The 54,028-nt window shown below is 35.0% G+C and overlaps 6 protein-coding genes and 2 long non-coding RNA genes across 9 annotated transcripts; 5 read left to right on the top strand and 3 right to left on the bottom strand.

Moving 5' to 3' along the window:
* Window positions 1–5,406: 5,406 nt before the first annotated feature.
* LOC101257501 (uncharacterized) lies at window positions 5,407–6,272 on the top strand. Its single transcript, XM_004246732.5, has 2 exons — window positions 5,407–5,970; window positions 6,092–6,272. Exons 1-2 carry the CDS (start codon window positions 5,500–5,502, stop codon window positions 6,164–6,166), a joined length of 546 nt encoding a protein of 181 aa, XP_004246780.3. The 5' UTR covers window positions 5,407–5,499; the 3' UTR covers window positions 6,167–6,272.
* A 5,890-nt stretch (window positions 6,273–12,162) lies between these two features.
* Window positions 12,163–12,582, top strand: LOC138338250 (uncharacterized). Its single transcript, XM_069289035.1, has one exon. The coding sequence runs from the start codon at window positions 12,163–12,165 to the stop codon at window positions 12,580–12,582; it is 420 nt and encodes a 139-aa protein (XP_069145136.1).
* A 5,504-nt stretch (window positions 12,583–18,086) lies between these two features.
* LOC101257799 (uncharacterized) lies at window positions 18,087–21,279 on the top strand. Its single transcript, XR_183082.5, has 2 exons — window positions 18,087–18,367; window positions 20,312–21,279. It is a non-coding gene; the product is annotated as an uncharacterized lncRNA (long non-coding RNA).
* On the bottom strand, window positions 19,660–21,128 carry LOC104649099 (uncharacterized). 2 transcript variants are annotated; one of them, XR_011211515.1, is made up of 3 exons: window positions 20,994–21,128; window positions 20,019–20,198; window positions 19,660–19,943 (listed from the first exon to the last, which is right to left on the bottom strand). It is a non-coding gene; the product is annotated as an uncharacterized lncRNA (long non-coding RNA). The 2 variants fall into 2 exon arrangements; XR_743095.3 differs by having other exon boundaries at window positions 20,967–21,097.
* A 1,733-nt stretch (window positions 21,280–23,012) lies between the features above and the next one.
* On the bottom strand, window positions 23,013–24,949 carry LOC101257998 (uncharacterized). The gene is made up of 5 exons (XM_004246733.5): window positions 24,406–24,949; window positions 24,222–24,298; window positions 24,072–24,108; window positions 23,865–23,976; window positions 23,013–23,687 (listed from the first exon to the last, which is right to left on the bottom strand). Exons 1-5 carry the CDS (start codon window positions 24,659–24,661, stop codon window positions 23,189–23,191), a joined length of 981 nt encoding a protein of 326 aa, XP_004246781.2. The 5' UTR covers window positions 24,662–24,949; the 3' UTR covers window positions 23,013–23,188.
* A 4,810-nt stretch (window positions 24,950–29,759) lies between these two features.
* LOC104649140 (uncharacterized) lies at window positions 29,760–30,512 on the top strand. The gene has a single exon (XM_010327865.2). It carries the CDS (start codon window positions 29,760–29,762, stop codon window positions 30,510–30,512), a length of 753 nt encoding a protein of 250 aa, XP_010326167.2.
* A 3,216-nt stretch (window positions 30,513–33,728) lies between these two features.
* LOC101258299 (importin subunit beta-1) lies at window positions 33,729–37,546 on the top strand. The gene is made up of 3 exons (XM_004246734.5): window positions 33,729–33,982; window positions 34,562–36,986; window positions 37,081–37,546. The coding sequence occupies exons 2-3, from the start codon at window positions 34,570–34,572 to the stop codon at window positions 37,283–37,285; spliced, it is 2,622 nt and encodes an 873-aa protein (XP_004246782.1). The 5' UTR covers window positions 33,729–33,982; window positions 34,562–34,569; the 3' UTR covers window positions 37,286–37,546.
* Window positions 37,547–37,812: 266 nt separating this feature from the next.
* Window positions 37,813–40,697, bottom strand: LOC101258589 (lectin-domain containing receptor kinase VI.3-like). Its single transcript, NM_001320919.1, is given in 1 exon segment — window positions 37,813–40,697. A coding segment is annotated over 1 exon segment (2,025 nt). The 5' UTR covers window positions 40,331–40,697; the 3' UTR covers window positions 37,813–38,305.
* Between the last annotated feature and the right edge of the window lie 13,331 nt (window positions 40,698–54,028).

Here is a 54,028-nt window from a genome sequence, read left to right as displayed (position 1 = left end):
AATTACATTAATTACTACTGTATTATTTTTAAATAATTTAATTGTATAAAAGTATTAACTTATAAAATCTAATTGTCTTTTCATCTCCTTTTCTCTGTACATTAGATAAACTGAACTTCAAGATGGCCACTTCCACAAAAGTCAATTGATTAATTGATTAGTAGTACGTACTAGTCAAAAAACTTACAACATACTTGATAATATCAACTAATGACCAACACATATATAATTAATTACTACTTAAGTAGTAACTAATTAAAACTACGTACATACATTTTTCTAATTAAAAACTTAGGCAAACATAATAATAAACTTAACTATATATATCTAATTATAGTACATAAAAACATCACCAGAAATATTAGTTTCTTCAAACGGAAACTCAACTTGTTGAAAGGCATCGTTATCATAACTTTGTACCTGTTGCATTTGTTGATAGTCCATTGAACTAATATTATTTTTGTGTATATTCTGATCATCATCAACGAGAGGGTAATATCCAACCATTTCATGATTAATATCGACTAAATTAACCATCGTTTGGTGAAGCCAAATTTGTGTTTTGAGAAATTTGACATAGTGAATTGCTTCTTCTAACATAGTAACAGTGTCCATTTTAGAACCACCGGGGACTAAACTTTGTAAAATTTTAAAACGGTCGCTTATTCTGTGCCTTCTTTCGCGAGCAGCTATGCTTTGTGGATCAGTTGATAGCTTCATAACTTTCTTTGGTGCTGACGAGTAAACTCTCTCTTTCTTTTCTTTCGAATTCATTTTGGTTGAAGAAGAAAAACAAGTAGTAGAATAATGTTGATGATGATGATCCATTGAGAGTTGTTTTATATTTTCCAAGGATGTGTTTATGATGTTGTTGTTATTTGCATGGTTTATATAGAGGAAAATCATTGCGTTAGGTACGTGGGGCATGAATGAAAAGATCTTGACTTCATTGACAACACAATGTAATTTTTATTTTTTATTTTTACACTGGCAGATCAATTAAATTATATAAAAATAATGTGTTTTTTAATAGGATATACGGATGTGTTGATTCACATATTTTAAATATCAAATCAAATTATTTATGTGAGATTTTTATATTTATAAAAAAAAATCAAATTAATAAAACTTGAGTTTTTTGGGTTGTTAGTGTTTTTTTCTCCAGATTTTTTTGCTAAAATATTTATACAAATATATAATTAATTTATGTTTCGAATATTTCTTTTAGTCCTATCAAAATAAACCATCTAATGTGTTTCTTAAAATCGGATTGATTTGATTTCGAATTAATTTATTTTTTAGCTAAATTCAAATCAATTCAAGTATAATCATTTTCTTTTCAATATCAAATCAAGTCACACCTAATTGATGTTTGTATTTTTTTATTTAACTAAATTTACGATTTAATTCGATTTCAAGTTGGATTTAGCAGGACTCCTATTTTTCTTATGTCATCAGTTTGATTTAAGGGGTTATAACTAATTCCTTTATAGTTTCAATTGTCATATTTTTTACTTTCTCTATTTTAATTTACTTTTCCAGATTTAATTTGACATGATTAAAAAAAAATATATTTTGGATCTTATTGTAATAGTGAAATTAGCAATTTAACAAAATACTAAGACATAGTACACATTATAATAAATTAAACTATTTATATGATAATACTCCTTTTGTGTTAATTTATATGATATATTATTTAAATTTTTAGAGTTATCTTTTTTTACCATAAAATTCATCGTACAATTTTCAAAAGTATTTGAAAATAAAATTTACGTATATGAGAACTACTTAAAATAATATTATAAATCACACAAATAATTGATACAATACAAATATTTAATAAGTCTGAAAAAATTAAATTTGAAAAGTATAATAACTTATTGTTACATTATATGTGTATAACTTTAATAAAAATGAGAAGATAGAGTTGTTGTCATGTGATTGGAGTCACCCGGATACGAGTAAAATATATGTACAATTTGTAGGGTCAATATTATAGGCCAGCCAAAAAGGTCTTCCATACAAAATTACCTAACATTTCTGATAGTACTTAAAAGGATTTCTATATACGCAACGATATATTGTAATTGGATGTTTATATATCATAACATATTATAAAACTGGTTACTTAATTTATCAAGAATTTCTAATTAATTCGTCACTTAGAAGCTCACAGTTTAAGAGTCTAAGTTGGAGAGGAGACAGATTAAGAGTCTTTTCATACTACTAGTGGAAGGGACATGAGAAAGCACTGAATTCTAAGTTGCTAGATATGAATGTACTTACTATATATCTACCTAGGGGCCAAATCAAAACTAAAGATAACTCACATTAGAATTCAAAATTGTACCTAACTGAATGATTTATTTATTTATTTATTATAAAAAATAAACTTTTTAATATCGTAAGTAGGCTATTGTCAAATTTAAGGTCTAAACAACATGTAACAAAAATTGGAATAAGTATTAACGGGAGCCAAATTAAAGAGGCAAGAATATAATGAATCATTAGTCATATGCATCTGTTACCTTCAAATCATAGTTGTAAGTCAAGCTGTTCGAGTCACTAATTAAGTAAAATTGGTAGAAATAAAAAACCGGGAGGGGGAGATTAATTATAGGACTCATTACAAATATATATTAAGTTATGTTAAACATGACTCTTTTTATAAGTAATAGGAAAATATAAAATTCAGCAAATATAATTTATGAAAAGTTCTAAATTACTTATTATTGATCATGGGGTATAATTTATGTCGTTGGTTATGTCACTTCTAGAACCAAAATCTTCCTAGGAATATGATTATTCATTTTGCAGAACAAAGTGCTTTCTCTCTTTATTAGCTCTTCTTTTTAAAGTACAATTTGCAGGAATAGTGCTCTTAACACTTCAAACTTCTTTGTACCTAAAAGTCATTTTAACATTCAATCTTTTGTTAATCTCTTCATAGTATTGGCATCTTAGAAATCCCTTGAAGTTTGGAATTTAACCAAATCCTCTCTTTACTTGTCAATTCATAACCAACACATGCACCATACCTTAAAAATTGAGGGATAATTATTAATTACCACCTTAAACAGGTCAGTCAACTAGTTTATAAAACATATATAGAATATACAAATTGTTTATATTTTATATGTATTTATATTATCAATATATATGTTGTGTATAGTTCAATCATATTGATAAATCAATTATATATTGCGTTATTTACTTAGAGAGTTAAAGAATCAATTCTCACTTAATGCAATTTTTCTTTTTTTAGGAGCATACCATATTTTAAAAATTACAAATTCATCTAAGAATCCGATTTATTTCCTTGTAACCCATATTATTAGTCAAGATGATTCATAGAATTCAACAAAAACCTAATTACTCTCATCCACTAATTGTACTTATAGTAAGGGCACCTGTCATGTTACCTTACTTATAATTAACTTCACTACTTGATTAACAGTATGCAGTGAAAAATTTAAAGCTTTATGTTTGTTTTTTGCAGCTTTTAGCACACCTTAAAGAAACGAAAAAAGTACCTCGTTTAACAAATGTCTGAGATTAGTTTTGATTTAGCTACTGCCATGCAAACAGTAACTAGAGAAAGAAGCAAGTGTGTTGTCATGTCTTTTCTTTTATTAAATAAAGATGTTTTTTATCTTCTTTTCATAGTAATTTTAGTTATAGAGTCGAATCATATTGTCTAATAATATCAACAACACTAGGTTTTTGCTAAGTATTTTTTTTCAGTGTTTGGTATTTATATTGTAGCTCTATTAAATTTAAATTTGGGACAAAGAATTTCATACTAAGGATAAAATACTTTCTAATAAAACTGACTTCATATCCAAAATGACTCGAATTTGAAAATACTGATTAAAGATAAAGGAATACTTTGTACCCAGGATGAAAATGATTTCGGATGCATGCACCAAATTACCTTTTCAGCTACTTAAAATAAAAATATTGAAAAAATGCTTCAAAAAGAGTCAAACCTTGATATCAAGGATGGTTCCTCAAGCTTGTAACAACAATTCAGTGACCCTCATATGTTTTTTTAATACGTTGTTAATTATATATGTTCTAGTTTATGTTAATTTCTTAAGATAGATAAATATACATACATACACACACGTGCATATATGCATATATATATATATATAAAAATTCAATGTTAACTGGTACAGGTGCACCTCCACTTACGACTATCGATTCCCTTCTGAATACTTATCATTCCATTATAATCCTTATTTGCCAGTATTATTATCTAGCAATACTCTATTCACCATATTCTAAAGGTAAAGAAGAACAATCACACAGGTATGATGATTTAAGGATATATTATTAAAAATTAGTATTATGTATATAAACTTTCGAAATATATTTATTTATTAAAATTTTGAAAGAAAGAGACATATATAATGATTGATGTGAGAAGATAGTTTATAAAGCAGGTAATTTGAGCGGTACAAGAAACAATAATAAGATTTACCCACCCCTCTTCGTGAAAACCGGAACTTCATGTGCACATGTCCCTTCAACCATTCGAGTTTTTAATTGTTGCAAAAAAATTATTTTACAATCACCAAAATAATACACAATTCTCTTAACATTGTTTTTAAGAATATTTTATCGATAAAAGTTTTAATATTCACTATTGATATAGAGATTTCCTTTTATTGCGATTTCTGAATTATTGAGAAATTTAAAATATAAAAATGAATTATCCACCTTATTTTCACCAAATTAATTCACTTAGAAAAAGATAAATGTGCAACAATATTCCCACTAAAATAAGGTAGTAATTTTTTTTTTCTTTTTCACTCATCCAATTATAATATTTATAAGAACAGCCACCACACATTTTCCAGTTAAATTTTTTTAAATAAAAAATAGTGTTGTGTTTGAACAAACTCTTCTAACGGTAAAATTAAGATAAAGAAATAACAAAATAAAAATATCAGCAAAAAAAAAAAAGAAGAAGAAGAAAAAATTGACTCCCTGTTCCGCGCTATATCGGGTCAATTTTGATATAATAAACACAATTGGGCTTGTAGTAGGAAGTTGAAATTTCATCTGAATTTTACGGATTGAAATATTGACATGTCCAACAAATTCATCTCAATGTTTTCAACATATTTTCCTTTTATGGAGACATTTTAACCTTGTTTTTGTCCACTAATCTTTGAAAATTAATTTCATTGTGTGTGGGGATAATGTTATGACAACAGTAAGTTTTTATAATTCAATATTATTATCTCTTTTGTTTCCACAAGATATTTAAATAGAAAATATTTGAAATAGTTATAACAATTTGGGGCTAATAAAAATGATTTAATGATGACATAATTATTTTATCTTTATGTTTTCCCTACCTCTTCGAGAAGATGGTATAAATAATTTTGAAACTCTACAAGTGTCCACTAAATATAAATGACCTTAAAACACGTATGACACAACGTGTAGCTTTTCATGCCAACACAAACCTTGTAATTAGGACAAATGTCATCAAAGCCCTTATTTATATATCCCCTTAGCATAACAAAAAAATCCAAATACAGAGAAAAAATGGCAAATGCAAGTGACGAGTTTAGACTAGTATCACCAAACATAAATCATGAAGGAAGATTACCTAGAAAATACACAGATGAAGGTCAAGGTGCACAAAGAAAAATGTCACCACCATTAGAATGGTACAATTTACCACAAGACACAAAAAGTTTGTCACTATTAGTACAAGATATTGATGCACCTATTGTACCATGGGTTATTTGGGTTGTGACTAATATTCCACCAAGTTTAAAAGGTTTGCCAGAAGGATTTTCTGGTAATGGTGAAGAATATGGTCATGTTAAAGAAGGAATTAATGATGAAAAAGTCCCAGGATGGCGTGGACCTAAGTTGCCAAATCATGGTCATAGATTTGAGTTTAAGCTTTTTGCTTTGGATGATGAGCTCAAACTTGGAAACAAGGTATATTTCTTAATTATTGAGATATAATAATAATAATAATAATAATAATAATAATGTTTTATTGAATTTAGTAAGTTCATTGGAAATGTAATGTAATGTGGTTTTGTTTGATAATTGGCAGGTGACAAAGGATAAACTACTAGAAGCTATGGAGGGTCATGTTCTTGGAGAGGCTCTTATGACTGCCATATTCTAATAGAAAATCTTTGATGCGACTTCAAGTAGCTTATATTATATTACTTGTTGAAGTCCAATAATAGCATTTTTACTTTTAAGAAAATACAAACCATCATTTCGAATGATGATACATAAATGGATGTATACTAAAGATACGAGTCGTAGTAAGCCAAACAAACTTAAAAAACATGGTCCAAAATTGACTAGGCTATGAAAATTCCACAATACTTTATATAAGTAGTGAAGTTCATAACATGCACCAACAACTTTCCATTTATGATGATTACTTTTGAAACTGATAAATCATCTACATGATGAATAAGTAACTTGTTTTTCATAAGAAAACCAAAAATAAAATATGAAGTCGGAATTGATTCATGTTTAGGGTATATTGCATCAGTAAGATATTCAGAAAAAGGAGTTGGTGTTTGATAAATGATTGAACCGAAATGCTTGCTGTTAATCCCCATAGTTGGAAGACTTCCCTTCTTTGGTGACTCGTATTCAAACATGTGACAATGATAAGTCTTCAATTTTTGGTTTAAGATTTTCTACTTGGATAGTAGTTTTTTGAGTGGTACGAGACAAGGTAGACAAAGTGGTAAATTAAAGAGGCCTTTCAACTACTTACGAGTAATATTTATTATAGTTGTTCATCTACGAAATACATTCAATTTTAGAGATAGTTGATTTCGTTATTAATTGAATTAAACAGTAGTTTTGTCAGTATTAATAATTCATTTACTGACGAAATCATATGATTAACTACAAGAAAAATCACTTAAATAGCCATTAAATTCGTCATAACAACACATTTGGGGATAATTTTTATTATTGTCGTTATAACTTTTTTACCGATGAAGCACTAATTATTATTTTTTATATATATATTTACTAACACGTTTAGGGATGACTAATTGATAAATTATATTTTGTTGCACAATATCTTTTTTGCCAAAATATGAATTATAAGTGATGAAATAATTTGTTTTTGACAATCAAATTTTAAAATATAAAATATAAATTACTTATAGATCATGAACAAGTCTTAAGAGATGATCTATAGTCTATTACAAGTTTCGAAAGTAGTCAGCGTGGATAGTAAAATTGATGATGTTAAAAAATTTTCTACTACATACTAAAAGAAGAAAAAAGGATCACATGGTCGTAGTAAGTTTACTTATTTCATTATGGCTCAATTTTTACTATTCTTCCATGTGTCATTATTGGAAATGTTAGAGAAATAATAGTTGTTTTTTTCTTAACAGTTAAAAGTTAAAATGTTATTATTTAACTTCAATTCCACGTGCATGACGTAGATGTTCAAGTAATATAATGATAATAGCGAAGTGTCGTATTCAATGGACAGAGCTAAAATTTTTGTCGAGGGATATTAAAATTTAAAATAATCAGCACACAAAAAAATGAAAAATAAAATGCCAAAGTAAAAACCTTGAGCGGGGACTCAAACGGGCAAAACATTTATATTGAAACTAATTAAGCCTTTTGCAACACCTCAATCATTGTTTTTACTTTTCACCTTGTGTCAAAAAAAGGTGTCAATAATAATATATATGGATATAAAATTAAAATTCACATATCTATATAATATAATTTTTAAAAGAAGAAATATATCGCTTTAGCCCTTGAACAAAATAGATCTGCCCCTGCTATTACCATAGGGATTTATTACTATCTTCTATTATATATTCCCCCAAATGTATTCTTTATTCAAGAATTTTTTTTCAAGAACATTGAATGTTTTGTTCAGCTATGCTTTATCTATAACATTCATTGTCGCTTATCTTATAACATTTATTGTCAATTGTCATGCTCAATTGTTGATTTGTAAATTGAAATTCGATTGTTAATTGTATAATAAATTAATTACAAATAATATGAAGTGCGTAACACATACATATAATCAGTCAACAATGAGGTGAAAGTAAAGAAATTAGATTAAAATATGAAAATTTATTCCGCTAACATTGCTAAATACTTGGGAAAAAATAAACACCAACAAGAAGGGAACAATACAATTAATCATTCACTGCTTCGGTCCAAATGCATGATCTAGGTCGAATCAAGTTAAAAATATTTGGACTTGAATAAATTTTGATGTCCAAGTAATCGAAAGAGAAATATTTGCGGTTGGCCAAACAATAGAAAACACCCCTATTATTGTTGTTGTGAAACATTGGGAAAAATATCTTGTTTCCTAGTCCCGGTGCGACACATGTTTTCAAGTAGGATCCTCCGGAGCTCACAAATAATGTTTTATTGTCTAAGCTTGTTATTTGTTCCCTCTCCAATACTTTTCCATTCAGTTTATACCTCCAAACCTCTACCTCTCCTTCATGGTGACATAAAAATACAACTAACATTCCTTCATTATCGACGTCTTCTACAGTGTAAATATGCTGGATTGAGTTTTGTTTTCGACGTCGAAAGTAGCTCCCATAAAGTTCCCAACTGGGTATTGAGGATTCATTGATGGTCATTACTCCCAAATTCCCTTCATCTCCCATATAGACAATATTGTTTTTGAAAAATATTGGATTATTGCATCCGGTTAACTTAAAGCACTTATATCTATCTGAATCATATAAGTAAGAAAACGTCCAAGAAGTTTCTCCAACTTTGATTATGTATGCGTCTGGGGGACAACCATCGAATTCGATACCAACCACAATGCAAACAGATGACGACGAGTCGGGAGGACACGAAAATGTCCATGAAGAAAAATAATTTTCGTGCTCCTCTAGATCAGGGAGATCAATTATGTCATAGCTAATAGAATTGAAAAAAAACATGCCATGGTTTCCATGACTCATGAGTAACCAATTATCTTTTGAACTTCGAATTCGGGAACCTCTTAACTTTGGGATCGGTATGCCCGTAGTGGTGATAAGATTATATACTGGATCATAGAATTCTACAATTCCGGTATTTCCACGCAAGCTCATCAAACAAGGTGATTTTTCTTGTAGAAAAGGACGAGGTGGAGGTATCATGGGTGCGTAGCGCCATTTTTTACAAACTGCACGAAAAATGAAGTAATCAGCAGCAACAAGACGTGATGATATTAGTGCGAGTATGTCAGATGATATAAGATCTGACCACAAATTAGAACGCTCCATTATTGTTATTCGGAAAGAAGAATTGTCTTTGAAAAAATAATTGGTTTATGGAGTTGTTATTACCCTATTTATTTAAATAGAACTAAGTCGTCGAGACCACAAATCTGTACGCTCCTTTTCCTTGACGTATTTGAACTCTATTATTGTTGTCTTTTTTTTTAATATATATACCAAAAGTAAAAGAAATATTTTTGATATAGTTATGAAGTAAACTGAAAAAGTAACTTAAATAGAACTATAATTATTTTATGGAAATCCTAATTAGGTAAGGAAAATTAATTTCTTTTCCTTAGATGTACGTATTCTAACCCCTTTCCTTGTTGTATTTGAACTCATTAATGTTATTTAAATTAAACTCGATTCTTTTAACGACACACAGTTTTGAATCCTTGTTTTTTTCTCTTACAAACCTCCTCTTAGTGTGATGAATGATTCTGTTTTCTCCGCAGAAAAGGAACGAAAGATGGAGTTGGAAGAATTTAATAAGGAAAAGTATGGGGAATCTGATCGACCTCCTTTCTATATTCAACAACAACATCCTTGGCTTGTTATGTGTGACGGTGATGTCCGGCACAAGCAAACATTTTTCAGCGTATCACAAAATCAATATTACTTGAGACGTATACCTGAACTTAAAGAAAAACTAATACGTGCTCATGCTGATGAGTGGCTTGTGTTACAAAGCATTTATTCTAGTGAATGTTACCTTTGGAATCTTATTTCAAATGATAAAATTCAGCTCCCACCCCTTCCTGAGTGCACCATACTCGAGTGCCTATTGTCTGCACCACCCAATGATCCTGAATGCCAACTTCTTTTTCTAATTGAAGAGAATGAGACTACTAATGATAGTGATGATGAAAACTCTAATGATAGTGATGATGAATACTCTGATGATGAAAACTCGAATGTGAATCCACCTACTTTTTACTTCTGCAAGCCAGGTTATCATGAAGAATTTCATAAACAAGAAGATGGGCATTCAATTTTTGAAAATGGGAGTAGTGGGATCTGGACAGTTTTCAAGAAAAAACTTTATGTATCAACATTGCAGACGAGGCGTCTACTCTGTTTGGAACCAGATAATGATTCAGGAACAATAACAATCACACTAATATCTAACGAATATCCAGATGTGAGAAAATACTTAGATACGACTCGGTTTGTAAATTTCATCCTTCAATCATGCGATGATACGTTGTTATATGTTCACTTGTTTTTTAACGGGAAAAGCCATGGAATACCATATGATTTTCTAGTATTCCGGTTCGATTTTGCAAGAAAGAGTTGGATAGAAACGGAAAGCATTGGGGAAGTAGCAATTTTTATAAGTTATTATTCGAGCACTGGAACGACTTGTTCCACAAGAGGCACAAATCTCAAAAAAGAATCTATCTACTTCATCGAGGGTCGGTATCTCTACGTCTACAACTTGATAACACATAGCATATCATTATCCCTTCCTTGCCCACATGTTAGCAAGAAAAATCCCAGCACGCACTGGTTACCACTTCCTTGTCAAAAAAAATAGTAGTAGTAAATGTTTAATTGTGTTATTTTTAGATATTTGATTTAGTTTTTGTTGATTTGCATTTTGCACATTCAGGCTTCATGTTAACTTCTTATGTTCTCTACCTATTTTTAGGCTATGACAAGTTTTTTGCAGTTTATTATTCACATAATTATTATTTTTTTGAGATGATTCTTTATTGTTCATGTGGAGGTTTTATCCTCTCTTATTAATTAAAAAGAAAAGTACATACATTACGTTAATTTAAAAAAGGAGCCAGGAAAAAAATCTTCAAGATTTGCAATATTTTTCATATTTTCTTTTCTGTTGGAATCAATAACATAAATAATTAAAATGACAATATTATGGTAAACATTGAAATTTTGTACGACTCTATAGATGAGTTTTATTCGAGTTGCGACTCTACAAGTTGTCTTTAATTCAAATTACAATACGTGGAGACTATTCAACCATAAAACCTAGTTTATACCTATATAAAATGATAGAATATGATAGAATCGATAATTCATGTTTTGATGATAGACAAGAAGCACAAATAATCAGTAGCAAATGTACGCAGCAAAAGAAGTCAAGCTCGAGTCCAAGATCAAGTAAAATGGGTCAGCCAAGTAATCAAGAAAATAGAGTTATTTGTCAAAGCCAAAAATAATATATTAAAGGTATAAGTTGATACAAATAAGGAAAACCTTAAATATATTATTAAGGAAGGAAGTTGTATATAATAAGGATTGTACTTTAAAAGAGAATCCTTGTTTAACAATAACTTCCTTACCTTATCTGATAAGGACTGAAGGCAAAAGGAACTCTATAAGAAGAAGAAGACGCTGATGAAAAATTCCACGACTTCACGCAGAGAACAAGGGAGAATTATTCATCAAATTGAAGTCTTCAAGGTTGATAGGATTACTACGTTTAAAACATTCTTGAGTAAGAAGGTTTTATCGTGTAGAACTATTTGTCTTGTTTTTGTTCTTAATTGTAGTTTACAGTTTATTGTACAAAGGGTGGGTTTGGCTCTTTGTAGGGTTGAGTGTTAGTAAGAGTTGTAACAAAAGGTGGGTTTGGCCTTTTAGAGAGATCGATTGGAGTCAATCGAGGGAGTAGTAGAGATAAGACTTTTGATTATTGAGTTGTAATCACAAAATCTTATAGTTGAATTAATAAAACGAGGTTTTTCCTTCCTTGAGTGAGGAAGGTTTTTAATTCAATAAGTGCTTGTGTTTCTATTCTGTCTTTACTTAAAAGCAACTTACACGAACCTGGTTCGTGTTCTGGGGTAAGGTTTCTTCAATTGGTATCAGAGCGGGTCTTTTCGTTAAAAGATTCACACCTTGAAAAGATTCAATGGCAGCACCACCTACCCCACAAGAAGGAGCTTCACAAACACGACCACCACTGTTTAATGGCAAATATTATGGATGGTGGAAAAATCGTATGATGGACCATTTTATTGGCGAAAACCCTGATCTGTGTGGAGTAATTCTAGATGGCCCAACTATACCTATGAAAACAGCAACTGATGGAATCACCAAAATCTCAAAGGAAAGAAATGAATGGAATGTTGAAGACAAGCTTGCAATTCAAAACAATGCCAAAGCCAAGAAAATTCTGATATGTGGCATAGGACCAGACGAATACAATCGAATCTCGTCATGTCAAGATGCCAAAGCCATATGGGAAACACTGCAGACAGCTCATGAGGGAACAACACAAGTCAAGAAGTCTAAGATTGATAACTTGAACAGGCAATATGAGTTGTTCTAGATGGCAGAAGGAGAGACTATTCAAGACATGCACACCAGGTTCACCTCCCTCATCAATGAAATGTACTCTTTAGGAGAGATAGTGCCTAATGAAAAAGCAGTAAGGAAACTCTTGAGTGTCCTTCCTGAAACCTGGGAAAGCAAAGTCGAGGCTATCACTGAAGCCCGCGACCTAGACTCACAGGGAATGGATGAGTTAATTGGTAATCTCATTACTTACGAACTTAAGAAAAACCAAGAAAAGGAAATTGGAGGAAAAAGAAAGGAAAGGAACTTGGTTCTAAAGGCTACTGCATCAGATGATTTTGAAGATGAAAACATTGCCCTCATAACTAAAAGGTTCACCAGAATGCTAAAGAGAGGGCAACCCTTTCAAAAGAAAGCTTTTAAAAAATCATCTGAAAACACTAAAGACCAGGTTTGTCATAAGTGTGGGAGTCCAGATCACTTCATCAAATTCTGTCCACTTTGGGCCTTAGAGCAGAAAAAGGTAAACTTTGAGAAGGGGAAAGACATCAAAAAGGATAAGTTTGTCCCCTCAAACAGAAGAATGACAACTCAAGAGGCAAATATGTCAATGAAGAAGGCCTTTGCAGCAATGGGGAATTCATCTGATGAAGAGTCTGAGGGTGATGAGACAGAAAACCAGTCTCTTGCACTAGAACAAGAAGATGATTATGACTTTCTTGCCCTTGTAGCAGTGGAAACCAAGGAAGAAAAGGAAACCTGCAGATCACAAGAAACCATACTAGCACTCATGGCTGGATCAGATTCTGAAGATGATGAAGAAGATGACAATCAAAGCAAGGTAAGTTTTCATCACATCAAAGTAAATATTGAATCATATTCTAAAAGGGAACTAGAGTCCTTATTGAGTACTCTTATAGATGCATATCAGTCTGTCAATTTTGAAAGAGAACAAGTGATGGAGAACTATGCATCTTTAAGAGAAGTCAATGATAATCTTGAGAAACACAATCACTTTCTTCAAAATAAATTAAAAGAACAGATTAAAATCTCACAGTTAAGTCACAAGGGCAAAAACTCTGCTAGTGAACTTCAATTAGCTCTAGAAGATAAACTAAAATTGTTAACCATAAAATATCAAGCTTTAACAGAAAGGAATAGGTTGTTACAAGAAAATTTTGATCATACCAAACTGGATCTGGAAAGAAATCTTAGATGGACCAGGTCCTCTGAAATTTTAACTCAGATTCAAGAAAAGCAAACCACTAGTCGAAGTGGGATAAGTTTTAAAAAACAGAATAATCTTGTGTCACACACTATTCACATGTCTAAAAGTTTATGCACTCATTGTGGAAACTCAGGTCATTTAAAGAATCAATGTAAAGCTTTATTTGAGGCTTTTCAGAAAAATGTTAAGTTCACCAAAAAGGAAAAGACTGATACGGCTAAGAACCTGGTTCGAAATAAAAATGCTCCAAATAAAAGGTTTTCTTATTTGCCTTTATGGGCTAGAAGAAATCTTATTCATCCTTTTACTCACATAAAGGGGCCCAAGCTAATCTGGGTTCCCAAGACTAATCTTTGACTAGTGTTTCAGGTGAAGGTGAGAGAGAAAAGGCGAACTTGGTACATGAATAGTGCATGCTCTAAAATGGTGCTAAAAATGGTAGAAAATTCCTCTTGCTCTTTGATTTTCAAGGAGGCAGTTTATTCCTTGAAAAGGATGAGAAAAATGAAAAAAAAAGTTGAAGAAAGTGACATGATATCAAACATCTTTGATGATGCAAATTTAGGAAACACTGCATATGAACCTGGTTCACAGCTAACAATCATTGATGCACCTGCAACATGAATTACTACTTATCTATGGTTCTGGAGATTGGGGGAATATTAGAGCAATCGAGACAGTAAGAGTATGACACACCTTTGGGGGAACTTTGTTGTGTGAACATGGTCCTTTTGTTCATTGGAAGGTATTAAAAATTGACAAGGGTTGGTTCTCTGTGAATCAGCTTGAGATTCATTTGATCTGGGAGAATATGATGGTGCAACATTCTTGTCAAGGCCTTGAATATGAAGAACTTGAGAAAAATCAGTCAAAGCATGGTGTTATCGAAACAAGTTGATGCATTATCATGATTTCCTTTAATAATTGGCTAGTAAAAGAATAATCTTACGCTTGAGTAATTATACAATGAATATCTGCTAACTCAACCTCGTACTGTAACAGGTACACACTCAAGTCACATCTCAAACAATGTTTAGAAAGTTTGCGGATGTTATCTTTACTCTTTGCTAACACCATTAAGTAAATCACGGAGAAACACAAAAAAAAAAGGGGAACCTGGTTTCTCTGTAATACTCAGGTATGTACCATCCTTTTTCAATGCATTAATTTCTTGAGTTTGGGTCAAACATAAGCACTAATGAACCTGGTCAATCATCAAAAATTCATCTTTCTTAAAGATCACCAAGAACCCTCTTTGACAATAAGCATCGTTCAATCCCAAACTGCTCTAATGACTAAAATCTCAGTATTGAAGTCACTCATGCTTTAATTTAGGGGGAACCTTGCTTTACCATCCACATCTGAACCAGGTTCACAAACTCCAAATTGATATTTCATCCATTCCAAGTGTATAACTTGTCTATCTCTCAGGGGAAACAATTCTCACAGAAATAAATTGTTGCTTGCTTTCATTATTGATAAACACATCTCTTTGTGCACCAAAATGTGATGAATCTCTTACTGGTAGTTGGTACTCCTTCAAAGTTGTCATCAAGAAAAAGGCTATAAAAAAAAAGGGAAGAAAATCATGGAGGAATGAAAATGTTACGGAGTAGAGTTAAAAAAAAAAGGGTGATGATGTATCTCATGCTTCTCTTGATGAAATTTCACATTCTAGGAAAACTGATCAGAATAAAGAAGCTGGTGCACAATGGGCATACTGAAAAAAAAATTATCAAAAGCAGTAAACATCCCTTTCTTCCTCACTTTAGTAATCTTTGTCCCAATCCTTATCCTCAAATTTTATACTCTTTTGACTCTTTGACGTGCTTATGTCTGTCTCATACTCATGATATTATATGTTTTTGATTAAGGACATAAACTGGTACATATTTGTTTATTTGGTTTCTCATTGAAGATCTTAATTGTGTATGAGTGTAAGATGACTAATATCCTCAGATTAACTAACCATTTTGTTAGTAGAAGTGTACTTGAAAGTGTTGCCCAAGTGGCTATGAGTTAAAAATGATATTGCACACATTGAATGTTATTCGAGTTCTTTGGTTATTGATTTTCAATGATGCCAAAAGGGGGAAATTATATAATGTGGATAGACATATACATTAGTTTGTCATCATCAAAAAGGGGGAAATTCTTGGGGAATGAGAAAACATGAAGTTTGTAGTTTTGATGGATGACAAAGAATTGAAGTTTTTGGAAATCTGTTAACTAGAGTGTTTGATGCATTTGAAGTACCATTGGGAGAAGGTAGGATTTTAACTTGTGCAGATATGTTCACTCAAACCATTCTTGCTGATTGTGGCATTCCCATGGAGTCGGAGCAGGTTGCAACTGCGTCTCCACGTACATCTGGTCATGTTGCTCAGTTACTCAAGGAACTTAAAGTAGCTGAAGAAAAGTATGTCACTCTTGAGTCAGAAAACCAGAAGTTACGTGCTGAACTTGACACTTCAAATGCTGAAATTCACAGGTTGAAGGATCAGTTAGTGCAGCAGTTACGTGCTGAACTTGACACTTCAAATGCTGAAATTCACAGGTTGAAGGATCAGTTAGTGCAACAACAACTTGCTAACAGTGCAAGAGTTGACAGAGTTCTGGATATGCTGGCTTCTACTTTAACTAAGCCTGGTCAACCTTCACATTGAAAAAGTATCTTATTTGAACCTGGTTCTCTTAGTTGTTTAAACTTATTATGCTCAACTGGCTGGTCTTATATTGTTGTTATGGGTGTTGATTGGGTTTGTTTAGCCGCTGTTGGATTCTTTTTGATTTGTCGAAAGGGGGAAGAGTATTTGCGCATGCATCACACAGAAAGATTTGTTTGTCTTCATCAAAAAGGGGGAATATGATAGAATATGATAGAATCGATAATTCATGTTTTGATGATAGACAAGAAGCACAAATAATCAATAGCAAATGTACGCAGCAAAAGAAGCCAAGCTCGAGTCCAAGATCGAGTAAAATGGGTCAGCCAAGTAATCAAGAAAATAGAGTTATTTGTCAAAGCCAAAAATAATATATTAAAGGTATAAGTTGATACAAATAAGGAAAACCTTAAATATATTATTAAGGAAGGAAGTTGTATATAATAAGGATTGTACTTTAAAAGGGAATCCTTGTTTAACAATAACTTCCTTACCTTATCTGATAAGGACTGAAGGCAAAAGGAACTCTATAAGAAGAAGAAGACGCTGATGAAAAATTCCACGACTTCACGCAGAGAACAAGGGAGAATTATTCATCAAATTGAAGTCTTCAAGGTTGATAGGATTACTATGTTTAAAACATTTTGAGTAAGAAGGTTTTATCGTGTAGAACTATTTGTCTTGTTTTTGTTCTTAATTGTAATTTACAGTTTATTATACAAAGGGTGGGTTTGGCTCTTTGTAGGGTTGAGTGTTAGTAAGAGTTGTAACAAAAGGTGGGTTTGATCTTTTGGAGAGATCGATTGGAGTCAATCGAGGGAGTAGTAGAGATAAGACTTTTGATTATTGAGTTGTAATCACAAAATCTTATAGTTGAACTAATAAAACGAGGTTTTTCCTTCCTTGAGTGAGGAAGATTTTTAATTCAATAAGTGCTTGTGTTTCTATTCTGTCTTTACTTAAAAGCAATTTACACGAACCTGGTTCGTGTTCTGGGGTAAGTTTTCTTCATAAAAGATACTAAATTGCATATATTAGCTATTTAATTAATAACCTTATATAAAAACTAAAAATAATAATATAATATTTAAAAGGTGAAATAGATAGTAATGAATTGAAGAATACTATTTAAATTTCTCCCTCTATTTTACCCTGTAAATATAGAAAATAGAGAATAAAATAGAATAGGATTGGAGATGGTCAATTTTGCCTCCTTTTTGTTTTTGGATCCTAAACTTAAAAGAAAAGCCAATATTAATATTGACGAAACTGCAATTTTCATCCGATAAAATAGGACTTTTTTTCATCCATTTTTACCTACTTAATATAATAAAAATTGTTGTCTATTATAGGAATAATGGTAAATTATTCAACAATATTTTTTAATTTGAAAAAATCAAGAGATATGTGCTATTCTATTTTTATATTAAATACTAATATTGTTTATTAAAGAAAAATGCAATAATATTACTTTTAAGATGTGTACAGGGAAACGGATCCCATCAAAGAAGGTAAAAGGTAAATAATTTTGACCAATTTCGAAAAATTAACGGCAACACCTACCAAATTTGTTTTAAAATATTTATTTATCTATTCGAGGAGGGGCTCAAGTTAATTTGTTAGAGAAAGAAAAGGACTGCAAAATAAATAAAATCTAACACATGAAGTATATAATTTAAAGTTGAGAACCGAAGTACAATCAAGCCACAAACTAGTTGTACTTTGTAACCTAATTTCTTCATCATACCCAAAAAAAAATATTCCTCTTTTCTCTCCAAACAGATTAGAACATCAAAATTATTTTGATTTCTTGTTTGTTTTACAAGAATAATCAAGATGGAGATTGATTTACAAGAATAATAGATCTAGATCGAAGAACACATCAAAATTATTTTGATTTCCTTGTTTTTCAAGAAGAATACACGGTATGTCAATTGCCAATCTACAATTTTCATTCTTTTTTGTGGTTGAAACATGTTCATTTTTTGTTTTTATGATAAATCATGTTATTTTTCTCTTAAGTATTCATTCTTGGATCTCCTTTCTTGTTTGTCAAATATTTTTGTGTTTATGATAAATTAAAAGTTATTTTTGTTGGTAAATGTTCTTTCTTAGGTCTCCTTTTCTTTTATCTAAGATCTCTCCTTACTGATCATCAATTTTTTTATGTTCTTTTTTTCTTCATATATATGTTTGTCTGTAAATGTTCATTCTTGGATCTCTTTCTTGTTTATCATTTTTTTGTATCCCAACAAGATGTTTTCTTACCCCATTAAATAAACATTATTGGTACTCACATCTAAGTAAAGTAAATGCAGGTAAATGTACCACATTAAAAAAATCATCTACAATCTGTCAATTATTATCAGATATCACATTTAAAAATCTGTTGAAAAGTAAATGTATCACACTAAAAAATCTGTCAATGAATGAATTAGGTAAATGTATCACACTAAACGGGTGGCTTTGACACATAAGAATGGGAATAGGAGTCAATCTATGACAGAAAAAGATTGCCTAATGCCTTTACCTCTTCTGGAAAGAGTTCTATTCCTTCAGGAGATAACCAACCATCTTTCCTTTAAGATAGGGGTTAGGGAGGTGAAATTGAAGTGGGAGTCCTTCTACAAGGGAGTTTTGAATGAATTAGCTAAGTAAATGTACGACACTAGACAATCTGTCACAGTAAGTAAATGTATCACATATAAAAATCTGTCAATGAACGAATTAGCTAAGTAAAGGTATCAACACTAATTAGTAAATGTATCACATTTAAAAATCTGTCAATGAACGAATTAGCTAAGTAAAGGTATCAACACTAATTAGTAAATGTATCACATTTAAAGATCTGTCAATGAACGAATTAATCAAGTAAAGGGATCACACTAAATAATCTGTCAATTTCTTTATTAAAAAATCTCAAACATTCAAAGATCTATGTCCTGTATCAAACAGATAGAAAGAACCCTCAGTCTCAATGATGCTTCACACTAAACAATCTGTCACATTAAAGGTATCAGTCTAAACAATCTGTCAACTCCTTTATCAAAAAATCTCAAACAAACATGCAAAAAATCTCATACATTCAAAGATCTATGTCCTGTATCAAACAGATGCAGAGAACCCTGAGTCGCTTCACACTAAACAATCTGTCCCATTAAAGGTATCAGTCTAAACAATCTGTCAACTCCTTTATCAAAATGTCACATTAAAGGTATCAGTCTAAACAATCTGTCAACTCCTTTTATCAAAATGTCACATTAAAGGTACAGTCTAGACAATCTGTCTACTCCTTTTATCAAAATATCTCAGTCAAACATTCAAAGAACTATGTCTTGGATCAAACAGATACAGGGAACCCTGAGTCTCAAAGCCAAGAATCACATACAAAAGAGTCTATTTCAGAATATGACACATCAGATATCTCTCAAACAGTAAATCTTGTAGCATAGATCAGTAAATTCCTTGTCTTGCATTTGCAGCCACCCTAACTTGAGCCTCCTGTTTCAAAATTTGAATACATTAATACATAATCATTCAGATACTTTAATGCATGAATTTACACTAAATACTCACCTTGATTTTGTTGCATGCATCTCTGTGTGCATGTGCTGTTGTTATCTTTGCACTTATCATATTGTTACACTGTCTGCATAGCCAATCATTTTTTGGTTCTGGTATCACTTGTGCTGTCTTATTTTTGACTCTCTTATTATTCTTCCCATTCTGATTATATCCCCTCCTAGGCCTAGACATCTGCAATATACAGTGCATGTATAGGAACATGTTAAACAAAGAAATAAAGATACCTTTTCCTCCTCTAAGTGAACAGGACATCTGATATATAAAGTTATTTTATTGGTTCTCAGGAGGCAAAAGGAATGGACTAGGAGCTACAGGTCTCGGATCTTAAATACTTGAACTCGACACGGTATTTCTTATGGTCAACAGAAAACCAAACTACTTCAAGATGGTAGAATTGAGATTTTTAGTTGGTCATCTTTAAAACAAGGAGAGATTAAGAGTGTATAGCAATTTTGACAACTATAACAATTGCAATTTCACTAATACCCGGTAGATCACAATAAAACAATTATACCAATAGCAATTTGGTCATCTTAAAACAAGTAGGACAGATTAAGATATTAGCTCATATCAACAACAATCTGAACAAGTTAATATATGTAAACTGCAATAACATCAATAATATTCACAAGAGACATCTATAACAATTGGAATTTCATGAAACCCTAATTACTCATAAGGCCAAGAAGTACAGAATAAGATAGGCACGAACATCAACAACAATCAGACTAAGGGTCGCACAATATACATAAACTGCAATTAACATTCAAATTTCAACTCAATTTTGAAAATCCTATTTACTCAGCAATAGAAATGTACAATGTAAATTGCAATCAACAATATTAACAATCAGAATTTTACATCAAATGACAATCAAATCTAACTTACAGTGATGAAACTGAAGAAAATGTATATACATTGCAATCAAGTCTAACTTACAGTGAAGAAAATTGCAGTCAAATCTACCTTACAGTTGGTGAAGACGAAAATGGGAGCGAGAATTCAAAATTGATTGTATGAAGAGATTCAAAAGGTAGAATTTGTTGTATGATGGTGTATATGGGTAGGGGATTGGGGAAATATAAAGCACGTGTTTGGGCTTCCCGAAATATGAAATTTTAGCTTAAGGTAATTAGGAGTTCCGTAAATAGCTATTATAGTAAATTGTAATTATGCTCCATATCTATAGTTTGTAATTTATGGGTTGTAGCTACAGTCTTATTTTTATGATTCTCGGGTGCCTTTTTAATAATTTATGAGTGCATTTGTGTACTTGAACTATTTTTGCATAAACTCGAAATAATAAATTTGTACAAAAACAAGCACCTAAATTTTAAACAACTATATAAATTTTCAAATTATACACAACGTGTGATCGTACAAACTAAAACACTAAGCCACGTAATTATAACTAAAAGTATTTTGTGAACTAATTAACTAGTATATGCTTGCTTATCTGCTTAATGTGAGGGTTCTTATAAACATGTTTACTAAAAATGACTACACTTTATGTAAAATTCTAGCTGCATAATTGTATTAATTTTTCATTATTTATACAGTGATACATACGAACTTACCATGCCCTAAATATGTTACCTTAACTGTTAACCTTTTATTATGCCCCTAAATCACTCAAATTTTCATTGTTAAAGTACTAATTAATAATTACATATTAAATGCATTGCGATTCATTCACATAATAAAATAAGTTGTATTTATATCTTTAAAATACACTATATTCATAAAATTTTGAATATAAAATAGTATTTTTGTCTTTTTCTTTTTGTACATGTTTTTTATATTCATAAAATGTATTACTTGTATAATTAACATATGGATACTTTGAATTTAAATTGATGTTTCTAATTATAAAACTTAAAGCCTTAATATAAAGGATACAAGTAACTTATAATGTATTAATACATCAAACAAGATAAAGTAGTAAAAAAATTTATCATTTGAACACAATAATTTGGAAAATAGATTGTTAAACCAACAATCTAGTGCATTGATATCCTGGAAGTACTCCATCAGGTCACCATGAATGAGAGTGGAACAACAATATCTTCAATATCATAAGAGTATATAACTAACTTACTCATTTCCCTTTTGAAATCACACTGACTCATCTGAAATTTTTTAATATGATGGCAAATAGTAATCATCTACTTGTTGAGTGCAGGTACCAAGTGTTTTGGAAGCAAAATAGAGTGGATGAACCAATGTTTTTGATAGAAGCAGATAATTTGGAAATCATGTACACTAGAAGATCATTTTCAACTTATTTTATGTAATGGATACACGCACATAAACATCTTTTCCAAAATATAAGTCACACAAGCTTGTAATATAGGAAATATTTTATCACGTGTTCAAATGTTTAACCACAGTTCAAGTGTTAATATGAAAATTTTCTTATATATTTAGCTTAACTAGATTAAAAGGAAAATCAGAAGCAACAACTACTGAAGTGAGTAAATCCAGTTAAAACACCCTCATGAGACAAGCATATAACTCCACTTATATCATTATTTATAAGTAAGTCTTTATTTTAAGATGTTGGACAGGGGTTTAATTTGTTACACACTCCTAAGAGTATGTCCAAACACAATTACCAAAGAGTTCCCCGTACATCAAGGGTCTGGTCATCCTTTTCTCATGTTCATTTTGTCATTTTCTTGGGGAAAAAAAACAATCCTAGTAATTTGGATAATCACACACATAAAGATAGATCTCAACTTTTTCAATGAGGTTTGGAACTCCACACATATATGATTTGAATTTTTAAAGGTTGTCTGTTTAAATATTTGGAGATCCGTATAAAAAGTTTTATCAGTTTCAATAATTGATAAGTAAAAATATTAAAAGGCATAGTTAAAAAAAAATAGCTTATTTTTAACTCTCTGACATAAATTGAGATGGAGCAAAGTATATGAATTCACATGAGGCTAAACCATTGTGCTAAAACTTCACACACTCAAGTAATGAATTGAAGTAGATAATATTTTGCTTGTATTCAATAACATAGAGACAAACAAAAACCAAGAGTACTATATAGTACTAGTAATGTTACATTAAAACTTGGTGCTATAAAGACATGTTTCAAGATTCAACAATATGAAACAAGTACCTCAAGATCTCACTTAGAATATTGTCCTCATTCATAGAGTCAGATCCAGAGTACTTGCCCCTCTTCTTGCGTTTTCTGTTTTACCATCAATATTAGCATCTTCTATAAACCTTGTAGCCCTTGAATATGACAATGGTGAGGATAATGATAATGATAAGCTACTCCCATTATCATTATCATTATCATCAAGATTTGGTGTCAAAAATTCATTCCTTGGCTTTACCCCTAGATATAAATTCAAATCAACTTGGTCACTATATGAAACTTTCCTTTTTAAAGGAGTTATGGTTCTTTCCAAGTTTGGTGGAGAAGTAATTCCATTTCCAACAAAGGCTCTTGCTTGAGCTTTTGAAGCTATGTGAAACAACCTAGTGAGCTCACCACTAGGGCTTCCTATAGATGATCCAGTTGCATCTTTAATTTCATTTCTTTGTATAGTGGATCTTTCATTGATGAAAGATGGAACCCTTTGCCCCATTGTGTTGCTAGGCATCCAATTACCATGACAATTCCAAGAAGCATCTCCATACCTAGAAAAAGAGATTTAAGAAAAAAAATTCTACAAATATTAATTTTTTTTAATCCATAATTTCAAAAGCATAGTGAGTTAAGTCTCAAAGATTTAAGTTTAAAGATTAGAGAGTAGATGAGGGAACTAAAGAGAAAGGAAATCAAGAAAGATGTGAAAAATCATATGGATTACATACCTAAAAGTTGAATTGAGCCTCTGATGGTAAGTAGGGAACCTAGGGAATTGGATCATATTGAATATATTTGGATCTCCACCTTCCATAAAAAGCTTGTGATGATGTCCAATCCCTTTGGTAAAGAAGTTGGACTCATTAAGATTTTACTAAGACAGCCCTAAACTTTAAAAATAACAATAAGATGTATAATAATAACAACATATATACCTTGACTTTGGTCATCTGTCTTCTTACTTCTAAACATCTATGAGAAACAAATCCAAAAGGGAAAATTTAAGGCTTAATTAGAGAAGGGCAAGTAATTATATATGCTATTGGTTAAGTGATTGATTTTGTATAGTCGAAATTCTAATCTACCTGCAAGTGGCTCTTGACATGAGCAATGCTAAGTCCTTTGATGTTCATCATTTGAAGAACAAGCTTTGGTGTTGCTCCTACACAATAAAGAAGCAAATGAGACATTGAACAAACTGTACTGTGGTCATCTCATCTAAAAGCTTAAACTGTGTTACAACATTCACAATCAAAGGTTAATACTTACGATCTTGTCCTCCAAGTCTTTCCACAGCATGAACAAAACGAAGATGGAGTTCAGGAGTCCATCGGAGTCTAGCCATCTTGGATCGAACATAAGGTCTCACACATGGCTTGATCTTTTCACTCTCTTCAAGTGTACTCTCACTTGAGCTTCCTCCATCCTTAAACTTGCTCGAAGCGTCGTTCTCCTCAAGTACTTCATTCTCAAAATTACAACTTGTCTTGGAATTGCATCCAGTCTCACCACTATCCTCCAACATTTTTGCTAAATGTTTCTCTTGTTATTTTAACATCTCTAGTGATGAATAAGGTTTTCATACAAACAACATAGATCTAAACCCCTAACCTTAAGAAGGGGAAAATTCCATAGATTGAGGTTGGAAAAGGAAAAGAAAAATGAAAGCAACAGTTCTACTTAATTAGAACAAATGGGAAAATCAAACCCTAGAGACTTGTCAAAATAGGAAGGAAGACTCTCTCTCTCTTTCTCTCAGCAATAATTTATCTACTCTTATTATTAATTTATTAATATGTATCCATGCTTACATGCAGGATTCATGCATGAATGATGCACATGATATAATACAATAATTAAATGGCCTATATACTTTTCAGGATATTTCAGAAGGAACATCTCATTAACTCCTAATTATAAAGTGTACTAATCAGATATTTTCGATTTAATTTTGTAAAAGAAAAAAGTTTGTGTGTTTTCATTTATTTATCATATAGCTAAGTTAGTCATATTAAACTTGTCATCTTCGTTAATTTTACATATTATATAATCTCAAGTAGAAAATGTTTAGAATTGTACGGCTTATTGAGTCGAATATGTAAGATTAAAGAAAATGACATATTTTACGTAATTAACTAGCTATAGACAAATAAAAATTAACACACAAAAATATTCAAACATGTGAATTAAAAATATCTAATTAAAATAATTTAATAGATATTAATGAAGTGGTCAATTAAATATATGATTTTATATGAATGTGTAAATGGAATATGTATTAAGCCTAGTTAAAGCTTGAAACCAATTGCGTAAAGGAAGAAAAAGACATTACATCATGTGAGGCCAGCTCTACGTTGTAAGGCATCTATACAAAAGCAGCTTGTCACGAAAAATGCTAATTTAGTTTTTCATTTTAAAAACTAAAGGTTTCTTTTTTCAAAAATTTTGAATTTTTTTCTCTCCAAACTCTATATGTAAAATTAATAATGTCAAACACCATTTTTATTATTTATTTTATATTTATATATAAAATAAGGAGGAGAAAAAATATACATTGCATGGTTAATTATTTCCAAATTATTGTGTGGACTGCTTCAAGCCCTTCAACGTCGTTGAAAAACATACCTTTTGTTTACCCATAAAAACAACATAAAATAGTCTTTTATTTATTGACTGCGTCTCGATAAGTCAAAAATACATTTTATTAATTTTGTAGAATTGAGCCTTGGGACCACCATGAACGGAGATTGAAAGATTGAAATTATCCAATATTTTTTAGTATTATATCATCAATACCAAAAGATTCCAATATAAATTTAGAAGATTTTCTAAATTTTGCTGCTCTTTTCACATTGGAAAGAAGGAAATTTTTCTTTGTTAAATTTGTCCCATTTGATCTTATTTTCATTGTCCTTCCACTTGACAAACTTATTATTTAATATATAACCAAATTATATCTCCATCATTTCGGCTTTCCTCTTATTTTTTTGTTAAAAAAATGATACATGTTTGTAAATCTCAACTACAAGTAAAATGACTTGTAAAGAAGAGTATTTAGTGAGTAATTTTCTCTTTCTTGGCTTAGGGGAGGTATTTAATTTTTTTTTTTTTTGGGTAGCTTAAATGCTTGAAAGAGGCAGGACTTAAATAATTTAAAATATTTGTTAAAAGAGGTAGGACTTAAATAATTAAAATTATTTGTTAAAAGAGGTAAGAATTAAAGTGATAGCAAGATTGCTGTACAAATTATGAAAGGAATAAGTGCATAGAGATTAATTGTTACTTTATAAAGGTGTGATTATAACAAGACCTAATCAACCACATTCCTACTCGAAGGGTAGTTTAGTCATTCTGTTATAACAAACTATGTAATAGTTAGTTAGTTACATTAGATTAGTGTGTAATTAGGTGTTATAAATATATAAGAGGTTATACTAATGTAATCCTTAGCCTTTCAGCTCAAGATCAATGAGAGTCTAGTCTCTTTTCTATTATTCTTGTTAAAGCATTTCAGCTAAGTTTATTTACCATAAATATATGTTTTACTTAATATTGGTATACAAATGTATTATCTTATATTGCTGACACAATGTTGATCTCTATATATAATAAAGAAATGAAAAGGATAAATTTGTTGTTTGCAGCTTCCTTTGCGTCGGGAATCACGGGCTTTGTTCCTATCCTACCCCTAATCTTTTATTTAATTATGTTATATAATTTTGTCACTGATTTTCGTCATTAATATACTTATTCTCAAGACCTAATACTAAACAACATTAAACATGAATAGTATGATAAAATACTTAATTTGGGGTTTCAAGTAGGAAGGAATAAAATCAGTGTCATAGTTGGCTACGTGGTTCAATTAGTTGGAAATTATGGAATGACTCAGCAAATACCTAATATATATATATATAGGCATTATGCAATATTAGGTTTGAATCTCAAAAACTAAAGATTAATTATATATAGGATAAGTCAATTGTTGAAAAAGAACGTAAAATTAGATGTAGCCGGATATGTATACGTACAAATAATATAGTTGAATGAAAACATATGTGAACTCAATATTTAAAGGAAAATCAATATGAACAAAAGGTTAGATATGTAAAACAAAATAAACACAATTTAAATAAGAAATATAAATTGTTTCAGAAGTTTCTTTTTTTCTTGTAATTATATTTAAATATGATCAGCATATATATATATATATATTTCATTCTACTTTTTTAAAAATGAAATTGAAACAAATTCTCATCCAAATCCAATTCTCAACGTAATCATCTAATTTCAGGAATTTTCTAAAATTCTATGATGCATAATTTGTACTTAACAACCAATGCTACTAAATATTTACCATTTCTCCGCTGATATTTCCCATAAAAAATATTCACCCATATATTTTGATCGAATCATTATAAAAATAAAATAATATTGTTAGACCATTTATAAATGTGATTATTCATTGTTAACCAGATATCTTAAGTTTAGTTTTAGGCATGAAAAAATCCTCGATAGGAAGAGCTAACTCCAAAAGGGAATTTAGCGAGCGTGTGAACTTAGAATAATCAAATTCTAATGCATGTATTGGACACTAAATGAGAAACCCCAAAATAAAAATATTTTCATTCGGAAAATCTTGAAAGCTTCTCGCTATTTTAGTGAGATATGTTTTCGACCATGTATTTTTTCGATGGGCTGATTATATAAAAAATAGTAAAAACATTGTGTTTTATAGCATAAATTTCCTACTAATTATAAAAGCAACAAGAACTTAATGATCGAATGCTTTTGAAAACTCCTCACGTGTGCTGGCATGGTATTTTGGGGCTGTGATTGAAGCTCTGAAAGAGAGAGAAAAAAAGTCATAAAGTATTAGAGTTTACATGTTTAATTATCATATTGTTCTTCTTCTTTAACAACTATATATATGTTATTGGGTGTTCATTTTATATCTATACATCACAGGCTTCTTGAGTCTAGTGATGATAAAATGGTTGGCCCTAATTAATTAATCATCCTTTCAACTAAATAAGACATTATGATAATTAAATGTTATCCATATGTGATTCGTGGTGATACAAAAAAATATCAAGTATGATCAACTACTTCATTTATTTGTTTTTGATTTCTAATATTATTGGTGGATTAAATTGAAAGTTTGGTTTATCAACTACTATTAATACTGCATTAGAAGTACATATTGAATATGTAGTTGCATCATAAAATGGGGGGAAAAAATCGATTGTGAGTTGAATTGTTGTCCCGTTAAAGATTCTTTTAACATTTAATATTTGTGTGTGTACGTACCCTAATTAATTATTTAGAGTCACTTTTAGATGTATCTTATTAAATGTTCATTTGGATGTATAAAAGGGGTTTCACTTAATTAAATAAAATATCATTTGTCAATTTCTAAGGAGTTGCAAAAAGATAAAAGTAATTAGGGGGGGTTAATCCGTAATTAACAAAATTAGTAGTGATATATATTGTTCTGAAAATATTCACTGCAGCCACACCATCCAGTGAAGTCAACCCACCCAAAACAAGTTTTGTCTTATTTCCCATTATACACTAGTTTTTAATTAATATTATGTAATATATACGTATGATTTTATATGTTAATTAGATGTATATATATTATAGTTGGTGTTTTATATAATTGACATAGGAATATGTGTGCCTATTAATGCGGATCTAGCATTCTTTGAGAATGAGCATGTCTGTCGTCTTTTGCATTATATTTTAATATTACTAATCAAATTTCAACAAATAATTATTCTAATAATCATCATATATACATGCATAATGCATATTGTAGTATAGATGCATATATACATGTTGGTCATCTCAATAGTAAAACATCACCTTTTTTTTCTTTATTTGTGTTATAATTATTTTTGTATTTTTAATTTTTTTTATTCCATATTGGCTATTTCATTATTTTATTTTCTTTTTATACTATTTTATATGCATTACACATGGATGGAGAGTCTATCAAAATAGTTTTTACCTTTATATGGTAAAAGAAATATTTATATACAATTTTTTTATATATATATTTGTGAAATTATATTAAATATGCCGTAATTTAGTTGTGGAGATACCATATATACCATACTAGCGTATTCATATTATTATTCTTTTTGTTATTCACATAGACTTTTATTATTCATGAGCACAATACTTCACAATTCACACCAAAATTTCGTACTGTCTGACATACTGCTTCACTAAATAACAATTTCGTATTACATTTTCAAGTGATATACATTAATTTTAATACTATTATTTTTACAAAAAAAACCTATTTCTGTACGAAAAATCTTCCTTTAGTGCAACAAAAAATGTGTAATAATTAATACTTGAAGATACTCTGGCACTAACACAAAAGTACATTTAGAAACCATGTGGCATCAAAATGTTTCTCCTCTTAAATAACCTGTGACATGACCAAATAAAAGTTGACACTTTTTTAGCTTCAAACTTCACGAGAATCCCCATAGTTACAACTACTAATAATTATGACTAAACTTTTTAACCTTACTGATCACACAAATAACCACACAAGTGCTTATTTTCTCCATTTGTCTTACATATTCCAATATTATCTCTCAAAATCCATGGAAAAACAAGTACAAGTAGAAGAAGAGAAAAAAGAAGAATGTCCAAGAAAATTAGATTTTAGTGCTCCTCTCTTGTCAACTAGACGTTCTAGTGAAAAATCATTATCTTGTCCCAATCAACTTTCCATTGACATTTTTAATAGAGTGCCATTTTCTTGGGAACAAAGCCCTGGAAAACCAAAGGAAATGAGGTTAACAACAAACATTGAAATTGTACCACCTCCAAAATTGCCACCATGTATGTGGCGGCATACAAGAAAAGATCAATTATTAGGTACAACAAGTAGTACTACTACAACTACTAAATCGTACGATGAGGTTCATGATGTTGACAACCATGATGTTTACTCAGATGCTCTAGATGTTTTTTCGTTAGGGGATGAGTCTAATGATGAGACGGAATATAGAAAATCGAATAACGAGCTGGTTGTTCATGAGGAATGTAATTATGATTGGTCCACCAATAAGCCAGCAGTACCAAATTTCATCATTCAAAGATTTCTTAAAGATGCAAAGGTACTAGCTATTTCATCTACCTTGGAGAATAGATTACAAGAGGATGAGCAAATTAATGGAAGAAGAAAATGTAATTTTTCTCCTAAGGCAACAGTATCATGTGGGCTTGACATGTTTATTCCATGGAGGATAAAACCCAAGCCATGTTGTGTGAAGAATAGTGTAGTGGCAGCTTCGAGACCTCAATGGAGCAATAAAGACAAGCATGCATTAGATGAGGATCCTAAATTTTAATAGCATGCATGTGCCTTCAACTGATCGAGGATGTGATCTTAGATAAAGGACCCGGATTAGGATAAGGCTAGTAGACAATTGAGATCAGTTGTCTCACTTATCCTTCCATACTAGTAGTATGTACTACTTTGATAAATTGTGTTGCTATATTTGTTAATTCTTGTAGTTCAATTTATATTAGTATTACTTTATTGTAGTTATTATTCTTTTCGACTTCTTTTTACAAACAAAGACAAGATGCGGATCCAAAATTTTAATAATACGTACCTTCAGCTAGATAGAAGGTTATGGAGGACTGGAATTAGGATAGAAAGCTAGTAAATATATAGTCGATAATTGTCTTACAAGTAAATGCATGGGTACGTACATAAGGCAGACACCTCTTTTTAATTGCTCTGGAATACCTGCAATGTTAAAGTGATGCATCCAACAGTTAAAGGTGATGCATATTTGCTTATTCACTGATGTTAAAAGCTGAAGTACAATCTATGGCAGAAGCTTTTACAAAAGCCTCTTGGCTACAGGCCAACACTAATAAGAGTTCAATTTGCATGACTGGGGCACATTACCTTTCAAATACAAATACAAATACTTGGGGGTGCACGCACAGTAGTACTGTTGATCGATAAAATTTCTCAAGTGTTGGACTACTAGCTAGGCTTCAACTTATAAAGTTTGTAGGTCCAAAAGGATTACGACACAACTTTCTTATCGACGGGAGATGTAATAGCCTGCTGTTGGAGGCCTCAATGTAATGCATTTGCAGACTATTGAATGCTACGTGGGTTATCAGGAAGATTATTGATCCTGAATGCAACTACAATCATATCCAAGGTGATCAGATTACAGACTATGATAAAATAAATAAAATGTATGTTTATATGCTCCCTCAGTTACCTTGGAAGAGCATCCATCCACGACATTGGTTGGCTCTACTAAAGAGGCTTACTACTGCTAATGAATCTTCTTTGAATGTACTGTCACACAAAGCTTTTGGAAACATCACAACCCTTTATAATAGTCATAACTTTTCATAAAAGTCATAACTTTCGCAACTCTTCATAAAAATCACAATTTTTCGTAAAAGTCGCAACTTCCTGTTAATAGGTTATAAATAGTTTAAACTTGACATACCAAAAAAAATTAATTAAAACCTATAAACTCCCAGGCAACACCATGAAGAGAGCAGAAGGCAATTATCATAACAAAAGAATGTTTGAATTCGGGGAAAGAATTGGGTGGGAATTGCAGAATGTAGATGAAAAGCTGATTAATGACTTCTGCAGCAGAATCGGCGTAAAAAAACGGGTTTTAAAGGTATGGTTGCATAATAATAATAAGAAGAAGAAAAATCATCAACCCACAACTGATACAGTGCCTGAAGGTGCTATTATTCACAATCAACCCACAATTGATATATTGCCTGAAGATGCTATTCACAAAATACTCTCTAATGTTAATTATATGGAAGCATCACGGATGATAATTCTCTCCAGAGCATGGCTAAAAGCTTGGTTGACTCAGCCCAACCTGTTATTCATAGCTTGTTCAGGGGCGGAGGAGAGGGCTGAATGGAGTAGTACCAGAGGTAAAATTGACATGGATATAGTGGATAAAATTATGAAGAGATACAGGGATAAGGAAATTCCTATTGACAAGTTTGAACTTTCCATCGACATTTGGAAACCTACTCGTTATATTTTCATTAGGATTGATAAGTGGCTTGACATTGCTCTTCAAAATGGTGTAACCGAGCTAGTCTACAGAAATTTAGGATACTTTTCATCCTTCAATATTTTCAAAATTTTGACAGCAACACATTTACGGGAATTGGTGTTGGAGAGTTGTAATCTGGTGTATTTTTCTTCATTACCTACTAGTTATGAGGGGAATAATTGTCTTTCTTTGAGAAAGCTTTGTCTAGATGGTGTAACTTTAGACGATAACATGCTACAAGGTCTAGTCAATAATTATCCCTTGATCGACAATTTAATCATTCTCTATTGTTCCGGGTGGAAAAAGTTTGAGGTGCGAAATCTTCAAAACATTAGGTCACTTCAGATTGCGATAGAGAAGAATCAGAGTGTTGAAATCGAAGCACCAACTCTTCAATACTTATCTTATTTTAGTTATTGTTTGGACGAATTGGATATTGTTGAGTTTCCGAATCTGGAATCTTTAGAGATATCTGGTAGTTTTTCTTCAACAAGGTTTAAAATTGGCACAAGTGAATCGTTGAGGGTCCTGAAGATTAATAATTTGCGGATTAATGATCGTCAGAAAATTGAAGTATATGCTCCAAATTTGGTATCACTCGAGTATGCAGGGTACTATCTTCCGCAGCTTAAACTTGCAAAAGTATCAAGCAAATTCAACAACTTAATTTTTAATTGCAAGGAGAACTCTTTGGATAATAAGTGGTTCTGTCGATGGATGGAATTTCTATCAAATTCGAAATTTCTATCAAATTGGTCACAAGTTTCCATTCAAGTTTCAGTTTATATTTACAGATGTGGTGAGATCAATATGGAGCATTTGAATCGACACTATGGAGTTGCTGCTACCCCAAAAGTGGACGTTTTGGATGTAATTATAGAGCCAAGAGACGATCCTCCAACATTTGTGGATGCTTTGTTGTGGTGTTTTCGTCCTAGGAAACTCCACATATCATCATCATTCAAAATGATTATATATCTCATCCATCGGTTATTGTATATAAAGAATTTGAGTGATGAAAACGAGGAGCCTCAACTTGTTCAATTAAAACAAGTAAAAGCCTACAAATTTGATGGGAAGAATGAAAGTTGGCATCCTGTGAACCTCAAGAGCATGAAGCTGAAAACAGGGGGGGACCCGGAGAAATTTTATTTTTTATTAGATTGGTGATTCGTCATGAATTCATTAACAATTGTTCTGTTTTGGATTTTATGATTTAAAAATTTTATTTACGCTCAAAACAGGAATTTAGTACCCATTCCATTGTTGGGGTGAATAGGAAATCAAAAGTTGTCGAGGATTTGTGATTTTTTCATCTTTTCTAAAGGTCGTGATCGTCTAAAATGTTTCAATAACTTTTTTGGGCTTGGTAAAAGTACAAATGCATTTCCTTTACTAAAAAGTAAAGCCCAACTTAGAAATGAAGCCCAACTCATGAGTTGTACAACTCAACAAAGCCCAACTAGTTATCATGAGCCATAAGCCATTAGTACGGCACGTGTGAGAATTTCAAAAACCACTAGGGTTAAAGTCATCTTCAGTATTTGTAGGGTTTTTTCAACTCTTCAAATATATAAACTTCCTCCATATCCCGCTTCTTAACACTATTCGAAAATACCCCCACCCCAACCCCCCACCCCAAATTCACCTTCACAAACAACAGCAAAAATCACAACTGTTTGATTGATTTTGTTCTCTGGAGCTAGGCAAAACCCTAGCTCTTGTTGAAATTATCTTCTTTTTTTGATTGAAAGGTAATTTTTTTTTCAACTCATTGTTCTAGGTTTTGTTTTCTTTATGAGTTAGATCTGTTTGATTTCAACGTTTTTGTGTTTTTTTTGCACAGTTTTGTATGCGTTGCTGTTTTTGTTTTGGATTTGAAGTTGATTATCTGTTGTATGAAGTATAAATGTAGTTAGTTTTATATCAATCGATGTTTACTTGGAACATGAGATTTGTTTTTTGTTGATTAATTTGAGCAAGGAGTTCTGTTCCTATGGCATTTTTTTTTCTTGTTTGAGTTCGTAGAGAACTTTTGGGATTGATATTGACATCCAAACGTTTTTTCCCCCTAAGATTCCAGATGTTATCTTATTTTAAAACTTATAGTGATAGAGACGGTTGAATTGTTATTTTCAAGCCTTTTAATTGTTGTGATGATAGTATGTTACCTTGTATATGAAATTGAATGAGTATCTTAAAGTGTTGCTTTTTGCACCTACTGTGCTTTTATGGACAGAGTCATGTAATTTTCTTTAAGGTGTGACTTGATTACTTGATATCTTGTGTATTTTTAAAAACTGCTACAGTACATAATGTCGTTCAACTTGTAGGGAACAACATGGCTGTTGAGATCACTCAGTTTTTGTTGGCTGCCCAATCAGCAGATGCCAAGATTCGGACTGAGGCAGAATCTAATCTTAGTCAGTTCCGAGAGCAAAACCTTCCAGGGTTTTTTCTTTCACTAGCTGTTGAGCTGTCAAATGATGGGAAGCCTACAGAATCTCGTAGGCTAGCTGGTATTGTGCTTAAAAACTCACTGGATGCTAAAGAAACTGTCAGGAAACAACAGCTTGTTCAACAGTGGCTGACAATTGATTCATCTTGCAAGTCTCAAATTAAAAGCTTGCTTCTAAGCTGCCTTGGATCATCTGTACGCGAGGCAAGTCACACTGCTTCCCAAGTGATTGCTAAAATAGCTTCCATTGAAGTTCCTCAGAAACAATGGCCAGAGCTCATTGGTTCATTGCTTGTTAACATGACACAACAAGGAAGTCCTGCATCCGTGAAACAGGCAACCTTGGAGACACTTGGTTATGTGTGTGAGGAGATATCTCACCATGATCTTGTCCAAGATGAAGTAAACTCTGTTCTCACAGCTGTTGTTCAAGGTATGAATGTTGAGGAGGAAAGTGTTGAAGTCAGACTCGCTGCAACTCGAGCTTTGTATAATGCTCTGGATTTTGCTCAGACAAACTTTGACAATGAGATGGAGAGAAATTATATTATGAAGGTCATCTGTGAGGCAGCCACAGCAAAGGAGGGACAGTTAAGGCAGGCTGCTTTTGAGTGTCTCGTTTCTATAGCATCAACGTATTATGAGTTGCTTGAACCTTACATGCAGGCTCTCTTCCAGTTGACAGCTAAAGCAGTTAAAGAAGATGAGGAGGCTGTTGCCCTTCAAGCAATTGAATTCTGGAGTTCTATCTGTGATGAAGAGATAGAGCTTCAAGATTATGAGGTCCCTGACAGTGGGGATTCCAGTGTGCAACATTCCCGTTTCATCGAGAAGGCCCTCGAAGTATTAGTTCCAATGCTGCTGGAAACTTTATTGAAACAGGATGAGGAACAGGATCAAGATGATGACATCTGGAATCTGGCTATGGCTGGTGGAACATGTCTTGGTCTTGTCGCCAGAACTGTTGGAGATGCTGTTGTTCCCCTTGTAATGCCTTTTGTGGAGGCTAACATAATGAAACCTGATTGGCGCTCACGTGAGGCTGCCATATATGCATTTGGCTCAATACTTGAAGGTCCAAGCATCGAGAAGCTATCTCCCATGGTCCATGCTGGATTAAAACATCTACTTGACGCGATGAAGGATAATAATGAACACATTAGAGATACCACAGCATGGACTCTTAGCCGTATCTTTGAGTTGCTGCACACTCCAGCTTCTGGATTTTCAGTAATCACCCCAGCCAATCTCCAACAAATAGTGGAGGTGCTGTTAGAGAGTATAAAAGATGTTCCTCATGTTGCTGAAAAAGTTTGTGGGGCTATCTATTTTCTTTCTCAAGGATATGAGGATGCTGGGACAAGCTCGTCTCTGCTCACTCCATTTATAACTCAGATTATTAGTTCTCTTATTACAACGGCTGATCGGACTGACAGTGGTTCTAAGCTCAGAACCACAGCATATGAAACCTTGAATGAAGTTGTTAGGTGCTCTAATCTTTCTGAAACATCTCAGATTATTAATCACCTTTGCCCTGTTATCATGGACAAGTTGGCACAAACTTTTGAGCTTCAGATTCTATCCTCTGATGATAGAGAAAAACAGGGAGATCTACAGGCTTCTCTATGTGGTGTACTCCAGGTTATTATTCAGAAGCTAAGTAGTGCTGATGAAACCAAGGCTATAATACTCCAAGTTGCTGACCAGATCATGACATTGTTCCTGAAGGTTTTTGCCTGTCGTAGCTCAACTGTCCACGAAGAGGCTATGCTTGCTATTGGTGCGCTGGCCTATGCAACTGGATCAGACTTTTTGAAGTATATGCCAGAGTTTTACAAGTATATTGAGATGGGGCTGCAGAATTTTGAAGAATACCAGGTTTGTTCCATCTCAGTGGGGGTGGTTGGTGATATTTGCCGTGCATTGGATGACAAGATCTTGCCATACTGTGATGGGATCATGACTCTTCTTCTCAAAGATTTATCTAGCGGTGAACTTAACCGATCTGTAAAACCTCCCATATTCTCCTGCTTTGGGGATATTGCGCTTGCTATTGGTGAACACTTTGAGAAGTACCTTCAGTATGCATTACCTATGATGCAAAGTGCAGCTCAAATGTGTGCCCAACTAGACAATAGTGATGATGAAATGCTAGAATATGGCAACCAGCTCAGACGCAGTATTTTTGAAGCATACTCTGGACTTCTTCAAGGATTTAAGAGTACCAAGGCCAACTTGATGTTACCCCATGCTCCTCATCTCTTGCAGTTCATTGAACTGGTTGCCAAAGACAGCCCAAGGTAGTATTGTTAACTGAATTTCATGGATACTTCAATATTCTTATCATATTTGCACCTTCTGAGTTGTGACATGTGTATTGTGGTTCTTTTGTAGAGACGAGAGTGTAACAAAAGCAGCAGTAGCTGTGTTGGGAGATCTAGCTGATGCTCTTGGTTCCAGTGCAAAGACCATATTCAAAGATCCTGCATTTCTCGAACAGCTTTTGGGTGAGTGTCTTCAATCCGATGATGAACAGCTGAAAGAAACAGCAACCTGGACACAAGGAATGATTGGGCGCGCTTTCTCTGTTTGTGGGTGAGCTGTATCTTAGAGTTGCTCTTTATCTAGGAATCTTGTTTTTTTACCCCATCATATTGCCGAGGCTGAGTTGTCAGGTTACCAAGGTGGGGTTTATATAATCAACTAAGCTTGCATCTCTTGTGTTGGCTATGAAAGTTGAAATTCTTCCTTCAAAATTTTTGGTATGCAGACTTGTAGCTTCAAAAAGTGTCAAGGTCACCTTGCTGTTGTTATAACTTTGTCTAGTCTATAATATTACAAGTCAGCCGTTTTCTTTTGATCAGCTTCCAGTAACTCATCTTTCTGTGATTTCACAAATCTAAACAAAAAACGTATTGCGGAGACCTGTTTTTTTTTTTAATTATCGAACTATTGAACGGATTTAGCAATGTATTGACCTTTAACTATAATCTCCTCTGTCCAAGGAGAATATAAATATGAAAGTAAAAAAAAAATATAGAGAAAGAATGAGACCTCCGAATGGTTATTATACTATAAAATTTGCAAACTATATTGATCCTCAATAACCAAATAGACCACATCATGTAACGTAATTTGTATCAACTTTATATCATTAGCTGGATTAAAGGTGGAAGTATAACCCCATCTTAGCAAAGTTCCTTTCCATTACCATTGGAAAAACACAAATCATGCCTCAAACTAAATAGATGATTACAAAAGTCTCCAGTGATTAATAAACCATGTCTCAAACAAAGCTGCAATTCTTTTTTTTTTTTTTTGGAGAAAATGACCAATTGGTTTTGGTTCTGAACCCTACAACAAAAACTCATCGCATACATGAAATTAGAATAACACAATTAGAATCTGTGTTTAAAACATTCAAGAAATAGAGTTTGTACAAGAAATAGAGTTTGTATAGGATGTGATAAGTGATATTGCAGACATAGGAGTGAGATTAGGTTTCTCTTCCTTGTTAGCTTGTGAATGTTGAATGAGCCCAGAAACAGATGACCTATCTAAAGAGTAATTGCAGAATTATGAGGAAGAAAAATAGGATTTGGGTACAAATTCCATGTTTTCATCGACCAGAATGGAGTGAACTAGATGATATCTGTCCGACGGATAGCGAACGACGTGATATATTGATTGTATCAGTAGAAAACACTTCCAAGAACTTGGCTGTGATTTCATCAACCCTATCAGATCCAATACAACTCAACTGTTGCTCAAAAACTGGAAGTGATTCATCTCCATTGAGGTACTTCATTACTTGTCTCATTGTTGGCCTAGCTTCTGGCCTTGGGTGAGAACAAACAAGCCCAAGTCTGAAAATCATTTGAACCTCTTTATCTACATACACTGAATTCAACCTTTGATCAACTGCATCAAGAATATTACCTAGTTGTAAACATTCAATCACCCAATCAGCTAGTACTAAAGCTCCTTTCCCTGGTTCATAGACAATAGGAGGTCTTCCACTAGCTACTTCAAGAAGTAGTACACCATATGCATACACATCCGTGCTCGTTGAGGCCTTCCCTGTCCGTGTCAATTCTGGTGCAATGTACCCTATTGTGCCAACAACATTTGTTGTGTGTGAATTCTTGCCATGGTCGTATAATCTTGCTAACCCAAAATCCCCTAACCGGCCATTCATTTCCCCATCAATAAGGACGTTACTGCTTTTCACATCGCGATGTATTACCACTTGTTCCCATTCTTCATGCAAGTAAAGAAGCCCTGCAGCAATCCCTTTGATGATGTTAAATCTCTGTTCCCATGTTAAAACAATGTCCCTCTTCTGTCTGTAAAGTAATGAATCAAGACTTCCATTTGGGACATAGTCATACACTAGGAGAAGATCATTTTTGTTCTTGCACCAGCCTTGAAGGTTGATCAAGTGTTTGTGCCTTAACCTGCCTAAGCTTTCGATCTCCGCTGCAAATTCTCTCATTCCTTGAAGAGAATTGCTCGATATCTTCTTCACTGCAACTTCTGCTCCATTAGTAGGCAAAACACCCTTGTAAACAGCACCAAATCCACCAACTCCAATTAGTTCACTCTCCTGGAATCCCTTAGTTGCCTTGTAAAGATGTCTATATCGGAACCTGTGAGGACAATCCAGCTCCCAGTCCTCTAGAACTTCATGTTGCCTCATCCTTGTATAGATGTAAAATGCCCCAAGGAGCAGGATAACGACGGAGCAAAATGTTCCGATCAAGGCCCTTTTGAGATGGGAATTCTTGGATGATGTTACCACTTCAGGTGGGGCAACAGGTAGCTTTACAAGCTCTAAAGGATCAGCAGCTCCATTCAACCGAAAACTCCAACCCAAGATGTAATGAGAGCTCGCTTTGTCTCCCGTGGCTGCTGAGAAACCAGCATACATAGTTTCGTTCAACACAGTAGATAAATCTACGACCTCACTGATCAGAGGCCTACCTGGCTTTGGAACTGTTATGGGAGATATAGTTACATTCACCACTTTGCTCATTCCATCATAATCAATCCAAGCTTGAATTGATTCTCCACTTTGTAGATTTACCTGCTCCGCTACAGCAGAATCATTAACATAGTAGTCAGCTGATTTTGACGCTGTAGGGCTCATGCCATTTCTGTTGACCCCAATGTGATTTCCATCTGTGTCTACACCTTCATTGTGACCATTCACAGTGTCAAATTCAACCATGAAGATGTGGTTAGTATCATTGCCATCGTTCATAATGTTGACGACTCCAAGAAAATGATCACCCTGAGCACCCGGAAAACCCGGGGATGGAGATAAGGTGAAAGCAAAGCCAAAGCCACCAGAGGTTTTCTCAAGAGGGACGATGGCGAAGACGAAGTATGTACTAAATGAAGTAACATTTTTAGTACTGGAGTTGAAAATTGGTACAGGATTGGGGTGGAAAGCATGACCTATAACATTATATGATCTATTAGTGAGCTTAAGTGCACCACTTGAATTGATTATTGCTACTCCGTCTCTAATGATATTTGAGTTATTGAATCCATTGTAAGCAAAATCAAAAGATTGAGCTCTCACAAGAATAGGGCAAAAGATCAATGCAAGAATAATAACTAGGCAATAGGGATTGTCCATGGAGTTGTTGAAAGTACAAATTATTAAGTTTTTGTGCAATATTTATATTCAATTCAAAGAGACAATTATAACATACTACTTTATATGGACATGAGGTTGTATTTTCTAAGTCAATGCTTCCTCATTAATTCATGGAGAGACTTTGAAACAAGCAAAAAGAATGGGAATTGGGAGAAAACCTGTCGTTATAAGTTGACCTGGAAGTAGCATATGAGAGAGGGGGTAAAAGGGTTGCTATATACACCAAGGATGATTTGCACTTTGATTTTGAACTATTCAACTTTTCTAGAATAACAAACAAGCAAGAAGATCCACACAAATTTAATTAGGCTAAGAATTGTTCTTGGGAGTTTAATTTAGTTTTAGTATACACAAAACACGTGTTATTAAATGTCAAACCATGTTTAATTATTTTTATCATGTGCACCCTCCACTCATCAACTGACTAATGAGGATAAAAAGCTTTCCATGTATATACAATATAATAATAAATAACGCAATAAACTATTCATGAAAAGGCAAACAAACTACACAGTTGACTAATGATAGTAAATTTAATTATATGATTGTTTAGTGATACTTAATCATTCCACCTAATCATAATATTATCTTTCTTGGTAGATAGATAATCAAATTAATTAAGTGATAAGAATAACCATGGTATGATCATAGTATGATGGACATTGGTGATGTGGGTCCCATCGTCTAGTAATTTAGGACATCTCTCTTTCCCCTAAGGGTAGGTGAAAAAGGGTCAATTTTTTTTTTATTTAATATCACTCCCAGGCAGTCTACAACTTTTTACAAACTTCAATTTTACACTCACACGAATTTTGCCAAATATAGAAATTCTTAGCTTTTGTTTTGTCTTATGCAATAAACAAAGTAACGACACAACCAACGTACGGTAACTCTTTCTAACCTTTTATTAATATCAAATCAACAAAGAAAAAGGCTCACGAATTTGTCTAAGGTCAGAAACAATCCTCTAGGCCTTAGAAGAAATTTCCACGAGGCAGTTACATGCGACAGTTACAAATAACATATGTCCAACACTTGTAACCATAGGATTTAAACTATGTTTTCAACAACAATATTTCTAACATTGAGAATAAAATTCAAATTCAATTATATCCTAACCGAAATAATCAATATTCTAACACTTAGAATACTTCAGCCTACATTCCAACACTTAGAATATTTCGGTCTACTTTCCAACACTTAGTTTTATTTTAGCAATCCATGTAAATTCCTTTGCCTTGCCATCGTCAAGTTTCACAACCTTGCTTTGTCAAGCCAACACACTGCCTTTTCTTGCCGACGATGTCTGCCCACACATAAGCCTTGCACGTCCAAACTGCTTTGCCAACAGCCAAGCACCTCGAACCTTTTCTGCATTGTTTAGCCCACATACATGCAAGACTAATACACAAATCCTTGTCATGCCTGCATGTGGTCAGTTCACGTAGTCAACGGGTCTAACAGTAGGGTGCTACAAAGAAGAAATTGATAGATTAAATCTAAAATTGATTCTTTCTAAGTCGATAATTCTTAATAATGGGCATTCTGTTACGAACTATTTTAAAACTAAGTTAAAAACGTTTCATAATTTGACTTTTTAGTAATTTTGAAAATAATACTCCTTCTGTCCCTATTTACTTGTCCCTATTTCCTCTTTTAGATGCCCTATTTACTTGTCCATTTTGACAAATCAAGAAAGGACAATTTTTTCCCCTATTATACCCTCATTCAAACTTCTTGAGAATTTCTAAATTTTAATTCATTCTTTCTGAAACCATATTTAATAAGGGTAAAATTGTAACTTTACTATTTTAATTATTGTTATCTTAATATGTGTGCCTTTTCTAAAGTGAACAACTAAATAGGGACAGGGGGAGTAATAGAATCACCAATCAATTTTAGGAAAATTAAGAAGACCACTTTAAAAAGGTAATTTTGAAAATAAATTAGAGTCGTGCAAACAATTATATAAAGTAGATTTTACGCACTTTAAAGAATCCACTAATGCGCGATTGACCATCAAATTTAAAAGTTTAGTTAATTATGATGAGATGATTATACCAAAACATTAAAAAAAGATCTACGACTCTTCTTGAAACCGTGTCTCATTTAATAAATGAATAACTAATTGTCTAGTTCAAACGTTGACAGTGAAGAAAATATCAGTGCCGTATGGCTAAGGGTTACTATGTATTTGGCAAGTGATGGAGAAAGGAGTGGTCCATGTTTGTATGACTAATATTTTTGTTTGTGTTAGAAATATACAAGTCTTACATTGATTGTTAATATGAAGTTTCCTCTTCACCTAACTTAACAAATCCTAAGTGGCGATTCTTCATCTAGAAATGAGTTTCTTAAACGTCTAGTAAAATCTATTATTAAGAATTTGAGTGGTTAATAGTAGAAGTTGAAATTTAGCAAAAACTACTTACAAAAGATTTTTTCATAGCTTGAAACATCAAGATATTATTCTTAAGGATATTTTACCAATAAAGTATGTTGTCTAAAATTCAACAAACTGTTCAAACATAAACTAGGAGAATAGACAGTGAAATTTAATAAAGAATAAAATTTAGCTCCATAGAATATATGAGGAATAATTTCTCTTGATATTGTCTCTACCAAATGAAAGGACTCAAATATATCCATGGATGACATGATAATGACTAAAGGATTTATCACCTATTTTTTTTCTAAAGTAAAATTTTCTTTAAAGTGAAGCCAATGATAGTATTTATAGGCATCGAATTGATAGAGATTAACATATGACATGGAGATTTTGTTCCATTTCATGGATGTTGATCTCGAGGTGTTACCTATGGATACATTTTTAAAGTTTGGTTAGTTTGACAATTGTTATGTGCTTATGGAAATTCGGCACAAATGAATTTCTTCGTTGGATATGAAGAGTAAATCACAAACTCTCCTTTTTGCTTACTGATTGCACCAAACACTCATAAATTTTTAATTGGTGTATGTATTAGTATTTGGAACATCATTTTCTTTAAGTTCATAATAATTATAATCTAATTTGATTTTAGATTTTGAAAAAGAAGAAGCGCAAAGCACTAAAAGTGACCTTCAAAATGGGTCGGACTGGCCGTGAGGGCCAACCGGCTGCATAGACAAGGTCTTGACGGACGTCCACAAAATTTTTTGCATTTTTGACGTCGGAATCCGGATAACCCAAAAAATTGTTTGCTATAGCACACAAAAATCGTCGAAATAGGGGTATGCGCGCTTCGGGGCTCGTTTGACCTTGAAAATGGTTTAGAGTGGAAGTGATGGCCAACTGGCTGCATAGCCAAGGTCTTGACGAACGTCTACAATTTTTTTTGGAATTTTTGACGTCGCAATCCGGATGACCCTAAAAATGGTTTGCTATAGCACACGAAAATCGTCTAAATAGGGGGTTTGCGCGCTTCGGGGCTCGTTTGACCTTGAAAATGGGTCGGACTGGCCGTGATGGACAACTGACTGCATAGACAAGGTCTTGACGGACGTCCACAAAATTTTTTGGCATTTTTGACGTCGGAATCCGGATCACCTAAAAAATGGTTTGCTATAGCATACGGAAATCATCGAAATGGGGGGTATGCACACTTCGAGGCTCGTTTGACCTTGAAAATGAGTTGGATTGGCCGTGATGGACAACTGGCTGCATAACCAAGGTATTAACGGACGTCCACAAAAAATATTTGGAATTTTTGACGTCTTAATCCAGATAACCCAAAAAATGGTTTGCTATAGCACACGAAAATCGTCGAAATGAGGGGTATGCTTGCTTCAGGGCTCGTTTGACATTCAAAATGGGTTGGACTGGCCGTGAGAGCCAACCGGCTTCATAAACAAGGTATTGACGGACGTCCACAAATTTTTTTGGAATTTTTAACGTCTTAATCCGGATCACCCAAAAAATGATTTGCTATAGCACACGAAAATCGTCGAAATTGGGGTATGTTCGCTTCGGGGCTCATTTGACCTTCAAAATGGGTCAGACTAGCCGTGAAGGCCAATCGGCTGCATAGACAAGGTCTTGAAGGACATCCACAATTTTTTTTTGGATTTTTGACATCAGAATCTGGATAACCCAAAAAATGGTTTGCTATAGCACATGAAAATCGTTAAAATAGGGGGTATGCGCGCTTCGAGGATCGTTTGACCTTGAAAAAGGGTCGGACTAGCCGTGATGGCCAACTGGATGCATAACCAAGGTCTTGATAGACGTCCACAAAATTTTTTTGGCATTTTTGACGTCGGAATCCGGATCACCTAAAAAATGGTTTGCTATTGCTTACGAAAATCGTTGAAATTGGGGTATGCTCGCTTTGGGGCTCGTTTGACCTTGAAAATGAGTTGGATTGGCCGTGATGGAAACCTGGCTGCATAACAAAGGTATTGACGGACGTCCACAAAAAAATTTGGAATTTTTGACGTCTTAATCTGGATCACCCAAAAAATGGTTTGCTATAGCACATGAAAATCGTTAAAATAGGGGGATATGCGCGCTTTGGGGCTCGTTTGACCTATAAAATGGGTCGGACTGGCTGTGATGGCCAACTAGCTGCATAGCAAAGTCTTGACAGACATCCACAAAATTTTTTTGGCATTTTGACGTCGAAATCCGGATGACCTAAAAAATGGTTAGCTATTGCTTATAAAAATCGTCGAAATTGGGGTATGCGCGCTTTGGGGCTCGTTTGACCTTGAAAATGAGTTGGATTGGCCGTGATGGCCAACTGCAGCATAGAAAAGGTCTTGACGGACGTCCACAAAAAAATTTATCATTTTTGACGTCGGAATCTGGATCACCCAAAAAATGATTTGCTACACATGAAAATAGTCGAAATGAGGGGTATGCTCGCTTCGGGGCTCGTTTGACCTTGAAAATGAGTTGGATTGGCCGTGATGGAAACCTGGCTGCATAGCAAAGGTATTGACGGACGTCCACAAAAAAATTTGGAATTTTTGATGTCATAATCTAGATCACCCAAAAAATGGTTTGCTATAGCACACGAAAATCGTCGAAATAAGGGGTATGCTCGCTTCAAGGCTCGTTTGACCTTTAAAATGGGTCGGACTGGCCGTGAGGGCCAAACGGATGCATAGAAAAGGTCTTGACGGACGTCCACAAAAAAATTTGGCATTTTTGACGTCACAATCCGGATCACCCAAAAAATGGTTTGCTATAGCACACGAAAATCATCGAAATGAGGGGTATGCTCGCTTTGGGGCTCGTTTGACCTTCAAAATAGGTCGGAAAGGCCGTGAGGGCCAACCGGATGCATAGACAAGGTCTTGATGGACGTCCAAAAAAAATTGGCATTTTTGACGTTGGAATCCGGATCACCCAAAAAATAGTTTGCTATAGCACACGAAAATCGTCGAAATGAGGGGTATGCTCGCTTCGGGGCTCGTTTGACTTTCAAAATGGGTCGGAAGGGCCGTGAAGGCAAACCGGATGCATAGACAAGGTCTTGACGGACGTCCACAAAATAATTTGGCATTTTTGACGTCAGAATCCCGATCACCTAAAAAATGGTTTGCTATAGCACACGAAAATCGTCTAAATGAGAGGTATGCTCGCTTCGAAGCTCGTTTGACCTTCAAAATGGGTCGGAAGGGCCGTGAGGGCCAACTGGATGCATAGACAAGGTTTTGACGGACGTCCACAAAAAATTGGCTTTTTTGACGTCGGAATCCGAATCACCCAAAAAATGGTTTGCTATAGAACACGAAAATCGTCGAAATGAGGGGTATGATCGCTTCGGGGCTCGTTTGACCTTCAAAATGGGTTGGAATGGCCGTGAGGGCAAACCACATGCATAGTCAAGGTCTTGACGGATGTCCACAAAAGAAATTGACATTTTTGACGTCGGAATCCGGATCACCCAAAAAATGGTTTGCTATATAGCACACGAAAATCATTGAAATGAGGGGTATGCTTGCTCTGGGCTCGTTTGACCTTCAAAATGGGTCGGAAGGGCCGTGAGGGCCAACCGGATGCATATACAAGGTCTTTACGGACGTCCACAAAAAAATTTGGCATTTTTGACGTCGTAAATCTGGATCACCCAAAAAATGGTTTGCTATAGCACACGAAAATCGTCGAAATGAGGGATATGCTCGCTTCGGGGCTCATTTGACCTTCAAAATGGGTCGGAAGGGACGTGAGGGCCAACCGGATGCATAGACAAAGTCTTGACGGACGTCCACAAAAAAAATTGGCATTTCTGACGTCGAAATCCGGATCACCCAAAAAATGGTTTGCTATAGCACACGAAAATCGTCGAAATGAGGGGTATGCTCGCTTCGGGGCTCGTTTGACTTTCAAAATGGGTCGGAAGGGCCGTGAAGGCCAACCGGATGCATATACAAGGTCTTGACGGACGTCCACAAAACAATTTGGCATTTTTGACGTCGGAATCCCGATCACCTGAAAAATGGTTTGCCATAGCACGCGAAAATAGTCGAAATGAGGGGTATGCTCGCTTCGAAGCTCGTTTGACCTTCAAAATGGGTCGGAAGGGCCGTGAGGGACAACAAGATGCATAGACAAGATCTTGACGGACGTCCACAAAAAAATTTGGCATTTTTACGTCGAAATTCGGATCACCCAAAAAATGGTTTGCTATAGCACACGAAAATCGTCGAAATGAGAGGTATGCTCGCTTCAGGGCTCGTTTGACCTTCAAAATGGGTCGGAAGTGCCGTGAGGGAAAACCGAATGCGTAGTCAAGGTCTTGACGGACGCCCACAAAAAAATTTGGCATTTTTGATGTCGGAATCCCGATCACCCAAAAAATGGTGTGCAATAGCACACGAAAATCGTTGAAATGAGGCGTATGCTCGCTTCGAAGCTCGTTTGACCTTCCAAATAGGTCAGAAAAGCCGTGATGGCCAACCGTATGCATAGATAACGTCTTGACGGACGTCCACGAACAAATTTGGCATTTTTGACGTCGGAATCTCGATCACCCAAAAAATGGTGCGTAATAGCACACGAAAATCGTTGAAATGAGGCGTATGCTCGCTTCGGGGCTCGTTTGACCTTCCAAATGGGTCGGAAAATCCGTGATTGCCAACCGTATGCATAGACAACGTCTTGACGGACGTCCACGAACAAATTTGGCATTTTTGACGTCGGAATCCCGATCTACCAAAAAATGGTGTGTAATAGCACACGAAAATCATCAAATTGAGGCGTATGCTAGCTTCGGGGCTCGTTTGACCTTTCAAATGGGTCGGAAAAGCCGTGATGGCCAACCGTATGCATAGAAAACGTCTTGATGGACGTCCACGAACAAATTTTGCATTTTTGACGTCGGATTCCCGATCACCCAAAAAATGGTGTGCAATAGCACACGAAAATCGTCAAAATGAGGCGTATGCTCGCTTCGGGGCTCGTTGGACCTTCCAAATGGGTCGGAAAAGCCGTAATGGCAAACCGTTTGCATAGACAACGTCTTGACGGACGTCCACGAAAACATTTGGCATTTTTGACGTCAGAATCCCGATCACCCAAAAAATGGTGTGCAATAGCACACAAAAATCGTCAAAATGAGGCGTACACTTGCTTCAGGGCTCGTTTGACCTTCCAAATGGGTCGGAAAAGCCGTAATGGCCAACCGTATGCATAGACAACGTCTTGACGGACGTCCATGAACAAATTTGGCATTTTTGACGTCGGAATCCCGATCACCCAAAAAATGGTGGGTAATAGCACACGAAAATTGTTTAAATGAGGCGTATGCTCGCTTCGGGGCTCGTTTGACCTTCCAAATGTGTCGGAAAAGCCGTGATGGCAAACCGTATGCATAGACAACGTCTTGACGGACGTCCACGAACAAATTTGGCATTTTTGACGTTGGAATCCCGATCACCCAAAAAATAGTGTGTAATAGCACACGAAAATCGTTTAAATGAGGCGTATGCTCGCTTCGGGGCTCGTTTGACCTTCCAAATGGGTCGGAAAAGCCGTGATGGCCAACCGTATGCATAGACAACGTCTTGACGGACGTCCACGAACAAATTTGGCATTTTTGACATCGGAATCCCGATCTCCCAAAAAATGGTGTGTAATAGCACACGAAAATTATTTAAATGAGGCGTATGCTCGCTTCGGGGCCTGTTTGACCTTCCAAATGGGTCGGAAAAGCCGTGATGGCCAACCGTATGAATAGAAAACGTCTTGACGGACGTCCACGAACAAATTTGGCATTTTTGACGTCGGAATCCCGATCACTCAAAAAGTGTGCAATAGCACACGAAAATCGTCAAAATGAGGCGTACGCTTGCTTCGGGGCTCGTTTGACCTTCCAAATGGGTCGGAAAAGCCGTAATGGCCAACCGTATACATAGACAACATCTTGACGGACGTCCACGAACAAATTTGGCATTTTTGACGTCGGAATCCCGATCACCCAAAAAATGGTGTGTAATAGCAAACGAAAATTGTTTAAATGAGGCGTATGCTCGCTTCGGGGCTCGTTTTACCTTCTAAATGGGTCGGAAAAGCCGTGATGGCCAACCGTACGCATAGAAAACGTCTTGACGGACGTCCACGAACAAATTTGGCATTTTTGACGTCGGAATCCCGATCACCCAAAAAATAGTGTGTAATAGCACACAAAAATCGTTTAAATGAGGCGTATGCTCGCTTCGGGGCTCGTTTGACCTTCCAAATGGGTCGGAAAAGCCGTGATGGCCAACCGTATGCATAGACAACGTCTTGACGGATGTCCACGAACAAATTTGGCATTTTTGACGTCGGAATCCCGATCACCCAAAAAATAGTGTGTAATAGCACACGAATATTGTTTAAATGAGGCGTATGCTCGCTTCGGGGCTCGTTTGACCTTCCAAATGGGCCGAAAAAGCCGTGATGGCCAACCGTATGCATAGACAACGTCTTGACGGACGTCCACGAACAAATTTGGCATTTTTGACGTCGGAATCCCGAATACCCAAAAAATGGTGTGTAATAGCACACGAAAATTGTTTAAATGAGGCATATGCTCGCTTCGGGGCTCGTTTGACCTTCCAAATGGGTCGGAAAAGCCGTGATTGCCAACCGTATGCATAGACAGCGTCTTGATGGACGTCCACGAACAAATTTGGCATTTTTGACGTTGGAATCCCGATCACCCAAAAAATGGTGTGTAATAGCACACGAAAATCGTTTAAAGGAGGCGTATGCTCGCTTCGGGGCTTGTTTGACCTTCCAAATGGGTCGGAAAAGCCGTGATGGCCAACCGTATGCATAGACAACGTCTTGACGGACGTCCACGAACAAGTTTGGCATTTTTGACGTCGAAATCCCGATCACCCAAAAAATGGTGTGTAATAGCACACGAAAATCATTTAAATGAGACGTATGCTCGCTTCGGGGCTCGTTTGACCTTCCAAATGGGTCGGAAAAGCCGTGATGGCCAACCGTATGCATAGACAACATCTTGACGGACGTCCACGAAAAAATTTGACATTTTTGACGTCGGAATCCCGATCACCCAAAAAATGGTGTGTAATAGCACACGAAAATTGTTTAAATGAGGCGTATGATCGCTTCGGGGCTCGTTTGACCTTCCAAATGGGTCGGAAAAGCCGTGATGGCCAACCGTATGCATAGACAACGTCTTGACGGACGTCCACGAACAAATTTGGCATTTTTGACGTCGGAATCCCGATCACCCAAAAAATGGTGTGTAATAGCACACGAAATAGGTCAAAATGTGGCGTATGCTCGCTTCGGGGCTCGTTTGACCTTCCAAATGGGTCGGAAATACCGTAATGGCCAACCGTATGCATAGACAACGTCTTGAAGGACGTCCACGAACAAATTTGGCATTTTTGACGTCGGAATCCCGATCACCCAAAAAATGGTGTGTAATAGCACACGAAAATTGTTTAAATGAGTCGTATGCTCGCTTCGGGGCTCGTTTGACCTTCCAAATGGGTCGGAAAAGCCGTGATGGCCAACCGTATGCATAGACATTGTCTTGACAGACGTCCACGAAAAAATTTGGCATTTTTGACGTCGGAATCCCGATCATCCAAAAAATGGTGTGCAATAGCACACGAAATTTTTTTAAATGAGGCTTATGCTCGCTTCGAGCTCAGTTGACCTTCCAAATGGGTTGGAAAAGCCGTGATGGCCAACCGTATGCATAGAAAATGTCTTGACGGACGTCCACGAACAAATTTGGCATTTTTGACGTCGGAATCCCGATCACCCAAAAAATGGTGTGTAATAGCACACGAAAATTGTTTAAATGAGGCGTATGCTTGCTTGGGGCTCGTTTGACCTTCCAAATGGGTCAGAAAAGCCGTGATGGCCAACCGTATGCATAGACAACGTCTTGATGGATGTCCACGAACAAATTTAGCATTTTTGACGTCGGAATCCTGATCACCCAAAAAATGGTGTGTAATAGCACACGAAAATTGTTTAAATGAGGCGTATGCTCGCTTCGGGGCTCGTTTGACCTTCCAAATTGGTCGGAAAAGCCGTGATGGCCAATCGTATGCATAGACAACGTCTTGACGGACGTCCACGATCAAATTTGGCATTTTTGACGTCGGAATCCCGATCACCCAAAAAATGGTGTGCAATAGCACACAAAAATCGTCAAAATGAGGCGTATGCTCGCTCCGGGGCTCGTTTGACCTTCCAAATGGCCCAGAAAAGCCGTGATGGCCAACCGTATGCATAGACAACGTCTTGACGGACGTCCACGAACAAATTTGGCATTTTTAACGTCGGAATCCCGATCACCCAAAAAATGGTGTGCAATAGCACACGAAAATCGTCAAAATGAGGCGTATGCTCGCTCCGGGGCTCGTTTGACCTTCCAAATGGCCCAGAAAAGCCGTGATGGCCAACCGTATGCATAGACAACGTCTTGACGGACGTCCACGAACAAATTTGGCATTTTTGACGTCGGAATCCCGATCACCCAAAAAATGGTGTGCAATAGCACACGAAAATCGTCAAAATGAGGCGTATGCTCGCTTCGGGGCTCGTTTGACCTTCCAAATGGGTCGGAAAAGCCGTGATGGCCAACCGTATGCATAGACAACGTCTTGATGGACGTCCACGAACAAATTTGGCATTTTTGACATCGGAATCCCGATCACCCAAAAAATGGTGTGTAATAGCACACGAAAATTGTTTAAATGAGGCGTATGCTCGCTTCGGGGCTCGTTTGACCTTCCAAATGGGTCGGAAAAGCCGTGATGGCCAACCGTATGCATAGACAACGTCTTGATGGACGTCCACGAACAAATTTGGCATTTTTGACATCGGAATCCCGATCACCCAAAAAATGGTGTGTAATAGCACACGAAAATTGTTTAAATGAGGCGTATGCTCGCTTCGGGGCTCGTTTGACCTTCCAAATGGGTCGGAAAAGCCGTGATCGCCAACCGTATGCATAGACAACGTCTTGACAGACGTCCACGAACAAATTTGGCATTTTTGACGTCGGAATCCTGATCACCCAAAAAATGGTGTGTAATACCACACGAAAATTGTTTAAATGAGGCGTATGCTCGCTTCGGGGCTCGTTTGACCTTCCAAATGGGTCGAAAAAGCCGTGATGGCCAATCGTATCCATAGACAACGTCTTGACGGACGTCCACAAACAAATTTGGCATTTTTGACGTCGGAATCCCGATCACCCAAAAAATGGTGTGCAATAGCACACGAAAATCGTCAAAATGAGGCGTATGCTCGCTTCGGGGCTCGTTTGACCTTCCAAATGGGTCAGAAAAGCCGTAATGGCCAACCGTATGCATAGACAACGTCTTGACGGACGTCCACGAAAAAATTTTGCATTTTTGACGTCGGAATCCCGATCACCCAAAAAATGGTGTGAAATAGCACACAAAAATCGTCAAAATGAGGCGTATGCTCGCTTCGGGGCTCCTTTGACCTTCCAAATCAGTCGGAAAAGCCGTGATAGCCAACCGTATGCATAGACAACGTCTTGACGGACAACCACAAACAAATTTGGCATTTTTGACGTCGGAATCTCGATCACCCAAAAAATGGTGTGCAATAGCACACGAAAATCGTCAAAATGAGGCGTATGCTCGCTTCGGGGCTCGTTTGACCTTCCAAATGGGTCAGAAAAGCTGTGATGGCCAACCGTATGCATAGACAACGTCTTGACGGACGTCCACGAAAAAATTTGGCATTTTTGACGTCGGAATCCCGATCTACCAAAAAATGGTGTGTAATAGCACACGAAAATTGTTTAAATGAGGCGTATGCTCGCTTCGGGGCTCGTTTGACCTTCCAAAAAGGTCGGAAAAGCCGTGATGGCCAACCGTATGCATAGACAACGTCTTGACGGACGTCCATGAACAAATTTGACATTTTTGACGTCGGAATCCCGATCACTCAAAAAGTGTGTAATAGCACACGAAAATCATTTAAATGAGGCGTATGCTCGCTTCGGGGCTCGTTTGACCTTCCAAATGGGTCGGAAAAACCGTGATGGCCAACCGTATGCATTGACAACATCTTGACGGACGTCCACAAACAAATTTGGCATTTTTGTGGTCGGAATCCCGATCACCCAAAAAATGGTGTGCAATAGCACACGAAAATCGTTAAAATGAGGCGTATGCTAGCTTCGGGGCTCGTTTGACCTTCCAAATGGGTCGGAAAAGCCGTGATGGCCAACCGTATGCATAGACAACGTCTTGACGGACGTCCATGAACAAATTTGGTATTTTTGACGTCGGAATCCCGATCACCCAAAAAATGGTGTGCAATAGCACACGAAAATCGTCAAAATGAGGCGTATGCTCGCTTCGGGGCTCGTTTGACCTTCCAAATGGGTCGGAAAAGCCGTGATGGCCAACCGTATGCATAGACAATGTCTTGACGGACGTCCACGAACAAATTTGGCATTTTTGACGTCGGAATCCCGATCACCCAACAAATGGTGTGCAATAGCACACGAAAATCGTCAAAATGAGGCGTATGCTCGCTTCGGGGCTCATTTGACCTTCCAAATGGGTCGGAAAAGCCATAATGGCCAACCGTATGCATAGACAACGTCTTGACGGACGTCCACGAAAAAATTTGGCATTTTTGACGTCGGAATCCCGATCTACCAAAAAATGGTGTGTAATAGCACACGAAAATTGTTTAAATGAGGCGTATGCTCGCTTCGGGGCTCGTTTGACCTTCCAAATAGGTCGGAAAAGCCGTGATGGCCAACCGTATGCATAGACAACGTCTTGACGGACGTCCACGAACAAATTTGGCATTTTTGACGTTGGAATCCCGATCACTCAAAAAGTGTGTAATAGCACACAAAAATAGTTTAAACGAGGCGTATGCTCGCTTCGGGGCTCGTTTGACCTTCCAAATGGGTCGGAAAAACCGTGATGGCCAACCGTATGCATAGACAACGTCTTGACGGACGTCCATAAACAAATTTGGCATTTTTGACGTCGGAATCCCGATCACCCAAAAAATGGTGTGTAATAGCACACGAAAATCATCAAATTGAGGCGTATGCTAGCTTCGGGGCTCGTTTGACCTTTCAAATGGGTCGGAAAAGCCGTGATGGCCAACCGTATGCATAGACAACGTCTTGATGGACGTCCACGAACAAATTTTGCATTTTTGACGTCGGATTCCCGATCACCCAAAAAATGGTG

The sequence above is a fragment of the Solanum lycopersicum genome, chromosome 9, assembly GCF_036512215.1.
Source record: "Solanum lycopersicum chromosome 9, SLM_r2.1".
Taxonomy (NCBI): domain Eukaryota; kingdom Viridiplantae; phylum Streptophyta; class Magnoliopsida; order Solanales; family Solanaceae; genus Solanum; species Solanum lycopersicum.
The sequence above is the reverse complement of the archived record's forward strand: the minus strand, read 5'-3'. Positions and strand labels throughout refer to the sequence as shown.

Bases quoted from the DNA above. Each gene is read 5' to 3' on its own strand.
- LOC101257501 (XM_004246732.5), top strand. From the start codon at position 5,500: ATGTCATCAAAGCCCTTATTTATATATCCCCTTAGCATAACAAAAAAA. The intron at 5,971-6,091 runs GTATATTTCTTA...GATAATTGGCAG, and splicing joins AGCTCAAACTTGGAAACAAG to GTGACAAAGGATAAACTACT.
- LOC138338250 (XM_069289035.1), top strand. From the start codon at position 12,163: ATGGCAGCACCACCTACCCCACAAGAAGGAGCTTCACAAACACGACCA.
- LOC101257998 (XM_004246733.5), bottom strand. From the start codon at position 24,661: ATGTTGGAGGATAGTGGTGAGACTGGATGCAATTCCAAGACAAGTTGT. The intron at 24,109-24,221 runs GTAGATTAGAAT...TGTTTCTCATAG, and splicing joins ATGTCAAGAGCCACTTGCAG to ATGTTTAGAAGTAAGAAGAC. The intron at 23,688-23,864 runs GTATGTAATCCA...CTCTTTTTCTAG, and splicing joins AGGCTCAATTCAACTTTTAG to GTATGGAGATGCTTCTTGGA.
- LOC104649140 (XM_010327865.2), top strand. From the start codon at position 29,760: ATGGAAAAACAAGTACAAGTAGAAGAAGAGAAAAAAGAAGAATGTCCA.
- LOC101258299 (XM_004246734.5), top strand. From the start codon at position 34,570: ATGGCTGTTGAGATCACTCAGTTTTTGTTGGCTGCCCAATCAGCAGAT. The intron at 36,987-37,080 runs GTAGTATTGTTA...GTTCTTTTGTAG, and splicing joins GTTGCCAAAGACAGCCCAAG to AGACGAGAGTGTAACAAAAG.